A 72,089-nucleotide genomic window follows, 5' to 3' on the forward strand; every position below is an offset into this window, starting at 1 on the left:
GGAAACCAGTAGTTCTGCCCTGTAAAAGGCTGCCTCCTTTCTGAGGTGCAGGATCCGGTAGCCGGAACACCGAGGGAGTCATAGTCTCCAAGCCTGGCTCCAGAGACCGGCAGGACAGCTAATTGCACATTACTGATCCTCACCTATACCCAGGAGGCACCGTGGCAACTTGTGGGGGCTGGGGCGTGCTAGAGTCCCTGTAAAAAGCCTCAGGCCATCAATCATATGGGTTTGTCCTATCCTTTCCATCAGGGGGACAGAGAGAGAAAGACATAATATCCACTACAGTTGTGAGGACCTTACAGCAGGGAGGTACTACAACACCCAGGCGCTAGAGGAAGGCTACTGATTTCCACCTGGATAAGGGGACACTGGATTTGCCTTCAGACCGGCCGGACTCTGCCTGCCCTGTGATCTGTGCTCTGGACTGTGGATGCTGAACCTTCAGTAAAAAGGTAAAGAGACTGCATCCTTGTGTCCTCGTTCTTCACTGCGCCTCTCACCATCTACACTTTGGGGAGCCCTGGGGACACACTTCACCTGTGGGAAGGTATACCATCTAGCTGCCATCACATCACCCCAGCAAAGCACCGTTGGTCACCCTCACCGAATACCACAGGTGGCGTCACAAACATTTCCACTTTAAAGAAATTTTCCCTTTTATCAACGGACGCCCCTAGGGCCACGGACCGGGTCAGCCACCGTGACATCCCCCTTGAGAACCGAAGGGCCCGGCGCAGAGTACCCCACTGCCCTAAGGGGGGCGCTCCAGGTGCTCAGAGGAGATTAGGGCTGGGAGAACGGTCAGAACAGGATGACTGTACAAACCAAGCACAGCCGCTCCGTGCTCCAAGGCGGGGCCGGTCATTTATAGACACCCTCCCCCCTGCTTGGTGACATGTGCAGCAAATCTGCAATAATACTGTGCTCAGCAGAAGAGTCCCCGGAATCAGTCTGCACCGCGGTATCCTGCTGCAGTATGGACTATGACCGGCCGACGTGTCCGGACCGCCCGGCACCGGAGCGCCGACCTCCAGAGTCCAGACCGGAGCACCAGCACTACCGGCGCCCTCCAATCACAGCGCAGAACTCTTCCCCGCACCCTGTGATTGGCTGGAACAAATGTCGCGCCCTCTTCACGCTTTCTCACGGTGAGGCGGTTGTTGCTGTTTAAATGCTGTGTGAAGGGGTGTGGCCTATGCGGTGGGCGTGGCTTTGACAGAGAGGGTGGTGGGGGCACGAGTACGGTAGCGGAGAGGACGGGACCGTGTGGTGAGGAGGGGACCGTGTGGTGAGGACCGTGAGGTGCGGAGGGGACCGTGTGGTGAGGAGGTGACCGGGCGGAGGGGACCGTGTGGTGAGGAGGTGACCGGGCGGAGGGGACCGTGTGGTGAGGACCGTGAGGTGCGGAGGGGACCGTGTGGTGAGGAGGTGACCGGGCGGAGGTGAGTGCTGACCGCAGGGACAAACTTCTCACAAAGTTCCAGCTTGTTCTGTCAGACTGTTGTGTAGTGTTGGGGGCGGGCGGTGTGGCCCCTCCATGCCAGGGACGAGGCGGAGCCGTACTCCTCAGTGTCCGGTGTGACGGCTGAGACTGGCCGTGGTGCGAGTCCTCCACAAGCCCCCGTAGTGTAGGGCTGTGTTCTCACGGGGCGGCACGCAGGAGCCTCTGCTGTGTGTGTACATGTTCCAGCACCTGCGGTGTGACTGTGGAGGGTACGGAGGGTCGTCCTGGCTGTGGAGGGTACGGAGGGTCGTCCTGGCTGTGGAGAGTACTGAGGGTCGTCCTGGCTGTGGAGGGTACGGAGGGTCGTCCTGGCTGTGGAGAGTACTGAGGGTCGTCCTGGCTGTGGAGGGTACGGAGGGTCGTCCTGGCTGTGGAGAGTACTGAGGGTCGTCCTGGCTGTGGAGAGTACTGAGGGTCATCCTGGCTGTGGCGAGCACGGAGGGTCGTCCTGGCTGGGGAGAGCACGGAGGGTCGTCCTGGCTGTGGAGGGTACGGAGGGTCGTCCTGGCTGGGGAGAGCACGGAGGGTCGTCCTGGCTGTGGAGGGTACGGAGGGTCGTCCTGGCTGTGGCGAGCACGGAGGGTCGTCCTGGCTGGGGAGAGCACGGAGGGTCGTCCTGGCTGTGGCGAGCACGGAGGGTCGTCCTGGCTGTGGCGAGCACGGAGGGTCGTCCTGGCTGTGGAGAGCACGGAGGGTCGTCCTGGCTGTGGAGGGTACGGAGGGTCGTCCTGGCTGTGGCGAGCACGGAGGGTCATCCTGGCTGGGGAGAGCACGGAGGGTCGTCCTGGCTGTGGCGAGCACGGAGGGTCATCCTGGCTGTGGAGAGTACTGAGGGTCGTCCTGGCTGTGGCGAGCACGGAGGGTCGTCCTGGCTGGGGAGAGCACGGAGGGTCGTCCTGGCTGTGGAGGGTACGGAGGGTCGTCCTGGCTGTGGAGGGTACGGAGGGTCGTCCTGGCTGTGGCGAGCACGGAGGGTCGTCCTGGCTGTGGAGGGTACGGAGGGTCGTCCTGGCTGTGGAGGGTACGGAGGGTCGTCCTGGCTGTGGAGAGTACTGAGGGTCGTCCTGGCTGTGGCGAGCACGGAGGGTCGTCCTGGCTGTGGCGAGCACGGAGGGTCGTCCTGGCTGGGGAGAGCACGGAGGGTCGTCCTGGCTGTGGAGAGTACTGAGGGTCGTCCTGGCTGTGGCGAGCACGGAGGGTCGTCCTGGCTGTGGCGAGCACGGAGGGTCGTCCTGGCTGGGGAGAGCACGGAGGGTCGTCCTGGCTGTGGCGAGCACGGAGGGTCGTCCTGGCTGTGGAGGGTACGGAGGGTCGTCCTGGCTGTGGAGAGCACGGAGGGTCGTCCTGGCTGTGGAGGGTACGGAGGGTCGTCCTGGCTGTGGCGAGCACGGAGGGTCGTCCTGGCTGGGGAGAGCACGGAGGGTCGTCCTGGCTGTGGAGAGTACTGAGGGTCGTCCTGGCTGTGGCGAGCACGGAGGGTCGTCCTGGCTGTGGCGAGCACGGAGGGTCGTCCTGGCTGGGGAGAGCACGGAGGGTCGTCCTGGCTGTGGCGAGCACGGAGGGTCGTCCTGGCTGTGGAGGGTACGGAGGGTCGTCCTGGCTGTGGCGAGCACGGAGGGTCGTCCTGGCTGTGGCGAGCACGGAGGGTCGTCCTGGCTGTGGAGGGTACGGAGGGTCGTCCTGGCTGTGGCGAGCACGGAGGGTCGTCCTGGCTGTGCGGAGGACATTGGGGGTCTACAATCTGCAGCTAAACCTGCTGTGACTAGTTTTTTCTTCTATAGATGTTATTGCAGGGATGTACATTGTGCTCAGGGCTATACGATACATAAGGCCATGTGCACTTGTTGCGGATTTGACGCTGCGGATTCGCAGCTGTTTTCCATGCATTGTACAGTACCATGTAAACCTATGGAAAACTAAATCCGCAGTGCACATGCTGCGGAAAACTCCAATCAGAAATGCTGCGTTTTATTTTCCGCATCATGTCAATTCTTTGTGCGGATTCTGCAGTGTTTTACACCTGCTCCATAATTGGACTACGCAGGTGTAAACGCAGGCGAAATCCACATAAAAACCGCACAAAATCCACAGCGAATCCACGCAGAAAAATCCGCAATGGAATCCACAATGTGTGCACATACCCTATCACTCCCCTGTTCTGGTGATCAGCGGGGCCGTCTGCACCAATTACACCTGGCGGAGGTGGCCTGTGACTGACAGAACCTTGAGGCTATGTGCACACATTGCGGATTTACTGTGCAGCGTTTTTTTTCCCCACAGAAACGCTGCAGATCTGCAAGCGATTTACAGTACAATGTAAATCAATGGCAAAAAAAATGCTGTGCTGAAAAATCTGCATGGAAAACGCAGCGGATTCAACAAAAGGACTTGTTTTTGCAGATCTGCTGCGTTTCTGCACCCATTCCATAATAGAAATCTGCAGGGGCAAAAAAAAGGAAGAAATCTGCACAAAAATCTTCAATGTGTGCATATACCATTGCAGACAAAGTCTGAGAACTGTCCAGCAGCTGTGACGTCCGTCCCGCACCCACAGTGACACATTGTCCACACGTCACACACAGCAATCACACAGCGGCTTGGTTTTTCAGTCTGCCTTTGCTTTTAGTAGCCCTGTCACCACCTCTTGATACTATGTGCACTTAGTAATTGTCATACAGAAGTGTCAAGAACAGGTGAATGTTCAGTGGCAGGTAAGGCTACTTTCACACTAGCGTCGGTACTTTCACACTAGCGTCGGTACAGGGCCGTCGCGCTGCGTCGGCCCGACATACCGACGCATACTGTGCAAGCGCTGCACAACGGGGGCAGCGGATGCATTTTTCTAGCGCATCTGCTGCCCCATTGTGAGTTGTGGGGAGGTGGGGGTGGAATTCCGGCAACGCATGTGCGGTCGGAAATGGCGGACACAACGCAGCAAAAAACGTTACATGTAACGTTTTTTGCTGCCGACAGTCCGCCACAACACGGCGCAACCGTCGCACGCTTGTGGCAAAGCGATGCGTCGCTAATGTTAGTCAATGGAGAAAAAACGCATCCTGCAAGCAATTTTGCAGGATACGTTTTTTCTCCTAAACGATGCATTGTGACGTGCAGTGCACGACGCTAGTGTGAAAGTAGCCTAAGTGTGTGCACCCTGCTCAAAAGTAGTGTTATTGGGAACAGTTAAAGGGAACCTGTCAGCAGATTTTGCCGTTATAAGATGTGGCCACTGCCTTTCAGGGCTGATATACAGAATTCAATAACAGGGCAGATAAGTTACGCAGGAACCTGGGAATCTGTGAAGCAAGCAGGAGGGCGGCATCACAAGAAGATGGGAGGACCCGGACCTGTGACATCCGTCGGACCAGACCGCCCCCCAGGGTGACTACAGGTCCTTCTCAAAAAATTAGCATATAGTGTTAAATTTCATTATTTACCATAATGTAATGATTACAATTAAACTTTCATATATTATAGATTCATTATCCACCAACTGAAATTTGTCAGGTCTTTTATTGTTTTAATACTGATGATTTTGGCATACAACTCCTGATAACCCAAAAAACCTGTCTCAATAAATTAGCATATTTCACCCATCCAATCAAATAAAAGTGTTTTTTAATAACAAACAAAAAAACCAACAAATAATAATGTTCAGTTATGCACTCAATACTTGGTCGGGAATCCTTTGGCAGAAATGACTGCTTCAATGCGGCGTGGCATGGAGGCAATCAGCCTGTGACACTGCTGAGATGTTATGGAGGCCCAGGATGCTTCAATAGCGGCCTTAAGCTCATCCAGAGTGTTGGGTCTTGCGTCTCTCAACTTTCTCTTCACAATATCCCACAGATTCTCTATGGGGTTCAGGTCAGGAGAGTTGGCAGGCCAATTGAGCACAGTAATACCATGGTCAGTAAACCATTTACCAGTGGTTTTGGCACTGTGAGCAGGTGCCAGGTCGTGCTGAAAAATGAAATCTTCATCTCCATAAAGCATTTCAGCCGATGGAAGCATGAAGTGCTCCAAAATCTCCTGATAGCTAGCTGCATTGACCCTGCCCTTGATGAAACACAGTGGACCAACACCAGCAGCTGACATGGCACCCCACACCATCACTGACTGTGGGTACTTGACACTGGACTTCAGGCATTTTGGCATTTCCTTCTCCCCAGTCTTCCTCCAGACTCTGGCACCTTGATTTCCGAATGACATGCAAAATTTGCTTTCATCAGAAAAAAGTACTTGGGACCACTTAGCAACAGTCCAGTGCTGCTTCTCTGTAGCCCAGGTCAGGCGCCTCTGCCGCTGTTTATGGTTCAAAAGTGGCTTTACCTGGGGAATGCGGCACCTGTAGCCCATTTCCTGCACACGCCTGTGCACGGTGGCTCTGGATGTTTCCACACCAGACTCAGTCCACTGCTTCCTCAGGTTCCCCAAGGTCTGGAATCGGTCCTTCTCCACAATCTTCCTCAGGGTCCGGTCTCCTCTTCTCGTTGTACAGCGTTTTCTGCCACATTGTTTCCTTCCAACAGACTTACCATTGAGGTGCCTTGATACAGCACTCTGGGAACAGCCTATTTGTTGAGAAATTTCTTTCTGGGTCTTACCCTCTTGCTTGAGGGTGTCAATGATGGCCTTCTTGACATCTGTCAGGTCGCTAGTCTTACCCATGATGGGGGTTTTGAGTAATGAACCAGGCAGGGAGTTTATAAAAGCCTCAGGTATCTTTTGCATGTGTTTAGAGTTAATTAGTTGATTCAGAAGATTAGGGTAATAGGTCGTTTAGAGAACCTTTTCTTGATATGCTAATTTATTGAGACAGGTTTTTTGGGTTATCAGGAGTTGTATGCCAAAATCATCAGTATTAAAACAATAAAAGACCTGACAAATTTCAGTTGGTGGATAATGAATCTATAATCTATGAAAGTTTAATTGTAATCATTACATTATGGTAAATAATGAAATTTAACACTATATGCTAATTTTTTGAGAAGGACCTGTATAATACAACTTATTTTTCTTATCTTGCAGGCCGGATCGGGGGATTATATATAGCATTATAGAAAACTGTAAATAAGCCATGAAAGGCGGTGGCCGCATCTTATAGCTGCCAAAACTACTGACAGGTTCCCTTTAAAGGGAACCTGTCACCCCCGGGACGTTTTTCAGCTGTTACTATGGGCATACAGGTAATTGAAGTGTTCATCCAGTCTTCCCTCTCTGCCTCAGTTTCTGTCTCGATGTGGACTTTTTATTTCATTATGCTAAAGATTTCTCCCATGCATCGGGGCGTGTGAAGCCAGGAAGAAATCCTGCCTCCGCTCTTCATTATACCATCACTCTGACCTGTGGTGTGCAGTTGTGGCACTTGAATCCTGCGCATGCGCTCTGCACTTCGACAGTCTGTACCTCTTCCTTCTTTCTATGGTCCAGGTCTTGTGCGTCGGCACACAAGAATTCTGAATACACTGACCATAGCGGAAAGGAAGAGGTACAGATTGTTGCCCGAGTGTCAAGCACCATAACTGCATATCACAGGTCAGAGTGACGGGCATGGGAGGGGGTGTTTCGTCCAGGCACCGCACTCCTCGGAGCATGGAAGACATCATTAGCATAATAAAATAAAGTTATTTCTCCACATCTAGGTCGTAGTTATGAGGCACACAGGCAAGACTAGATTTACATTTCTACTACCTGTATGCCCATAATAGCTGAAAAGTGTCCCAGGGTGACATTCCCTTTAAACAAGTTGAATGGCATGATCTCTAAAAGGCATAAAGTTAAAGATGACACATTTCCTTTGTATTTTAGGCAAACAAATTATATATAAATGTATATATTTTCATCTTTTACATTTTAAAAATTACAAAAAGGAAAATAGAGTGATGGAAAAGTTTGGGCATCCTGCTTGGTTAGTACCTAGTAGCACATTTGCAAGAATTAAAGCTTGTAAATGCAAACAAGAGTCTTTCAATTATTGTTTGAGGGAGTTTCATCATTATTCCTTGGAAATTCTTCTAGTTCTGTGAGATTCCTGGGTGCATGCATTGCTATTGAGGTCTAGCCACAGATTTTCAATGATCAGATTAGGGGACTGAGAGGGCCATTGTAAAACCTTCAGCTTACTGCTTTTGAGGCAGTCTATTGTGGATCCTCCTTTTCAGCTTCAGCTTTTTTGCAGATGGTGTTATGTTTGCATCAAGAATGTGTTGAAATTTCATTGCATCCATTTTTCCTTCTACCTGTGAAATGTTCCCCATGCTATTGGCTACCACAGAAAGCCAAAGCATGATTGATCCACCCCTATGCGTAATGGTTGTCGAGATGTTATTTTCCTGAAATTGTCCCCTTTTTTCTCCATTGTGGGAAAATAGTTCTATTTTAACCTCCTTGATGCACAGGATTTGTTTCCAAAATGCATCGGGCTTGTTTTAATATTCTGTTGCATACTTCTGATGCTGAATTTTTTGATGAGGATGTAGGAGAGGTTTTCTTCTGATGATTCTTCAATGAAGACCATATTTGTGCAGGTGTCCGAAGAGTAGAACAATGTACCGCAACTCTAGAGTCTGATAAATCTTTCTGAAGGTCTTCTGCAGTCAAGCTGGGGTTATGATTTGCCTCTTTAGCAATCCTACAAGCAGCTCTCACTGAAATTTTGCCTGGTCTCCCAGACCTTATCTTGACCTCCACTGTTCCTGTTTACTGCCTTTTCTTAATTACATTTCAAACTGAGGAAAGGGCAACTTGAAAATGCTTTCCTATCTTCTTATAGCCTTCCCCTGCTTTGTGGGCCTCCACCGTTTTCATTTTCAGAGTCCTAGGCAGCTGCTCAGAAGAACCCATGGCTGCTGGGTTTTTTTAGCACAAGGTTAGAGGAGGCTGGGTTTTTATAAGGCTGGGTAATTTACATCACCTGGCCTTTGCTAATGATCATGGTAAACAAACCATAACCCTAACAGGTTAATTAAGGTCTGAAAACTTGGTAAAGGCACCTTCACACATAACGATTTCGTTAACGATATCGTTGCAACGTCACGCTTTTTGTGACGTAGCAACAATCCCCCTAACGATATCTTTGTGTGACAGCGACCAACGATCAGGCCCCTGCTGGGAGATCATTGGTCGTGGGGAATGATCAGGACCTTTTTTTAGTCGCTGATCACCCCGCTGTCATCGTTAGATCGGCGTGTGTGACGCCGATCTAGGGATGTGTTTACCTGTAACCAGGGTAAACATCGGGTTACTAAGTGCAGGGCCACGCTTAGTAACCCGATATTTACCCTGGTTACCATTGTAAAAGTAAAAAAAAAAAACACTACATACTCACATTCCGATGTCTGTCACGTCCCCCGCCGTCAGCTTCCCGCACTGACTGTCAGCGCCGGCCGGCCGTAAAGCAGAGCACAGCGGTGACGTCACCGCTCTGCTTTACGGCCAGCGCTTACACAGTGCAGGGAAGCTGACGGCGGAGGACGTGACAGACATCGGAATGTGAGTATGTAGTGTTTTTCTTCTTTTACTTTTACAATGGTAACCAGGGTAAATATCGGGTTACTAAGCGCGGCCCTGCACTTAGTAACCCGATGTTTACCCTTGTTACCCGGGGACTTCGGCATCGTTGAAGACAGTTTCAACGATGCCGAAGTTTTTCCCCGGATCGTTGGTCGCTGGAGAGAGTTGTCTGTGTGACAGCTCCCCAGCGACCACACAACAACTTACCAACGATCACGGCCAGGTCGTATCGCTGGTCGTGATTGTTGGTAAATCGTTTAGTGTAACGGTACCTTAAAAGTTATCTAAGCATGCAAACTCCAAGGGTGCCCAAACTTTTGCATCAACCCATTTTCCTTTTTGTAATTTTTAAAATGTAAAAGATGAAAATATATACGTGTGTGTGTGTATATATTTTTTTTTAGCAAAAGAAATGTCATCTTTATTCAAAGGCCTTTTAGAGATCATTTCATTTTCACCTTTCTTAAGTGTTCAAAATAACTACATTTGACCGGGGGGAGGGGGTGCACATTTACATGCCACAATATATGGTGATAGAATGAAATCTTACAGGGGTTTTCACAGAATTGTAAATTATCCTGTATACCGTACATAGGATAGAGGATCGATACATTACTGAGGGTCCAACTTTGGGGACCTCGAATGATGCCAAGAATGGTGCTCTGCAGAGCTACAGTCATGGCCAAAAGTATTGACACCCCTGCAATTCTGTCAGATAATACTCATTTTCTTCCTGAAAATGATTGCAAACACAAATTATTTGGTATTATTATCTTCATTTAATTTGTCTTAAATGAAAAAACACAAAAGAGAATGAAGCAAAAAGCAAAACCTTGATCATTTCACACAAAACTCCAAAAATGGGCCAGACAAAAGTATTGGCACCCTCAGCCTAATACTTGGTTGCACAACCTTTAGCCAAAATAACTGCGACCAACCGCTTCCAGTAACCATCAATGAGTTTCTTACAATGCTCTGCTGGAATTTTACACCATTCTTCTTTGGCAAACTGCTCCAGGTCCCTGATATTTGAATGGTGCCTTCTCCAAACTGCCATTTTTAGATCTCTCGACAGGTGTTTTATGGGATTCAGGTCTGGACTCATTGCTGCCACCTTAGAAGTATCCAGTGCTTTCTCTCAAACCATTTTCTAGTGCTTTTTGATGTGTTTTGGGTCATTGTCCTGCTGGAAGACCCATGACCTCTGAGGGAGACCCAGCTTTCTCACACTGGGCCCTACATTATGCTGAAAAATTTGTTGGTAGTCTTCAGACGTCATAATACCATGCACACGGTCAAGCAGTCCAGTGCCAGAGGCAGCAAAGCAACCCCAAAACATAAGGGAACCTCCGCCATGTTTGACTGTAGGGACTGTGTTCTTTTTTTTGAATGCCTCTTTTTTTTTTCTCCTGTAAGCTCTATATTGATGCCTTTGCCCAAAAAGCTCTACTTTTGTCTCATCTGACCAGAGAACACTCTTCCAAAACGTTTTAGGCTTTTTCAGGTAAGTTTTGGCAAACTCCAGCCTGGCTTTTTATGTCTTGGGGTAAGAAGTGGGGTCTTCCTGGGTCTCCTACCATACAGCCCCTTTTCATTCACACGCCGACGGATAGTACGGGGTGACACTGTTGTACCCTCGGACTGCAGAGCAGCTTGAACTTGTTTGGATGTTAGTCGAGGTTCTTTATCCAACATCCGCACAATCTTGCGTTGAAATCTCTTGTCAATTTTTCTTTTCCGTCCACATCTAGGGAGGTTAGCCACAGTGCCATGGGCTTTAAACTTCTTGATGACACTGCGCACGGTAGACACAGGAACATTCAGGTCTTTGGAGATGGACTTGTAGCCTTGAGATTGCTCATGCTTCCTCACAACTTGGTTTCTCAAGTCCTCAGTCAGTTCTTTGGTCTTCTTTCTTTTCTCCATGCTCAATGTGGTACACACAAGGACACAGGACAGAGGTTGAGTCAACTTTAATCCATGTCAACTGGCTGCAAGTGTGATTTAGTTATTGCCAACACCTGTTAGGTGCCACAGGTAAGTTACAGGTGCTGATAATTACACTAATTAGAGAAGCATCACATGATTTTTCGAACAGTGCCAATACTTTTGTCCACCCCTTTTTTATGTTTGGTGTGGAATTATATCCAATTTGGCTTTAGGACAATTCTTTTTGTGTTTTTTTCATTTAGGACAAATTAAATGAAGATAATAATACCAAATAATTAGTGTTTGCAATCATTTTCAGGAAGAAAGTGAGTATTATCTGACAGAATTGCAGGGGTGTCAATACTTTTGGCCATGACTGTAAATCCTGAAAGGAGCGGAGGTGCGCACGCTCTGCTCCCCTGCTATTCATTGCCTCTAGGACTGCTGGGCACAGCAGAGTCCAGCGTTCGGCTGTCTCCAACTATGGTTGGGAGATCACTAAACCACCAGACTCTATACTACAGGTATGATTATGTAGGCGATAAGCCCCTACATACCTGTACAAATGGATTAGTTAGTGTTTTTGGGGGGGTGACAGACTCCCCTTTAAGATTTTAACATACTTGTATGAACTTACGAACCTGTAGCTGCCAAGTGTTGGGTCCTGACCGGGGAGCTGTGTTGTGACATTACCAATTAACCTTCATGGACTGGTTTAGAAGCAGAATCAGTGCAAAAAAAAATAAAGTTTATCTCCAACGTGCACCACATCCGCTCGTGCTTCAGATGTGGTCCCTGGTGATGGCGATCTCCGCTCTGCTCCTGAATGCTGCTGTCATGGACTCGTGATTGCGTGCAATGGTCGTCACTCACAGGGGCAGGAGCGAGTTGGTGGCATCTTCAGCTGGCCGGTTTCACATACTGATGGCTGATCGGTGCTCTGTCCTGGTTTTGGGGCTTGTTTTCTGGCTGTCCATTAGCGGTGTTGTGTGGAGCCTCCATTGGAGTATGTGACTGGCTCCCATAGTCCTCCCTGCAGTAATCCCCCTATGTACATTACATGCTGTATCATGCACTTCTATCCTGGCTGCTGGAAGCCTCCTGGGTGTTTAGCTTTGGTGTAATCTGTTTTTACAGGGAGTCTTTGAAGTCTACCTGTATTTTGTATGAGCTTTGTGGCTTGACGCAGGCGTCTGACAGTGACGTTCCATGCTTATAATATTGAAGACTTCTCCTTAGGACAGGGCATTACCATCACATCAGTCGCCAGGTGTAAATGATGAATAGCTGATTGGCACTGATCTGTTCCATGTGTAGTGGCTGTTACTCAATTCTGACGCTCAGTTGCTATTGAAGTGAATAAACTGAACCAATCATAAGAAAATGAACATAAGTTATATGCAAATTAGGCTGGAAGTGCCCTGGGGGGGTGTCAATGCAGGTGAATGGCTTCTTCCAAGTGCACAGGCACACCCCCTGTGCACTTCCAGCCTGATTTACATTCAGCTTCTGTTTTAGATTTTTCATGACTGGCATATCAAATCTTTGCAAAAAAGGTATTATTGGGGACAGGAGCCCAAACTGCCTAATCACTACAGGTGCCCATTAATTTATGCTTTGTAAGGCCTCTTTCACACTTAAGTTGTTTGGCGTCAGTCTAAAACCGCCATTTTCCTCTAATAACGGATCCGTCATTTTTTTTTGACGGATCCGTTATTTTCCCATAGACTTGCATTAGCGACGGATTGTGACGGATGGTCGTCCATTCCATCCGCCATGCGACGGATCCGTCAAAATTTGGCGGACGTCATCTAGACATGGACGGACATTATAACGTTTTTTTGTCAACGCCGAAATGGCAGATCGTGACGGATCCGTCGCGTCTGCCATTCCATAGAATGGCCGCCTATCGGCGACGGATCCACCGCAACCGTCATTTCGGCGGAACCGTCGCCCCAATCCGCTTTTTCAATTGCGCATGCTCAAAAAAGTAGATACTTTTCCCTGACAACCCCCAAGTAATGGATCCGTCAAAAAAACGGATCCGTTAGAACCGTTTTCTCAACAATTGTGACGGATCCGTCACTATGTCGGAAGTGACTGACGCCAAACAACTGAAGTGTGAAAGAAGCCTAAGGAGTCACAGCTAGCTTTCCTTGTCATTTCTAAGAATATTATTCCTTTGTGTTTGTAGGTCATCCATTAACCTTTAATTTTAGGCTTTTCTGAATGAACATGAGATCATCTATTATGTAAGAATAGGCTGTAACCTATAAAAGTGTATTCAGCTCTGCAGCGTCCTCATTGTGTCCTTACCCAGGAGCTTTGGGAGTGATTACTGTGGGGGCTTGTGTGGGAGGGGAGGTCTGGTCAGTCAGCTAGATGGCCAAACATGTTAGATTGTCATCACTCCATTCACACAGGGGACTTTGGCACCCTTGTGTCATAAGATCGTGGGAGCAGGTGAAGCATGGCCACCTCCGCTCCATTCATGATGGGACTGCTGGAGCTATACTGACTACACTCAGCCGTCTCCGGCACTCACATGACCTGCTCCCCATTCAGGAGGACCTCTTCAGTGCCCTATTCTTTGGATGGGTGGGGGTCCTAGCTGACAGACCCCCAGTGATTTGGAACTTATCCTCAGTTTGATACATCTTTTAACTGCTATTCCCCTCTGCCAGGATAGTATGCCAGCGCTGCTGTACATTTGTCATCATTTATGTCGTTAATTATGGTAAATTTGTGTGGCGGTATTCCCCAAGCGCCACCCAATTCAAGAAGTGGATGTCCGGAACTGGTGTCAAAAATTAAGTTGTAAAATGTTTGCGACTTTTTAATCAGTTTCGCGGCAGATTTCTAGTGAGCACTGCTAGATGAGTTGGGCGATATATTTGGTTTTGTTCCAAATGATTGGGAGCCACTAGTCCTGCTCTTGCTCACTTGGGTGTATGTATGTTTGATTTTTATCTCATTTTATCTTTTATATTTGCACAGTGAAATAGAAATTAAAGGGAATCTGTCACCAGTTTTTTGTTGCACAATCCGAGAGCAGCATAATGTAGAGAAAGAAACCCAGATTCTAGTTGTGTCACTTACTGGACTGCTTGCTGTGGTTATGATAATCTCCTGCTGATAAAAGTGATTATTTCTAGAAGACTAGTAAACCTGCTGGCAGGTACTCCATCCACCACTGATTGGCAGCTTTTTGTGCACACTCTGCATAGGCAGAAAGCTGCCAATCGGTGATGTGGGCGGGGTTATACACATCATTCAGAGAACTGTGAGCTCTGCAGCAGATAAAACTGATTTTACCAAAACTGCAGCAAGCAGCCCAGTAGTGACACATCCCTGGAATTGGGGTCTGTACTCAAACATCATGCTACTCTCAGATGGGGTAGCAAAAGGCTGCTGACAGATTGCCTTGAGAATCCCTTTTCACTCCTTACCTGCTAATGGGATCATTTGGCTGTTCTGCCATTTAATAAAAATATGCGTGTTTATAAAGAAATGAACTTTGCTGTGCCCGGCCCACGACACCGGGCACATGCCATTACAGGCATCAAGATGGTGAGAAAATCTAACCATCAGCCCCAGTAGAGCGGGGCACATCCGGCTAACGTGAGCTTGATGTATAGTGGTGGTGCAGTAAAGCTGCCTGCAGGTCGGACCCTCATCCGTCCGGGACTGTGGTTTCTGGCATTAGTAGCCCTCACCCATCCCTTGTAGACTGTGACCCTCGCAGGCAGGGTCCTCTCTCCTCCTGTGCTACTCGGTCACTTGTTTTGTTCAACATTACTGGACTTGTTTTTGTAATGTATTTTCCCTTTTCACATGTAAAGCGCCATGGTATAAATAATAATAATTGTCCTGTTGTTACCGGAGTGGTGGCATAGTTCACACTTCTCACACATCCTGGGATTCCTTGCTGCTCTAAGTCCCCGGTCACGGCGGATTACCATACACTACATTGCTGCTGGCCTGTTTATAGCATGTCTCATCGGAAACGTAATCTCATCATATTGCTATGTGGCCCATCCCATAATGTGACTGCAGGAGCTTGACATGCGGGCGTGAGGCCCGTGCGACTGGTTTGAGGAGGATGACTTGTGAATATACAGTTTAGTTGTTTACAGTTTTTGTTGGTAAACCACTTATAATGCCATGACATTGTCACAATGAAAATGCTGATTAATCTACTGGGAGCAAGTCCGAGCCGGATGAGCTGAGGAAAAGACACATTGGATATGTAACGGACACAAAGCCCTGCTGTTTGTGTTTAGAAGTCCAGGGGGCGGCCCTAATTGGTGATTGACAGCTATTTCTGTATCATTTCAATCACTGATTAGGACCACCCCCAGGATTAATAAACACAGAGCAGGGATTTCCACGTCCAGGGTGGTCCTAGTTAATGACTGACAACAATTTCAGTATAATTTAAAATGAATCACTAGGGGCCGCCCCCTGGACGTGGAGACCCCTGCTCTGTTTATAAGTCCAGGGGGCGGCCCTAGTCAGTGATTGAGATATTACAGAAATAGCTGCCAATCACTATCTAGGGCCCCCCCCCCGGACGTGGAAATGCTTTGTATAAGAGCGTGGTTCCCATGTGTGGGGACGGGAGGATTGTAACCTGCATAATTTGACAATTGTACTTGTATCTAATATTAATTTATTTTTGATTTAGGACTAGTCTACAATCTGAGGAGAAGAGACCGGACGGGAAGTTGTGTATCGCAGGTATGAAGCTGCAGCACCTCTCATATCAGTCTCTGTCCCTAAGGACTCGGTCCAATATCCCCATCCCTGAATCACTGTCACCAATTAAATTGGAAGTCATCTAATTTATCATTGTGAGTTTGTGAAGTTGTAGAGAAATAGGAAAGGGCACTAGTGAAAATCCACACAAGGACCAGTCTAACTGTACGCAAATATTGGCCAAGGACCTAATCCAGCTTCCAGACAGTCCCTAAATGAAATGAGTATAATGATCAGATCAGTGCACAATTACTACTGACTGGATAATGTGCGAGGCATGAGGAAGACCGATTTAGGTCGAAACGCGTAGCCTTATCTATTACAAAGACCTGTTTGGTCCTCCACATGTAAGGATTATCTATTTTAACCATTTGGATTATTAAAGATTTCAAGTTTTTATCGGAGCTGGAGTATCTATTTTCTGTTGGATTTGCTGTTGCTGGACGTTTGGATCAAGACGGACTCTCGTGCTCCATTACTGCTGGTCTGGTTGGTGAGCTGGCTAAGGCTTTCTAAGCCGCTTTTCGTATATATGTGCTATGACCCCAGAAGGAGCAGGGTTTGCATTCAATAAATTGCAGATGTAGAGCTGTCCGTTTTTTCACATATATGTTCTACCAGTTTATTTCCACTCATAGACAATAATGGGGATATTTTCTGTGTGGGTGTTCACATGGCCCTGATTTTGTGGAAGCACAACTGTTTTTGATTTAAGTTATGGCTCTAACATGCCCCTTCAAACAAATGAGTCCATGGGGAAAAAAGAATTGAGCAGCATGCAGATGTCATCCGAGGCTGTCCGTTTTATCCAGTGGATAGGATAAACGTTAAGACATATTTTTATTTACTGTATATATATATACAGTGGGGCAAAAAAGTATTTAGTCAGTCAGCAATAGTGCAAGTTCCACCACTTAAAAAGATGAGAGGCGTCTGTAATTTACATCATAGGTAGACCTCAACTATGGGAGACAAACTGAGAAAAAAAAATCCAGAAAATCACATTGTCTGTTTTTTTATCATTTTATTTGCATATTATGGTGGAAAATAAGTATTTGGTCAGAAACAAACAATCAAGATTTCTGGCTCTCACAGACCTGTAACTTCTTCTTTAAGAGTCTCCTCTTTCCTCCACTCATTACCTGTAGTAATGGCACCTGTTTAAACTTGTTATCAGTATAAAAAGACACCTGTGCACACCCTCAAACAGTCTGACTCCAAACCCCACTATGGTGAAGACCAAAGAGCTGTCAAAGGACACCAGAAACAAAATTGTAGCCCTGCACCAGGCTGGGAAGACTGAATCTGCAATAGCCAACCAGCTTGGAGTGAAGAAATCAACAGTGGGAGCAATAATTAGAAAATGGAAGACATACAAGACCACTGATAATTTCCCTCGATCTGGGGCTCCACGCAAAATCCCACCCCATGGGGTCAGAATGATCACAAGAACGGTGAGCAAAAATCCCAGAACCACGCGGGGGGACCTAGTGAATGAACTGCAGAGAGCTGGGACCAATGTAACAAGGCCTACCATAAGTAGCACACTACGCCACCATGGACTCAGATCCTGCAGTGCCAGACGTTTCCCACTGCTTAAGCCAGTACATGTCCGGGCCCGTCTGAAGTTTGCTAGAGAGCATTTGGATGATCCAGAGGAGTTTTGGGAGAATGTCCTATGGTCTGATGAAACCAAACTGGAACTGTTTGGTAGAAACACAACTTGTCGTGTTTGGAGGAAAAAGAATACTGAGTTGCATCCATCAAACACCATACCTACTGTAAAGCATGGTGGTGGAAACATCTTACTTTGGGGCTGTTTCTCTGCAAAGGGGCCAGGACGACTGATCCGGGTACATGAAAGAATGAATGGGGCCATGTATCGTGAGATTTTGAGTGCAAACCTCCTTCCATCAGCAAGGGCATTGAAGATGAAACGTGGCTGGGTCTTTCAACATGACAATGATCCAAAGCACACCGCCAGGGCAACAAAGGAGTGGCTTCGTAAGAAGCATTTCAAGGTCCTGGAGTGGCCTAGCCAGTCTCCAGATCTCAACCCTATAGAAAACCTTTGGAGGGAGTTGAAAGTCCGTGTTGCCAAGCGAAAAGCCAAAAACATCACTGCTCTAGAGGAGATCTGCATGGAGGAATGGGCCAACATACCAACAACAGTGTGTGGCAACCTTGTGAAGACTTACAGAAAACGTTTGACCTCTGTCATTGCCAACAAAGGATATATTACAAAGTATTGAGATGAAATTTTGTTTCTGACCAAATACTTATTTTCCACCATAATATGCAAATAAAATGATAAAAAAACAGACAATATGATTTTCTGGATTTTTTTTTTCTCAGTTTGTCTCCCATAGTTGAGGTCTACCTATGATGTAAATTACAGACGCCTCTCATCTTTTTAAGTGGTGGAACTTGCACTATTGCTGACTGACTAAATACTTTTTTACCCCACCGTACACACACACACACACACACACACACACACACACACACACACACACACACACACACGATGGTGGCCCGATTCTAACGCATCAGGTATTCTAGAATATGTATTTTTCTATGTATATAGCAGCCACATAGTGTATATAGCAGAGGCCACATAGTATATAGGAGCCATGTAGTATATAGCAGACAAATACTACGTGGCCTGTGCTATATACTATGTGGCTGCTATATACATACATATTGTAGAATACCCGATGCGTTAATACAGGCCACGCAATATATAACAGTGGCAACACAGTATATAACACAGCCATGTACCATATAACACAGCCCACGCAGTATGTAGCAGCCACGCAGTATATAACACAGGTGACGTAGTATATAACACAGGCCACACAGTATATAACACTGGCCACGTAATATATAGCACAGCCCACGCAGTATATAGCAGCCACGTAGTACATAACACTGCCCACGCAGTATACAACAGTGAGAAAAAACAAAAGCACCACAGGCAGTTTAAATATCCAAAATATCAAAAAATACTTTATTATCATAGAGATAGACCAACAGGTACATGGAAACAATGGGAACACACGTAAGAACGCGGTACGACAAGTGCCCAACGAAAGCCGTGGACGGTATCCGTATAATGTATAAATTAATAATGGTAAAAACAAGATATATCATGACGTGACCATATATACAGCCATGTTTGGCTACCCTGGTGGCAGTTTAATGAAATATATAAAGCAGTATAGAACACACGCTAAAGTAGAGACATACCAGAGTATAGCGTCCGTCACCACGCCGTCCACCGCTGTCCCCTATAAAAGGCTGACATCTGAATGAGGACTTCTACTAAGGCCGAGGTCACACTTGCGTGTGCAATGCGAGAAGCTCGCACGAGTCTCTCACATCAATACCGGGCACTGCAGCCGGCACTCGGGACCGGAGCGTACAGCTGCATGTATTTCTATGCACCATGTATTTCTATGCAGCTGAACGCTCCGGTCCCGAGTGCTGGCGGCAGTGCCGGGTATTGAGGCGAGAGACTCGTGTGACCCCGGACTAAGTGTTGTCCTACAGACCTGCATAGCAATCTGTGGAGTTCCTCCGGCAGTCACATGCTATGTTCAGGTCAGACTGCATATCCAATATAATGGGTCCCCTATAGGTGACCACGCTGCTGGGATTACTGTGCTTTCTCCTCACTGACACTGGCTGGTGTGTGCTGCTGCTTGCACTTGTGTTTTCTAAGTGAAATTGAGCATGTGCACCTCTGCTCCACTGGTCTCCTGCAGTTTCATAGACAATGGATTGGCATGGCGTTATTTTTTTTTATTTTTTGTTTTGTTCTTCCATCTGAGATATTGTTAGTGCAGTTTTTGTTTTGATTTTGGTAAATTGCAGCAAATCAATGCTTTCTTGTAATGATTGCAGGAAAAAAAAACCAATGTAGCGTATTGTATGAACACAGCCAAAGCAAAACAACAAATGCACAAGTGTCGTATTTTATGGTGGAACAACTTAGTCACCTAAAAGGTAAAAATGTAAAGGGATTCTTTTTGCAGGTCTACCTTAAAGAGGATTTGCCCCCACTAGCACTTTTTTTTCTCTTTAATCTTGGGTGGGCAGAGTTTGAATATGGCAGTATGCAATGATGCAATGTATCACCGAGCACAGATACGTGTTTTATCAGATTCCAGTGTAAAGAATGTGCACATGTTCTGGATTTTGCACGTTTTTCGGCGGCTTTCCGCGGCAAAAACGCTTAAACGCATACATTAAGCATCCCATGATTTTTAATGGTTTCCGCAATTTTTGTTCACATGTTGCGTTTTTTTCCGGAAAAAAAAAATGCATGCGGAAAAATACGCAGCATGTTTATTAATTTTGCGGATTTTAAGCGGATTTCCCACTATATTATTGCTTTGGCAACCTCCGGCAAAAAACGCGCAAAATATGCGCAAAATACGCAATAAAACCGCGTGCAGAATTCCTGCGGAAAACCTCAGAAATGTCTGCATACTTTCCGGACGTGTGCACATAGCCTCAATGTTGGGTGGGGAAGTGCAGAGCACCTTCTAATTCACAGATGTTGCAATGTCTGGGTGCTTCTCCCCACAGAACTATTTCTGCTGATTGCTTTATGTCTTCTGAAGAGCATTAGTAGATCAGTGCCAAAAATAAGGCCCCATACACACTGCAATGTATGAACTCCATGTACCTAGTGCCTCATTACACATGAAGTGGTATATTACAGACATGTAGGTACTTTTGCCTGGTAGCAATTCCTATGTGATCTGACATCTGGTGAAACTGATTACAGAATTACAGTATGAGCCAATATCTAATGCAGAAGATGGAAGTCAAGTACCGTCATATACTTGTAGACAACCTATTTCCTTAGGAATGCCTAAGTGATGGTGGGGTGGTCTGCGGCGCAGGCTACAGTGAAGGGCAGGAGAAAATGCTCCATCTGCTCTGCAGTCATCTGTGGAGCGCAGCACTGAGCGGTCACTGCTGTTCTTCCAATCATGCCCACTTGGCACAATCATGGGCTAAGCAGGATGTCCACCAGGCGAATAGTGGGCACAATTAGAAGAATGGCAGCGTCTGCTCAGTGCTGTGCCCCGCTGGCAGGAACAGGGCGCAGTGAGACTATACGTTATTTTCTCCGTTCTGCTGCTACTACCTTTGAACTACAACTTCTAGATCATTGATAAAGTAATATCAAACTCCCGGCTGCCCTAACAGCAATGCTAGGGGCATAGGTTCCTTCCAGATAATGAGTTCCTATACCAGATACAGTCCATAATGTGGAGCTGCTTCTGTGGGAAAAAAAGAGACCCTTATCTGGGACACGTTTCATAAGTTCTACTTGACCAAGAACAAGGAGTCCTGTCCTCCAAACCTTCTCTGATGTTTGCCCCATAGAGCTCGATCCGGTGACGCAGCTTGGGCCACTATTCCGTACAGAGGATTGTATGTGTCCGTGAATCATGTTCATGGCGACAGGTAGAAAAACCTGAATGTTGGTTTTCTACAAATCGTGAGCGTCCGTGTAACATTGTGCAGCAGACAGATGGCAATCACTGACTCATAAAGCAGCTGTCCCAGCTCCTGATGAAGTCACACATTGAGTCAGTGTTTTGACGGCTTTACGATCAGACATTATATAATGCTCTCCCCCAACAAGCAGCAGATCTTTACAAGGGCAAGCCACAGACAGCCCAGCATCTTCCTTGTGGCCACTTTGTAGGATTATGTGGCCGCATCCAGCCATGTGTGTAATAAAGTAAGATTCAGGTCCCAGAGAACACAGTGACTGTAATGGAGCCAAGCCGCTTGTTCTTCAGCACATAGAGGGGTCCTGGGACCGGCGTACATCCTGTAATGACATCCTCCCCTAATGGGGCATTTGGACAGGGTCCCTGTTTAACCCTTTACCCTTTTCAATGTTCATGTACTAAACTATATCATTGGAATTAATGGGGCTGTCCTATTACAGGACAGCCACTTCTCAAACTAGGTACGGTAGTCCTCTTGCAAATTAAAACCAACATCCTCATGTCTCCCATGTGCACTGGGTGTCCCGGGATGTTGTTATACCGTGGGGTCCTGCGGCCAGTCCGCGGCCGTTATTGGGCTGCTGCGCTCTCACTTCATGAGATCAAGCCTTGGACAAATGGAAGAAGCCAGAGCGCAGCAGCCTAATAACGGACTAGCTACAGGGCTCACGTGTCAGACATTGCTTGGAACAGGAGGCGAGAATCTGTTATTTTTATTTTACAAGGGGAACCTCTTCTAAAAAGGTGTGCCCCTGGTAGTGGACAGACCCTTTCATACAATAATGGTTTTGTAATGCTATCTTTAATATACGAATAAATGGGTTTATTTTGTGACCGCTTTCTTTGTGTGTGCTACTATGCTTATCTCCTACCAATCATTTTCATGTGGACAATCTCCAGTTGATCATCTTTCTCCCCTGCACAATCAGAATGTCCTGTTTGTGGCTGCCGCTCACTTTGGGTGCCGGTACTCGGCTTGCATGATGCTGGTCTGTCGCCTGAGCACGTTCTGACATCATTGCTAGTGATATAATCCACAGCTAAGGTGATTCCAAAGAGCTTTGCTGCAATCTGATACCCCTTTAAAACTTGGCCGGCATGCTACCTGCACCACAAGCGCTTGCCTTCCGCCTCCCAAGCCTTGCTTGCCTCAGTTACCATAGCTGCAGAGCGACTCCTGCCTCTAAGTCATTGACTGCTCCGCAGCATGGATTACTTTGCTTTTTCCACCCTCTAAGTGCTGCTTTGGTCTGATGGAAATACAAAAGTGAGACCTGAAGCAAAGCATCTTGTCTTCTCCTACAGAGTGGGGGCCGAACGCATCCGGACATGCGCCAGGAAGGAGGATCTTACCTGGACACTAGTTCTCCCGTAATCAAAAGAAGACTGGGGCCACTAACGCCGACTGTCCTCTATTCTTTGGATATAATCCTCCCATCATAGAGAAGGTTATTTTTGGTGACCAGACATTTAGAGGACTTTTCTTTGTTACTTTTGAATGTAACTGAGAATGCGTCTGGATGGAGGGGGCTGATGTGTTAGTAAGCCTACGCGAGGACCCTAGCTTTCATGTGCGCTACAGGTAAGACCATTGCCGTTCTTCTAGTCGTCGTGCCCTACATGCTGCCTTATGTACGGAGGACAGGGAGAATAACGAGGCCACATAGATGATCCCCACATCTGCTGCCACACATATCGGGGGCCACTCACCTGTGCTAGTATGTTCCCCTTGGGACAGCTGTAAGAAAGATGTTTATGGACCGGGAATGTCCAAAGTTCTTATGTTTTTGTTTTTTTTCTTTACCAAGAATGGTCAATTATAGAAATATTCTGGATTACTGGGGCAAAAGGTATTCGCTATTCCTCACATCTGGTCATTGTATGAAATATTTTGCATGGGTATAACTATGCCATTTCTCAAAGGAAAAGAAAACTGAAATCGGTCAGTATCTAATTGGCGGAGAGTGTTTTGTCTCCGCTCACACTACCATTCAGAGGCTCCATTTGCGTTTCTGATATTTTTAATGAAGTCCACCTAACTCTGACCCAGTAAAAGTGGATCCAGCATGGCCACCAATGCCACAGTTTATGCATGGAAGCCATGGTATGAGGGTGACCCAAGTCTCCTAGTAAATGATGCCTCGCAGGGCCCCTGTGCCAGCATACTCCGACCTGCAAGGCTTCCCTCGCCACAATCTAGAAATATCTCTTCTAGAGTATTTCATCTTGTATAGGTTAATAATCCTGTATAGGTGGACGCCTTTGTAATGTAGGTGCAATAAATCTGAACTTGTAAATGGAATAATTATGGAAAGATGGTGACGAATGATGTGGTCACATTCATGGTAGTTGCTCCCCCTCCTGTAGTGATCTGTGTATCATATCCTTATAGTGGGGGATCACCATTAGGAAATGTCCCCTATATAGCGGCTATGCATGAAGTGAATTACTGAGGCCCAGGTCAGTATATGTGGCTGACGGCGGCTTTCCTGCGTGGTATACATGACGCTTGGACTGGCTGTGAAACGTTGGCGGATTTGATGAGGATCTAGTCTCAAATTTTCTCAGATCAAGCCCTTTTTTTTAACTTTCTACAGGTCTTTATCTTACGATTTACCATGAATGTCATCACCTGGTCCTGTCTTTCCACTTTTGACAAATAAAGGGGCCATCTTGTACTATCTCACCTTCCTATATGCCTTTCTAAGAGATATTTGTGTGCTACTAAGGCCACATGGTCTGTGTTCACAGACCTGGCTCGGAGTGGAAGACCCGTCCTGACTGCTGGGTCTCCATCCTTGTATTAAGGCTTCAGTTGGCTCAGGTGGGAGATCCTGCGATCGGGCCAGGTCTTCTGATGTGTGACTGCTCTGTGTTTCACGGCCTTATTCTAGGGACCTGAGGAAAGTAAGTAGCTGGTCTTTGTAGATGATGGGTAATGCTCTTTGCGCTTTCCAATCGTTAATATTAATGTGGTCTTGGAAAATGGATAAAGCTGCTGCTCCATTAATGGCAGTACGATAGCGCTATTACTTGTAATTACCTCTCACTATGTGAGTGGGGCACGGCGATGACCAGTTCACCAGTGCATGAGACCTGTCTGAGCCAATTATGATTTGCAAAAAGCGTGTGACGTCTCCTAAACCCCCTGATTACCCCACATTGCAGAGTGCAGATACGGGGGTCCGCATCCTCGCCTCTCCAGCTGCCCGCAGAGCGACACGCTCATGGTAAATGAGGGAAATGAATATTATTGATGCTAATTGGCCGTGTCATTTAACATGTGGTGGTCAGAGCAGCCGGCCTAGGAGGGATTAGCTGAGATTACCCATCTAGTGTTTTTAATCTTAACCCAGTTCCCAATGGCACAGTGTATATTGAACACCATTCCAGTGCCTGCCTCGTACAGGGGCACGTACATCTGCCGGATGGCGTTATACCCCTGCTGAAGACGGGCAGCTGAAAGGGGCATGGATAATGTACTAGGATTCCTGGGCACCCTCGGCATTTACGCTACCAAAGAGACCTCAGCTCGCCCTGCTGACCATGTCAGTCATGACTTTCTGTTTAGGTTGCAGAAAATCTCCAAGGTATTATTTTCTGCCGTCCCTCCGATATATAGAAAGTTCCTCCTGTGGTTGCAGTCAGATCTTGAAGAGGCGCCTGGTAGTCCTGTAATGTACGGTGATGTCTCCACTTCTGGTCACAGTGGTCGGAGATCGGGATGTCTCCTATACAAGGAGGTGTCAGTTTCTTATTTTCCTGTAGTCCTTTGCATGGTGAAGGTTGCCGCGTTCTTCCAAGCACCGGTTTGCTAGCAGCCCATGATCTTGGTTGAGCACACGTTGTGTGCGTGGCCTCGCCCGATCCCGTGTTCTACTTTTCAGAAGGTTGATTACTGCTATTTATTAATTCATACACTGAGACCTTTGTAAGGGAAGATCCCGCTGTTTCACAGCTGAGACCTCATAAATCATTCAGATCCTTACACAAATCCAGTAGTCTACCGGCTTTAACCCATTTGTTGCTACTGTTACTGAGCCTTATGGTATACACGGTTCTGTGCTTGTTTAATATGCCTTCCTTCCCATGGTCTGATAAACACTACTATTCTGTTCTAAGAATGGAGGCGTCCTGTCTGGAGCTGGCCCTAGAAGGAGAACGGTTGTGTAAAGCTGGAGACTGCCGAGCTGGCGTGTCCTTCTTCGAGGCAGCAGTGCAGGTGGGCACCGAAGATCTGAAAACTCTCAGTGCCATATACAGTCAGCTGGGCAATGCCTACTTTTACCTGCATGAATACAACAAGGCATTGGAATACCACCACCACGACCTAACCCTAGCAAGGTAAGATGATGGCTAGCACTATGGGGCGGTTTACTTTGGGTTGGGCCAGTGCTACTAAAAGGTTAGCACTTCTTGTAGGCTTCTTTTTGTTTTTGTTTTAATCCGATTTTCCTACACTGAATATATGGTTGGGAACAGATATGATGAAGCTTAAAGGAGACCTGTCACTTGCTTAAAAAAAAATAAAAAATTGAATTAAATACCTTGTAAAAATCCCTGAGGTCCGTTCTGCTGCTCTTTTCTGTTTCAGGCTGTGTAGCTCAATTACAGAGAGTCACATTTGTTGCTTTTGGAACACTATGTGAAATCTCTGCCTTGCAGACCAACTGGGCTTCTGCTGAGGTTTACAGCCACGGGCGGCGCTCCGCTCTGTGCGCAGCTGTGAGAGGCATGTGATTAATAAATACAGCCATGATCTGCCAGGAAAGATGCGATGTCATAATCCAGGGCGCCTCAATGGGATGTAACTATGCTGAGATTTCACATATTGTGCTCCAGAGGGAAGAAGTGTGAATATCCGTGCATTGGAGTGATACATGCAGAATGGAAGCGACTTTCAGAATCAAGGGGAGCTCAGGGATTTGTACAAGGTATTTACCTCGCCTTTTTTTGGTTTTCCCGCAAGTTACAGGGCCTTTGTTTTAATTTTCTGCCTTTTAATCAATTCCCCAACAGAGCAGGCAATGGCCTATTTATTCCAATCGTTATGTTGCTTTTTCTTTTGTAATACAGTACTATTGGTGACCGTCTTGGAGAAGCGAAAGCTAGTGGCAATCTTGGGAATACGCTGAAAGTCTTGGGCAATTTTGACGAAGCAAGTTTATGTTGTGAGCGGCATTTAGAGATCTCTCGGGAGTTGTATGATAAGGTAAAATGTGAGAATACGCCCAGATGTGCTGGCTTTACTCTTGGCTTATCGCTGATGTTTGCTACCTGAATGTTCAATGCTGTTTTCAGATCTGATTACACCTCGCCTGCAGGATCACACATGTTCCAGACTAGCAATACTGTCTGAAATATGAGAATTATTTCCTGTACTTCAATTATAATCTCTTATTACATTACTGGGAATTGCATGCTTACTATTAGAGTTTATATATGTTCCCGTAGGACCTGGAAAAAAGTAACCTAGCCTGCTCACCCCTCTGTACACCATTACTTTATGAAAATGCGTTCTGCCCTTCTCTCCACACAGGTTGGTGAGGCCAGGGCGCTATATAACCTTGGCAATGTGTACCACTCCAAGGGTAAGAGCCTGGCATGTACCGGGACTAGGGACCCCGGAGAGTTTCCAGAAGAGGTGAAGGTCGCTTTACAGAAGGCCGTGGATTATTATGAGTAAGTCTGATCTATATTTTCCATTCTCCCTCATAGTGATAGATCGATATCTACTGGAGAACATTTACACCTGCATCCAGTGACTAAAGTGCACAGGTTGAGTGATATTTCAAGTAATCTGATATCGTCTCTGTTGAGCATTAATCAGTCGCATTGACTATTTAGTATTTTAAAATGTCGGCAGTCATTAGGGAATTTCCAATCTGAAACTCAATCTCTCAGCGGGTATTTCTATGTAATCGGAGTGTGGTATAATGTAGGGCAAGAGAACCTGATTCCAGTTATATCACTTGCTTGACTGCTTGATGTAGTATTAAGTGCAATCAGTTTTATCATCAGGAGATTATCACCACAGGACAACTGTCTTGTGCAGTGTAGTCCTAACACCTCCCAGCACTGATTGACAGATTCTGACTGTGTACAGAGGAAGCTGCCAATCAGGAGTGTGGGTGGAGTCATACACAGCTCCACATTCTGAGCACTGCTACATCTACAGCAGAGAAAAGAAGGATTCCAGAAAAGTGCACCAAGCAGCCCAGTAAGTGGCACGTTGCTGGAATCAGGGTCTCAGGCCCTACATTATTCAGCTCTCAAATTATATAGCTAAAATCTAGTGACATATGACATATTTACACTGTGTCTTGATTAGTTGTACAACTTTCTACTATATAGAAAAAACTTGCATAAACGGGAAAAGTAAAGCACAAAAATCTTTATTATACAAAAACATATGTAAAATCAAATCCTAACAATCTATGGGATACTCTGATGATGACAACTGTGAGGGAGCCACAGGTCAGAGGCTACAAACATGCATATAATATTACCAATACCCTTAATTAATCATGACACATGTGCATAGCGAGTCCAATATGGAAAATGATACACTAAGCTAGTGAAAAGCATCCAGCAATAGCACAGGGGAAGACATTGAGGGAATTATACCCACTCATACAGCATATTTACCTCAGACCTGCGGCGCCACCACCCCTACGCGCGTTTTGGCGTACGTGCCTTCTTCCGGGGGAGTGGTGGTGGCGCCGCAGGTCTGAGGTAAATATGTGGTATGAGTGGGTATAATTCCCTTAATGTGCTATTGCTGGATGCTTTTCACCAGCTTAGTGTATCATTTTCCATATTGGACTCGCTATGCACATGTGTCATGATTAATTAAGGGTATTGGTAATATTATATGCATGTTTGTAGCCTCTGACCTGTGGCTCCCTCACAGTTGTCCTCATCAGAGTATCCCATAGATTGTTAGGATTTGATTTTACATATGTTTTTGTATAATAAAGATTATTGTGCTTTACTTTTCCCGTTTATGCAAGTTTTTTCAATGTAGGGGTTAGTTTAGTTTTGTATGGGATTTATTATAAAATATTTTCCTGTATGGGCACAGGTGCTTGATGGGCACATTGTGTATTGTTTATCAGTATCGGTATACACAACTTTCTACTATACTTTAGCCCTTCATTCAGTATTGTTTTTGGTCTTTTGTTTTGTGTTTTTCGTTTGCTACTTCTTTTAATTTGCGCCTTTTTATAGTCTATCTTACGTGTTTTTAAATTGTCCTACCCAACTAGCGAACAAAAATGATAGTCATAAAATTTACTTCAGTTTCCTCTTGGAGTCATTTTATACCTGTCTGAAATTTTTTCCTGCAAATTTTGCGACCTTTTAGCAGAACGTAATTTTCTGCACTTAAGTCACAAAGTTTAGTCAAGGATTGATTTTGTGCTAAATTCTTGAAACACGTGCACCATCTTGAAAGTATTTGGCGCCCCCCAAAAAATCAAGTAACACGACAAAAAAAGTGACTTTGAAAAACAAAACAGAACGCTCAGATTATGAATCGGGCCCTTTGTCTTTTTAATTCCTTATCCTTTTCAAGATCTCTTAAATATCATCCTTTGCAATATTGTTTTCAATAGGTCATGATCAAAAATAAGAAGGTTACAGAACTTTTCTAAATATCAGTATGTAAAGTTTCCTTTGCACAATGTCAGAAAACCTTGGATGTCCTCGTCGGCTTCACAAGGCTTATGCTGCTGAAAAGTAATTTCTGCAGACAGGATTATGTGAAATAACAGCGCTCATTTGTTTTCTGTGTGAACAGGGCAAACTTATTAATTGTAACAGAGCTGGGGGACAGACCCGCTCAAGGACGGGCGTATGGAAACCTGGGAAACACTCACTATTTACTTGGAAATTTCCGAAAAGCTGTCATGTCCCATGAGCAGGTACGGTCTTACAAACGTTTCATCCTTTCTACTTTACTCAGTCTTTTGTCATTGTATATTAGCTTTGTGACTGAGCTCTCTGCCCTTCATGTGGTGGATTTTAGCAGCAGGGTCCTACCTACACATAAAATCAGACTTGGAAGAGAGATTTTCACATCTACCCAGGAATTCAGACTTCCATCTTAGGTATTCACATTAGACACGTTGAGACCCATGAGTTTTGAGACCACCTTGTCATTGGTTGGTGGGCAGGCATGAAGTGACTAAATTATGTGCTAAGTGTCTTTTTTTTCCCCCTAGTTTCTAGAAGTCGTGTTGCTATTAATATTTCATATATTTCACATTGACACGCTTTAGCACTACAGAGTGCAACTTTGTTTGTGTATGAAGGTAGCTGCTCCTAGTTGGCACCTGTTCACATTAGCTTGGACGTGCCAGTCAGTCTTTGTCATTCACACAGGGGACTTTAGGACCCCTGCTCTTCGGATTATTGGGATTCCAGTGTGTGGACCTCCAAAAATCAGAGACTAGTTTCTGCTGAGGATACATGATGAATGTTATTTGAGACCATCCCTTTGAGAGTTGATGCAGTAAAGCCCAAAGCCTGGTCAAAGGTGTAAAATACAACCAAACACAACGTTCACGAAAAACCGCTGCATTTTCCAGTCTTGGTAAACTGAGATTTCTGAAATCTCCTACACACTGCTGACTTTAGCCTTGCAGATTTGAATTGGTTTCATTTCTGCATCATGTCCATTCCTGCAGTGGTTTTGCAGTGTTTCACCCATTTTAACAAACGTAAAAAAAAACACACAAATTAAAAAAACCATGGCAAAAGAGCTCGTTTTCCCTGCCCAGAGGTGAGTATTTAGTGCAGAAACGTCTGTAGCAAATACTTGGCATGTGCATATACCTGAATACATGTGGCGAGATGCTACATGCAGTATTTATAATGTACAGGCTGCAGATCTACATATGTGAATACGACCAGTGTGCATTCTCCAGTTTCTTAGGAGTTGGTTCCCTGGTTAATTTTCTTTCTAAGGAATCCTGGCCCTAGCTTTGTGGCCTGAATGGCTGGCAGCATGAGTGTTACCCTGGCTGTGCTATTTGCAGCCAGACATGTCTTATGGAGAGGGGCGACTAGTCCGGCGCGGCCCCTTGCTCTAGATTATTAACAGGTCTCTTAAGTATATAGAAATGATAATTACTGTCTATCAACTGGAGAGGGGCAAGTAGAAGTTAGCGTGGGCCACACAGACTCTTTAGGTCTCTTCCGATGGTCCCTGACGGCTTTTCATACAGTTTTCTCTGAAACACAGGAGCATTTCACAGTATGCCGTATCTGGCTGCCATTGTGCACCAGGCTCTGATTCGGGCAGCATAAATCTGATGACGGTTCCCTTTAATGTCTGGAATAACTCCAGGACTGATCGGTTTATTCCCCTGCAGGCTTTCCAGTACCCGGAGTAATGATATCGTCACTCTTCCTTTTCTTACAGCGGCTGTTAATTGCCCGGGAGTTCGGTGACAGATCTGCAGAAAGGAGAGCATACAGTAATCTTGGAAATGCCTTTATCTTCCTGGGTGAATTTGAGATGGCAGCCGAGTATTATAAGTAAGAATTTAGGAGTTTTGATTAAAAGACGTGTGCAAAGACCTCGTTATTTTTTTTACTACTATTAATTGCTTATTTTTCATTTACACCAGTTTATTGTGTCATAGACTGATTATAACTTATCAATGCAAACACTTTTATGTCCAAAAAAGAGAAAAGTATTCTAGCAGTGATACCTTTCCCATGATTTGACACTGCATATTTTTGCTGCATCAAACACAACATCTTACAGCTCCAGCAAAGTGGATGTGATTTACAGACATCTCCTGCCTTTTGTGCTTTAAGGCAGTGTGAACTGACCCACAGTGTGTGGTTCAAATCCGCAGCATGTCCACTTCTCTTGTGGGTGCACCGAGCCTTCTGTACAGAATTTCCCTATAGACGATTTCCATTAGCTGCCGAAATTCTGCTAAAAAACACACACGCATTGTTGTGGCAGAAACGCTTCAAAAACGCATTTAACCCCTTTACCCCCAAGGGTGGTTTGCACGTTAATGACCGGGCCAATTTTTACAATTCTGACCACTGTCCCTTTATGAGGTTATAACTCTGGAACGCTTCAATGGATCCTGGTGATTCTGACATTGTTTTCTCGTGACATATTGTACTTCGTGACAATGGTAAAAATTCTTTGATAGTACCTGCGTTTATTTGTGAAAAAAATGGAAATTTGGCGAAAATTATGAAAATTTCGCAATTTTCCAACTTTTAATTTTTATGCAATTAAATCACAGAGATATGTCACACAAAATACTTAATAAGTAACATTTCCCACATGTCTACTTTACATCAGCACAATTTTGGAACCAAAATTTTTTTTTGTTAGGGAGTTATAAGGGTTAAAAGTTGACCAGCAATTTCTCATTTCTACAACACCATTTTTTTTTTTTAGGGACCACATCTCATTTGAAGTCATTTTGAGGGGTCTATATGATAGAAAATACCCAAGTGTGACACCATTCTAAAAACTACACCCCTCAAGGTGCTCAAAACCATATTCAAGAAGTTTATTAACCCTTCTGGTGCTTCACAGGAATTTTTTGAATGTTTAAATAAAAATGAACATTTAACTTTTTTTCACAAAAAATTTAATTCAGCTCCAATTTGTTTTATTTTACCAAGGGTAACAGGAGAAAATGGACCCCAAACATTGTTGTACAATTTGTCCTGAGTATGCCAATACCCCACATGTGGGGGTAAACCACTGTTTGGGCGCATGGCAGAGCTCGGAAGCGAAGGAGTGCCATTTGACATTTCAATGCAAAATTGACTGGAATTGAGATGGGACGCCATGTTTCGTTTGGAGAGCCCCTGATGTGGCTAAACAGTAGAAACCCCCCACAAGTGACACCATTTTGGAAAGTAGACCCCCTTAGGAACTTATCTAGATGTGTGGTGAGCGCTTTGACCCACCAAGGGCTTCACAGAAGTTTATAATGGAGAGCCGTAAAAATAAAACAAAAATTTTTTCCCACAAAAATTATTTTTTAGCCCCCAGTTTTGTATTTTCCCGAGGGTAACAGGAGAAATTCGACCCCACAATTTGTTGTCCAATTTGTCCTGAGTGCGCTGATACCCCATATGTGGGGGGGAACCACTGTTTGGGCGCATGGGAGGGCTCGGAAGGGAAGGAGCTCCATTTGGAATGAGGACTTAGATGGAATGGTCTGCAGGTGTCACATTGCATTTGCAGAGCCCCTAATGTACCTAAACAGTAGAAACCTCCCACAAGTGACACCATTTTGGAAACTAGACCCCCTAAGGAACTCATCTAGATGTGTTGTGATAGCTTTGAACCCCCAAGTGTTTCACTACAGTTTGTAACGCAGAGCCGTGAAAATTAAAAAAAAAAATCTTTCCCCCCAAAATTATTTTTTAGCCCCCAGTTTTGTATTTTCCCGAGGGTAAGAGGAGAAATTCGACCCCAAAAGTTGTTGTCCAATTTGTCCTGAGTACGCTGATACCCCGTATGTTGGGGGAAACCACCGTTTGAGCGCATGGCAGAGCTCGGAAGGGAAGGAGCGCCATTTGGAATGCAGACTTAGATGGAATGGTCTGCAGACGTCACATTGCGTTTGCAGAACCCCTAATGTACCTAAACAGTAGAAACCCCCCACAAGTGACCCCATATTGGAAACTAGACCCCCCAGGGAACTAATCTAGATATGTTGTGAGAACTTTGAACCCCCAAGTGTTTCACTACAGTTTATAACGCAGAGCCGTGAAAATAAAAAATCTTTTTTTTCCCCACAAAAAATATGTTTTAGCCCCGAGTTTTGTATTTTCCAAGGGTAACAGGAGAAATTGGACCCCAAAAGTTGTTGTCCTATTTGTCCTGAGTACGCTGATACCCCATATGTTGGGGTAAACCCCTGTTTGGGCACACGGGAGAGCTCGGAAGGGAAGAAGCACTGTTTTACTTTTTCAACGCAGAATTGGCTGGAATTGAGATCGGACGCCATGTCGCGTTTGGAGAGCCCCTGATGTGGGGTTTCCACTGTTTAGGCACAATTATAACTGAAACCCTAATCCAAACACATCCCTAACCCTAATCCCAACAGTAACCCTAACCACACCTCTAACCCAGACACACCCCTAACCCTAATCCCAACCCTATTCCCAACCGTAAATGTAATCTAAACCCTAACTGTAACTTTAGCCCCAACCCAAACTGTAGCCCTAACCCTAATCCTAACCCTAGCCCTAACCCTAGCCCTAACTCTAACCCTAGCCCTAATGGGAAAATGGAAGTAAATACATTTTTTTAATTTTTCCCTAACTAAGGGGGTGATGAAGGGGGGTTTGATTTACTTTTATAGCGGGTTTTTTAGCGGATTTTTATGATTGGCAGCCGTCACACACTGAAAGACGCTGTTTATTGCAAAAAATATTTTTTGCGTTACCACATTTTGAGAGCTATAATTTTTCTATATTTTGGTCCACCGAGTCATGTGAGGTCTTGTTTTTTGCGGGACGAGTTGTCGTTTTTATTGGCAACATTTTCGGGCACGTGACATTTTTTGATCGCTTTTTATTCTGATTTTTGTGAGGCAGAATGACCAAAAGCCAGCTATTCATGAATTTCTTTTGGGGGAGGCGTTTATACCGTTCCGCGTTTGGTAAAATTGATAAAGCAGTTTTATTCTTCGGGTCAGTACGATTACAGCGACACCTCATTTATATCATTTTTTTATGTTTTGGCGCTTTTATACGATAAAAACTATTTTATAGAAAAAATAATTATTTTGGCATCGCTTTATTCTCAGGACTATAACTTTTTTATTTTTTTGCTGATGATGCTGTATGGCAGCTCGTTTTTTGCGGGACAAGATGACGTTTTCAGCGGTACCATGGTTATTTATATCTGTCTTTTTGATCGCGTGTTATTCCACTTTTTGTTCGGCAGTATGATAATAAAGCGTTGTTTTTTGCCTCGTTTTTTTTTTTTTTCTTACGGTGTTTACTGAAGGGGTTAACTAGTGGGCCAGTTTTATAGGTCGGGCCGTTACGGACGCGGCGATACTAAATATGTGTACTTTTATTGTTTTTTTTTTTTTTATTTAGATAAAGAAATGTATTTATGGGAATAATATTTTTTTTTTTTTTTCATTATTTTGGAATATTTTTTTTTATTTTTTTTTACACATTTGAAATTTTTTTTTTAACTTTTTTACTTTGTCCCAGGGGGGGACATCACAGATCAGTGATCTGACAGTTTGCACAGCACTCTGTCAGATCACTGATCTGACATGCAGCGCTGCAGGCTTCACAGTGCCTGCTCTGAGCAGGCTCTGTGAAGCCACCTCCCTCCCTGCAGGACCCGGATCCGCGGCCATCTTGGATCTGGGGCTGGAGGGAGCAGGGAGGTAAGACCCTCGCAGCAACGCGATCACATCGCGTTGCTGCGGGGGGCTCAGGGAAGCCCGCAGGGAGCCCCCTCCCTGCGCGGTGCTTCCCTGCACCGCCGGCACATCGTGATCATCTTTGATCGCGGTATGCCAGGGGTTAATGTGCCGGGGGCGGTCCGTGACCGCTCCTGGCACATAGTGCCGGATGTCAGCTGCGATAGGCAGCTGACACCCGGCCGCGATCAGCCGCGCTTCCCCCCGTGAGCGCCGCCGATCGCGCTGGACGTACTATCCCGTCCATGGTCATAGGGGCCCACCCCACATGGACGGGATAGTACGTCCGATGTCAGAAAGGGGTTAATCCTCACCCATGCATATCAGTAAAAGTTAATCAAAGCCAAATACCAAATTCTGCAGCATCAAAAACCCAACAATAGCTTATCATAACCAGAAAAAAATGTATATGTAAGCTTTCAGAGTGTGGCGGCTCCTTCTCTGCGTGGCGGCTCCTTCTCTTCGCGCGGCTCCTCTCCGTGGCGCCTTCTCTGCGCAGCTGCTCCTTCTTTGGCCTCTGAAAGCTTGAAAATATGATTTTTGTGGTTTGCTAATAAAAGTATCACTCATAGAATACTTTTATCTTTTTAGGGAATAAAAAAATTTTAATTTGATTTTTCTGGCTAACATGATATCACACTATAACTTTTTATTGTACATAGATTTAACAGTCTATAATTATTGACCGTGTGTAGATGTTTTCTTCTCTGCTACATGGATTAATAATGAATACGTGAATGACGGTGCTCCAGACAAACCCCCATTTATATGTATGCATACAGCACCTCTGCAAGTTCCTTCGTGTGTGACTACAGGTCGGGGTCTGACTCTTCTGAGGGGGAGAGTTCCCTGTATCTGCATCTGGTCCGAGCTGTTGTTAGTAGCCAGCCCCCTTGCTTGTCACAGTGGATACATTGATGGAGAAGATGGCAAAATGATGGCTTGAATGAGCAGTCAGCCAGCCCCCTTCACAAATAAAAAGCCTGAATAATGTCCTGGATCGGTTTAACCTCTGACTGTACACTATGAAATGACAAGAAAACCCAGCCTTTAAGAAACCACTTTCTGCACCGTCCTGAGTAATGTGTGTTGTTTTCTGCAGGCGGACCCTACAGCTGGCGCGGCAACTGAAGGACCGGGCAGTGGAGGCGCAGAGCTGCTATAGCCTGGGTAACACCTACACGCTACTTCAGGACTATGAAAAGGCCATTGATTACCATCTGAAGCATCTCGTCATCGCCAAGGAGCTTAATGACAGGTCTCAGCTTGAATACATATTTCTTTGTAACTTGTGTAGCGCAGTGTGTCACAGTGGGTTATTGGGGCCGCTGTGTGTGGGCGGCTCCGCTCTGCACAACAAGCTCTTTCACTAAGGTCTATTAGTCATCGGGTCAAATACAACACAGTGGTAGCACATGTGTGTCTGACAAAGTGTTTTATTAGGATCTGGAACAAATAAATGACACTTTATAATGATGTATTCTTTGAAATGCTGTTTCATGTATAGGAATGAGTGGCATGGACTGATCGGCCTGATTACACAGGCAGACCGCTCTGTAATAGAAGGTTCAGTGACCCAGGCTGCCATTGCTCTCTGCACCACAGGCCCTGTTTACACCAGAGCATGCGCCCCTAAATACTGTTTTTAGCCAAGCTTAAAATAATTTCCCCCAATGAATAAGCATTTTGCTGGTTCATTTGGTGACCAGTAGCATCATGTTCTTTTTATCAAATTATTTTTTTAAGCAGATACAGATAAAACAAAATTGACATCAGTTACCTTATTATACAATTAGGACATGTGAGCCGCAGCCTCTTTACATGAAAGTAAATCTTTTTAGCGTTTCTAGGAACTCTCCTTCACGATAATCTTTTAGTGTAAATGTACCTTAACCATTATAATGATCAAAGTCAAGATAAAATTACATTGGGGACCACTGAATTATCAAAAAGTTTCTAGTCCTCAAGTTATGAAAATCTGACTCATGTGCAACTCTGTTATGGACATAAGATGTAAAAATAAAAGCAACTAATGCCCGCATCATTGCTCCACCGTCCAGTCCTCTTGTCTCCACCTCTGCACGCCACATCCCCGGCCTCTTCACGGTTGGCCAGGCCTTGGAGGTTACTGTGCTTTAAATTCATGACGTTAAGATTTGCACCGTGATCTTATGATGCACCGTGATCTCCGAGACCTGGATGTAGCCAGAAGCCTTGGTCAGTAGTGAAGAAGGTGTAGATGCGTCATGCGACGGCGGAAAGACGAGGAGTGAGCGCTGGAGAAGGTGAGTGATGAGTAGATTGTATACCATTTGCCGGCCCTGTACCTTTTCCGACTGGCATAGAAACTCAACTTCCAAACCAAACTACAGAACCTATCTATTTTATAACCCAGGGACTGTATATTTAGATTCCAGCTATCTGAAGAAATGTGGGTGAAAAGTAAATATTACAATGACCCACATCTGCTCTACAACATGGTCAGGGAATGAGAAGAGGGCTGTAGGGTTTCCTAAGGCCGCTCTCTTATTAGTGGTAAAAGTAATGGCATCAATGAAAAAATGCAAAAATTCCCCCCAAAATGTGGCCATATCCAAAGTGATAAAACGTAGGTAGTTCAAGACAAAGGGGCGATCTACACTCACCCACTTAAGCCCCAGGGGTGTTGGACCCACATATTTCACAGGAAATATACAAGGTATGCTAGACTCGACTCTCCTCCGTGTAGGCTCATCTGGAGCACATACGATGCAAGTTCATAAAGCCGAGAATATATGAGAACCTTAGGTCGCTGCACATGCTGCGTGGTGGGGCTGACGATTACTGCCACTGGGCGAGACATCCTCCCATTATTGGACATTGGCACTTTATCAATAAGGCCATCACTATCTTCATGACATAAGTGGTTATTATGAGATGTCACTTTGTGATACTGATTTCACACTATATAGTGCTATAAGTGTTATTTATTCAGCACATCTGTTACTTTGCAACAAGATGATTTTGGTACACCATGTGCAGCATTGTCAGCTTAATACAGCCCGTCACCGTACTGAATATTGCATAACCGGTGTAAATGTATTGTTGCCAGTCTTTTGGGTTATACCATACAATTCTCCATAGGGAGTGTACCTTTGTGCAATATTTTTTTCGCCACCAGCTAAATACGATCTTTGTGCTGAATTTAAGTCTGTTTGGATCATTGCCCAGAATAAGTGTTTGGCGATTTAGCATCCCCTGTATAACATAATTACAGGTTTTCTTTACTCTCTCTGATAAGTAATTCTGATAGTTTCTCATAGGGACCTTCAGGGAGAGCTGTCGGTGAGCAGGGCGCCATTTTCTTATCAAGAGGGTGCCCAGCTCAGCTGATAGGTAGGGACGAGGTTAGTGGACAGTATAGGGTGACACCCCGTTTGTCTTGAACTACCTACCTTTTTTATCACTTTGGATATGGTTGCATTTTTGTGTGGATTTTATTTTTGGAAATTTTTAATTACGGTATTACCAATAAATGGTGGTTTTTTTTTTTTTGTTTTTTTAAATCTGTGAACATATTAGTAATTTCCCTTGACTAATCAGTGATTAGTGGTAACAGTATACAGGCTTGGATATTGGCGATCAGATGAGGCAATGACTGTCGGTGGTGTTGTTGTTGCACATAAGATGCTATATTCTGATGTGTGTCTCTGCATTGCAGGGTGGGAGAGGGTCGGGCATGCTGGAGTTTGGGGAATGCTTACACTGCCTTAGGAAACCACGACCAAGCTGTGCACTTTGCAGAGAGGCATCTGGATATCTCGCGAGAGGTAAGAAAGGCTTGTGTGTCAGAACATGGCGGCGATGCCTCTGTATTGTCTGTGACGGTGTCCAGCTTATGTGTTACTTGTGGTATCTAGAACTAGACGAACTCTCATGGTGACACATGGATACACACATGCTCAAAACCGCTCCAGCATCCGGAATTACTATACCTTCCGGCATTTCTACATGTTCACCATTCCACCATTTTAAGAAAGGACTTTATTTTATTTATTTTTAATTCCTTTTTATTTTAATCCAATTTTTTTCTGATTGTAAGTTCCATCAGTTGTTCTCCAATTCTCCTGGGCTCCGATCATTGTTGACAGACAGCAAAGCTTAGTGTGTGGTCTTATTCTACGTAGTAAAATGGAATCTGATCCTATCAATCAACGGGAAATTATAATATTAGATTTAGTTGCCAAAACGCGTCCCAGAAACCGAAGCCTTAATGTCAGTGTGAACAGTGCTTTATCAACAAGCTTCATTACATGGAGTAGAAAGCACGACCTTCAGAGGCCCACCACCATTGTAACCCAGCTGCACGCATTAGATTATCACTCCGACTGCTGGTTATACCTTTTGTATTTTTATTATGACAGCTTCCCTTTAATGTTGTGATCATGTATGTATACAAAAGCCATATAGAATAACACTTGACTTGTGACCTATAAAACATTTTTCAATGTCTCCACAGTTAGGAGATCGTAATGGGGAACTGACGGCACAACTGAACCTGTCGGACCTACAGATGGTGCTGGGGCTGAGTTATAGCACCAATACTTCAGTGCTGTCTGAGGTGCCAGATTCAGAGAGCAGTTCACTTGGTAAGTAAATCAAACTATGTGTTATCTATTCCTGCCCGTTGTTCATTTACAACTTATACATAATAGTAAAGAAATTTTCACCCCAGGCAGAAAAGGGCCCCTGTGCAAGAACAATGTATTATCATTATTATTATTTATTGTTATAGCGCCATTTATTCCATGGCGCTTTACATGTGAGGAGGGGTATACATAATAAAAACAAGTACAATAATCTTAAACAATACAAGTCACAACTGGTACAGGAGGAATGAGGACCCTGCCCGCGAAGGCTCACAATCTACAAGGTGTATGGACCCTTCTCAGCCCAAGAGCTCCTAAAAATGAAATATTGCTCCTGTTTTGGAGGTATACATGGCCCCCTTGCCTCTTGTGCCACTGTGTGACCGCACAGGTAGCACCAATAATATGTCCACTCTGGCCTCCAAGATAACACGATGTAGAGGCAAAATCTGCTAAAATCTAATGTCCTGGAGCTGCAAATCTCCTCATGTCACTCATTGTGGGAAACAAGGATCCAAGTGGATTGTACACTTCCAATTCCTGATTCTCCAAACCTTTGTGGAGATGAGCAGCATCCGATGTGCCTTTCCCACCTCCAAGTGAGGGAACATTGACTCTGGCCCCGGCGTGTGCCTCTATATATTGCCTAGCGTCGTATTGTTTCCTTCTTCACCACAAGTAAAGAGAATGGCAGAGCTTCTCGCCCAGATCTGCAGGGAACTGGCGTCAGACCTTCAAATGTAGAAAGATCTGTTCGTCTAATATCTTATGTTCCTGACATTGTTTAGCAGGTGCTCGACCACGTTTGAGCAGACGTCACAGCATGGAGAACCTCGAGCTCGTGAAACTAACGCCAGATAAGGTGACCGCCCTGAATGTCTCCCTTATGTGTCTTCTCAAATGGACTTTATATTATTACAGGCCAGCAAAAGAAATGCTATCAGAAGTCATTTTGCCATCAGATTGCATAGGGCCGGGTTGTCCTCTACATAGACAAGCCTTTCTGAATCTTTGTTTCCCCCAGTAAAATAACGCCTATACTCGCCCACAGTGGCAGCGTCATTCCAGCGGCGTCCGTACTGGCTCTCCCAGGGCTTGCATGTAATTGTTGTTGCATGAGCCAATCAGCACTGGCTTTACTCTCCGCTCCTTTGGGCAAATCATGACATCCGGAGGAAATGAGAGATGTGGCTGCTCTCACCTACTCCGGATGTAAGTTACGTGTGTAAGAGGGGAGAGTGAAGCCAGCGCTGATTGGCTGTAGGGATTGCGTGACATAATGTCATGCAAGCCCCGGGAGAGCCAATGCTGACACCGCTGCCAGAGGTGACATAAAAATGGGCTGTCTGAGTAGTGGAGAACCTTTTTACCTGCACTCCTCCTTATTCCTGCCTGTGATACAGATATTACTTACACCAGTTCAGCATATTTACCTGTTTATAACTTGTGCAGGCCTAAGATATTCAGACTGCTAGTCATTACTGACGTATGCATATCCTTCTCCAGTAACATCTAGACTCAGTGGTAACTAAATGGTCACACGTGTGATGTAGGACTATTACTAGGCTCCTAAACCTTGTGAACAAGGGATCTGTAGGAGATCAGAGGAGTGTTCTGGCTTTGAGCCCTTCACCTAAACTTCTCCACCTCTATCTTCTCAATTCCTGTGGCCACTATTACATGAGGACATAACCAGGGTTTATATTTGTCTGTAAATTGTTGCCTTCAGGTACAGAACTGGAACAGTGAGATCCTGGTAAAGCAGAAACCTCTTCTATCCAAACCGTCTGCCAAGCTCATGTTTGTCAATAGGCTCAAGGGCAAGAAGTTTAAGAACAGCGCATCCAAAGTCCTGCAAGATGCCAGCAACTCTTCAGATGCCAACAGGAAGATGTCCAATTCACAGCGGGTACGTTTTTTTTCTTTTTTCTTTTAAGTAGTAAAGGAAACCTGTCACCAGAGAAAATGCTATAAACCTGCATATTCAGGGTACATCTGCAGGTTAATAGCGTTAATAACCTGCCCAGCGCCTTCACTTACCCAAACATTGCAGGGAGAAAATGAACTTTATTCCCCCGGCAGCATTCAGGTTTCAGCCATGAGGACTGTCAGCCCTGGTTCAGTCACCGCTCTAAGTATAGAGAACCGAGCCGCCGGCCCGGACTGTTACTGGCACTATATTAGGGCCGGCTGTTCATTTGATGTGTGACGTCCCCTAATGGAGGGGGAGCAGCTCCAGCGTCATAGTTACAGCTACTGTGAGGATGGGAAACTGCACTGTTAATGTTATCCCAATCGTTTGCGAAGGTATGAGCATTATGATAATGTATTTCCCCAGTGTACCCCTTTAATGCCATGCTTATACATCATAGACCTGTCAGGGAGCGCTCTCTACAAATGCCTGGTGGCCTCTCTCCACCCGATGCCCTTGAGTGACAGTCTCTGCCTATACACACATACATTTACAAATTGTCTGCACTGCTAGAACGTCTCTTGCTGCGGTGTTGAAGGTTCTTTATTATCCACTACTCGTTTCAATGCTGTACTGCATCTCTATCCATTGTAAAGCAGTGACACGGTGGGCCTGCTTATAGTCAGTGCGGGGGGCGAGGATACAGCCGCTGCTCTGTCTACAGAGAGGAAGATGAAACCGCCACCACCCCTGTGACTCAAAAGACCAAGCCTGTCAGGGCCCTCCGTGCGGCAACTGCACAATGTGGGACCTGCAGGTTAACCCCGTATTTGCAACTTACTAGTGTTTCTTTGCATAACGGGTTCCCTTAAGACTGGCATAGTGCACACTAGGTAATGAAGTGCTTGCCTGGAGTACAGACTCCTGACCCGTTAAGGCCTCTTTCACACTTGCGTCGTTTGGCCTCCGTCACAATGCGTCGTTTTGGGAAAAAAACGCATCCTGCAAATGTGCCCGCAGGATGCGTTTTTTTTCCCATAGACTTGTACTGCCGACGGATTGTGACATATGGCCATACATCGCGTCCGTCGTGCACTGGATGCGTGGTGTTTTGGCTGACCGTCGTCACGAAAAAACGTTCAAGGGAACGTTTTTTCGTATGTCGGGTCCGCCATTTCCTACCGTGCATGCGCGGCCGGAACTCTGCCCCCTCCTCCCCGGGACTTACAATGGGCAGCAAATGCGTTGACAAACTGCATCCGCTGCCCACGTTGTGCCCAATTTTCACAACGTGCGTCGGTACGTCACGCTTAGCGACGGACCCGTACCACGCAGGTGTGAAAGTAGCCTAAGTGGTGTGTGCCACTAGATGAATCAGGGGCATCTGGCACCCACTGTTCGCGTCCAATAGGAATGTACGCCATCCTGCCTAAATTGGTGGGCCTGTCTGAGACTGGCGTGTAAACACCAACTGTTGCAATATTTTTGCGCAAAAAATATCGTGACCTCAGATTTCTGGTGTAAGCACCTGAATGAATCGGCCCCTATAGGTGTAAGTGTTACCCAGCAATAAACACTGGCGCAGAAGGTCCCCTGTCACTAGGGTGCTGTGGTCGTCTTCATAGACACCAGTATAACAAGAGGCTGTTTTATCAAGCCAGCCCCTGACCTCACATATTCTGCGGGGGAAGTCTTATACTGTGGGTGGTGTCACGCAGTTTGCCCATTTTTCCACAAGGGAGGGGCGCTGCTCTTTCTTGCGGCTCTCTGCTCTGGCTAATAGCCATTTGATGGCACCTTGATTTAAAGTCTGTATGGAAAGTTGATATGTGAAAACTCCACGTTTATCACCTAAAATTGAAATTACTAGTAAATATGTTACCAAGTCCTGATTTGCAAATCTCCTTTGTGATGCAGAAATCTGTTACTTAAAGGGAGTTTGCACAAATGACTGATGAAACAAATATGATAATGAGGTGCTTGGTGCACACAGTCGTTAAGTGCACCTTCCCATCTACTTGCTTTGCATCTCTTCCACGATTGAGAGCTCTGACTTTATTGGAGTTAGAGGATGGCGGAGATGCATGGGAAAACGAGTAGGTGGGAAGGTGCAGTGACCTGCTTAGCCACACCCAGGGTGTACTGAGCACGTCATTAGCATCTAAATAAAGGACGTCTGACAAACACTGCAATAGTTTTGGGAAACTAAAGGAACTATTGGTACGGCTACTACCCCGCTGTCTGGCATTGGTCATATACCTGATGTCATGTAGACAACACGGCCGGAAGCCAATCTGTGAGCTCAGCGGTTCGGCCATGTAGCTGGAACACAGAGCTGCTGGGCTCACGGACTTCCGCTGGGCTCACGGACTTCCGCTGGGCTCACGGACTTCCGCTGGGCTCACGGACTGCCGCTGGGCTCACGGACTTCCGCTGGGCTCACGGACTGCCGCTGGGCTCACGGACTGCCGCTGGGCTCACGGACTGCCGCTGGGCTCACGGACTGCCGCTGGGCTCACGGACTGCCGCTGGGCTCACGGACTGCCGCTGGGCTCACGGACTGCCGCTGGGCTCACGGACTGCCGCTCTGCTAATTTGTTCTTTAACGCAGTTGTTACTGATAACCTTTGTTCTTTATTGTTGGTACACCGCCTAGGTCATGTAGCGCTATGTGGGGCTCATTCGAACAGTCCGCAATTTGCCCACTGGGCAGTGACAGTGGTTCAAGAATTATACCCCAAAGGAGGTTCATTGTGATACAACCTCACTAGTTGGATTTTGTAATGGTGACGTTTCGTGATGCCCATCTCCCTAATACAATTTATTTTAAGAAAAAACCTATCACCAATTAGAGCATGTTAAACTGGACAATTGGCTGCAGAGAGGAATAAAATGTACATTTTACTTTTCACGTGTGTTGCGGACATATTAGTAAACATTAGTAGCTTGTAAAGTTAAGATTGTAAGAGTGCATAAGATTCTTCTTTGAGGAGTCTACTTTTTTTTTCACCTTGTATGATGATGACGACAAATCACAAGCAGGAGGTATCATGCAGGGTAAAAAATAAAACTGCTACCGGAGATGGTTGTAACAGGCTTTTTCATGTTGTGACACACAGCTCTGCTCTCCTTACCAAACTCACTGCCAGCATTGGCTGTGATGGGGGAAGGGAGTACATCAGCCATGAGAAACAACTCTGCAGCCCTCAACTGACCACACAGTTCTACTTTACACCCCCTAAGTGCACACTGACAGTGCCATGAGATGAGAGCTGCAAGAGGTGTTTACTAGTGATGAGCAAGTATACTCGTTGCTCGGGTTTTCCCCAGCACGCTTGGGTGATCTCCGAGTATTTGTTAGTGTTTGGAGATTTAGTTTTCTTTGCCGCAGCTGAATGATTTACAGCTGTTAGCCAGCCTGATTACATGTGGGAATTCCCTAGCAACCAGGCAACCCCCGCATGTACTCAACCTGGCTAGTAGCTGTAAATAATTCAGCTGCCGGGATGAAAACTAAATCTCCGAACACTAACAAATACTCGGAGATCACTCGAGCAACGAGTATATTCGCTCATCTCTAGTGTCTACCATGACACACAGCTCTGCTCAACTCCCCTCCTACACTTGTAAGCACTGATGACGGCAGTGAGATCAGTGATGAGAGCAGGGCTCTGTCATTACATGTCTCACATAGAGAGAACCTGTCCTAAGCTTTTTGAAGGTCATTTTATTTCCTCCCATGACCTCTTTGTCTTATGATTGGGCAATATCATGCAGGGAAAAAGGTACCCCTCCCCCCCCCCCAAAAAAAACAGGATTTTTGGTTGCTTACCGTAAAATCTGTTTCTCGGAGCCTTCATTGGGGGACACAGGAACCATGGGTGTATGCTGCTGCCACTAGGAGGCTGACACTATGCAAATAAAAAGTTAGCTCCTCCTCTGCAGTGTACACCCCACCGACAGGAAGTAGGATCTTCAGTTAGTGAGAAAGCAGTAGGAGAAGCAACGTGTAAAAGAGAAGGATAATATAATAATAAACTTTATATAGCGCCAACAAAATCCATGGCGCTTCACAGATTAACAGCTTCAAACACTCAGAGTGTTCAAAGAACTCAAACGTAGACAGTAAACAGAGCTGTTCAACTTGGGAGGGTGCTGTGTCCCCCAATGAAGGCTCCGAGAAACAGATTTTACGGTAAGCAACCAAAAATCCTGTTTTCTCTATCGCCTTTCATTGGGGGACACAGGAACCATGGGACGTCCCAAAGCAGTCCCTGGGGTGGGAAAAAACAGACTTCCATCAGGCCAGAGGACTCACCACTGCCGCCTGCAGGATCCTTCTGCCCAGGCTGGAGTCCGCCGTAGTTCGGCGAAACGTGTGGATGGAAGACCAGGTTGCCGCTTTGCAAAGCCGTCGGCGAAAGCCCTGTGACGTACCGCACTGGAAGCGCCGACTGCCCGGGTAGAGTGAGCCTTCATCTCAGGAGGGGGCCCTCTGTGCTTGACCCGGTAAGCTTCCAAAATTGCCATTCTGATCGAGTGAGCAATCGTCGCCTTGGAAGCCGGCAGGCCTCTACGCACGCCATCAGGGATGGCGAAAAGAGAATCCATCTTTCGGAAAGCGGCCGTGCTAGCCAGGGAGATCCTCACTGCCCTGACGAGGTCCAGCCTGTTCAACGATCGCTCCAGAGGATGAGTCGGAGCTGGACAAAAGGAAGGTAGAACGAAGTCCTCGTTGAGGTGGAAAGATGAAAACCACCTCGAGAAAGGAAGGAAGGCGGAGGCCTGGGACCACCTTATCCTGGTGGAAAAATCAAGAAAGGAGGACGGCAGGAAATGGCCGTCAACTCAAAAACGCGGCGGATCGAAGAGATGGACCTGAGAAAAGCCACCTTCCGAGATAGAACTGACAGGGAAAACTCCCTGAGAGGCTCAAAGGGGGGAACCCCTAAGAACAACCAACACAACCTTTAAATCCCATGAATCCACAGAGGCCCTGAACGGAGGGACAGCGTGGACTACTCCTTGAAGGAAAGTCTTAACCTGTGGCTGAGGAGATAAAGTCTTCTTAAAGGGAAGAAGAGCGCAGGAACCTGGCCCTTTTGAGAACTGAGAGCGAAGCCCGAATCCAGTCCTGCCTGAAGGAAAACCAAATGGAAGGCAGGGAAAAGGGACATAGGTGAAAAGCGGTTGGACTCGCATCAGCGAAAGTAAGCCTTCCAGGTACAATAGTAGATCCTGGAAGAAGACGAAGGCTTCCTAGCCTGGATTATAGTGTGACTCATCCGGGCCGAAAGGCCGGACACTCTTAAAAACAGTGGAGTACACATCCACGCCGTTAAACTGAGCGACCGATAATTCGGGTGGCAGATCGGACCCTGAGACAGCAGATCGGGTCTGTTTGGAAGGCACCAGGGGTGTCCGCGGGAAGATAGACGATGTCTGCAAACCAAGACCTCCAGGGTCAATCCGGGACGATCAGAATGACCGGCACCCATCCCGCCTTGATCTTTTTCGACAGCTTGGAAAGCAATGGAAGGGGTGGGAACCGATAGGGGAGCAGGAACTGCGACCAAGGAATGGCCAAAATGTCAACACCACTGTGAGGGGATCACGGGACCCTGGGCCGACCCGAGGGACCTCCTGTTCAATCGGGACGCCATGAGGTCCACCTCTGGAGTCCCCCATCGAAGAGCAATCCGACGGGAAACCTCCTGAAGTACCATTCCCCTGCCGCGAGGCCCTCGAAGCCGAGGAAGTCGGCGGCCTAAATGTCCACGCCGGGGACATGCACTGCGGAGCTCACCAGGACCGTTGCCTCTGTCCAAAGGAGGATCCTGGAATCTCGGCCGAGGCCAGAGAACGCCGAGTCCACCCCTGGTGGTAGACGTATGCCACTGCTGTGTCATTGTCTGTCTGGGTTCGAATTGGCAGGCTGCTGAGAATCCTTACCCAGTGAAGGCAAGACGGAAAGATGATCCGGAACTCGAGAACACTGATCGGCAAAGAGGACTCCTGCGCCGACCAACAACCCTGAAAGAACAGGAGACAAAGCCCCGCGCCTCCGCCGAGCGGGCTGGCGCCCGTCGTCACCACCTGCCAGGGAACTGGAAGGAAGGATATGCTGAGAAGGATCTACTCTGGGATAAGAGAAGTGACCTCGGCCACCAGTCGAGGAACCATTTGACCCGGGAGAAAACCGGATCGGACGATGCAGGGAGAAGACAGACCTGTCCCCTGTGATAGAATAGCCTGCTGAAGAAGTCTTGAATGAAACGGGCGAAGGGAAAATTGCTTCCGATGTTGCAACCAACCTCCTTAGGGCCTTTAAGGCCCATCGGAAAGGAGGGGAGCCGAGAACCCTGGAGCAAGTGAACTTCCTGACAAAGGAGGGATATCTTGTCTTCGGGAAGGAAGACTCTGGTCCGACAAGTGTCGAAGAACATGCCCGGAGATACGAGGCGCTGAACAAGACGGAACTTCTTCCTGTTGACGAGCCACCCGCAACAGTTAGAATGTCGGGAAAGATGGATAGACTTTCGGGAGCCTGAAACCGAAATTCCTGAGCCTCCATGGAAGCGATTACTGAACGAGGGGATATCGTCCTGAAGTGTCTCCGACGAAACTTCTTGTTCAGCAAATTGAGATCTGGACTGGGACGACCCTTGTCGTTCTCTGTCAGTACAAAAAGATTCGAAGAGAAGCCTGTGAACCGTTCCTGTTCTGGGACGGGAACGATTACTCCGGATTTAAGGAGGGAAACAATGGCAGTAAAGAAAAACCGGGACTAGAGCGGGGTCTCTCGTAGGTTGGGATTTGAAGAAAACGATCCCAGGACCGTGAAAAGAAGATTTTGTGTCTAGAGGGAACAGGTGCCCTGGCCCATGCGACCTCTGCTGAGGAGACCCAGACGTCCCTGAGGAACAGGAGACGGTTGCCCAGTCTGAGAAACGGGCTGGGGTCTAGTCGTGGGTCATGCCTAAGTGGAACTTCCAGTCCTGGACCTGGAGAATCCACCTTAGGAGTAGCGGGCACGCCAGGGAAGAGTGAGCCGAAGAAAACCTTCTTCTCTTGTGGCCTCTGCAGTTGCGAAGAAGAATCTGATGCTGCAAACTACGAGAAAGGTCGAAAAGACCAAAGTAGCCGCCTAAGGGGAAGTAGGTGAGGTCTGGAGAAGGGGACTGGTGCCACCAGTGGCGTCCTTAATAATTTGGTCCAGCTTGGAACCGAAAGGACGTGAACCTTGAAAAGGCAGGCTAGTGAGGGACTTCTTCGATGACTCTTGAGTCAAACAGTGCGACAGCTGGCAACGACATTACTGGGCGCCCGTGCGGCAGAAGACGCGACGTCCCGGGAACAAATTATTCCCCGGCATGAGTAATCTGGGTGGCAAGTTCCGCCAGCCGGCCTGACGGAGCTCCAGCTTGAATGCCCCAACAGAGTTGTTTAGCCCCTCAGATACAGACTTCGAAACCCATGAGGAAGCCAAAGCCGGGCATTGGGATGATGCGGCAGTTTCGAAGGCCGACTTCACGAAGGATTCCATGATCCTATCGATGGAATCTTTCAGAGCCGCCCACCGGACAGCGTAAGGACTGTGTTGGCGGCAAGTCTAGCGGTCGACGGATCCACAGGGGGAGAGGTCGTTCTCTAACGCCTCTCATTCCGGTTGGCAATGAGATCCGGAGGAAAGAGATATGAGACTCCAAGACGCTTGTCTCTTTGAGAACGTCTGGTCGAATTCGCTCTCTCTGGCCAGAAGCTCCTCGAATTCAGGATGAGGAGCAAATACCTTGGGAGGTAGTTTAGACCGTCTAAACGAAACCGCCTGATCTGCGGGTTTCGTAGAGGAATCTTCGATGCCACAGGTCTGATTGGTCGCTCCAATGAGGCTTTGAACCATATCCCTCATGTTAGCGATTTGGTTCGAATCCGGCCCCAAATTATCCTCCGAAGGCGCATCAGAGAAGCCTCGCCTGACTCAGCGGATGAGGATCGGGAGGACGCCGACCGCAGAGGAGGACCGAGTGGCGAGATGGAGCGAGAAGAGGACTCAGACCGGCGTTCCTGTCTGGACCTTTTGCAGCTAGCCTTGGAAGGCTTGGACGGAGCTTCCTGCGACCCGGTGGCTACTGCGGGGGTCTGCAGGGGTAACCGATCCAGCACGGAAACCAGGGTTTGAGACACCCCTGTTAAATTGGCCACCGATTGAGACAGAGAGGAGGCCCAGCCTGGGATGGGTATCACTCTGGGGCGGATCGGCTGGGGGATCCTGGGCGGTGGGAACAATCGGGTTGCTGCAGGACAGACATAGCGGAGTGTCAGTCTGCGGTGCAGAGCTACTTACGGCAGACGAAATCCGGAGGAAGCTGTCCGGCTAGATGGTATGGACCTCCGGCGAGAAATAGACCCTTAGGCAGGAGGGTGGTAAGGCCTGCTGCCGTAATCTTGATCGATCTGCGTTGCTTAAAATTAACTTTCATTGCTGGGGTTCGAACTCACAGCTCTCTGTTTGCAAGCCTGCACACCTTACCACTGTACTATCTCACTCTCTTGTTCCGGAGGAGGGGACTCGTGGTTCAGGAGTCCCAAGATGGCGCCGGTGGGAGGAGAAAAGGCGGTTCTCAGTGAAATTGTCGGGCGGGAGAAAAGCCCGCCCGACGAACAAGGAAGGGGGGCGGAGTCCGGCACCGGAAGTAGGCCCAGGCAGAAGCCGGGGCCTAAATTAGCGATCGGTGACCGGCATGGAAGGGCCGCAGCGGAGAACCGTGCGCCGCAGAAGGCGATGGTGAGCGGCCGCCTACAGCGGCGGGAGTAGCGCAGCCGCAGGTCCCAAGCGGTGTGGCGGTCTGGCAAGCCGCCGCGCTGAGGGAGGATGAGCAGCACTGTAAGCGGCCAGAGGGACGCAGCTGCAGTGGGCCCGGAGCGATGCGGCGGCCGGCAAAGCCGCCGCGCTGAATAGAAATGAACGGCCGCATACAGCGGCCGGAGCAGGGAAGCCAGAGAGGGCCGAAGCGATGTGGCGGCTGGGAAGCCGCCGCGCTGAAAAGAACGGCCGCATACAGCGGCCAGAGCGATGCGACGCAAAGCCACCACGCAGAAAAGAAATGAACAGCCGCAAACAGCGGCCGGAGCAGGGGAGCCACTGAGGGCCGAAGCCACCGCGCTGAAGCTGGGGCTAGGAAGCCTGCAGGACCCGAGGCGGAAATGTCCCCCCCCCCCGAGCAAGGCCACGCAGATAGCGTGCCTGGACAAGAAGCGGCGCGGTGGTCCGTAAAGGCAGCCGCGCCGGAACAGGGAGGCCGCATCCACGGAAGTGGCGCGGCTGAAAAGAGATGCGATTCGCATCAGAAAACCCCCCTAAATAGGATTTTTTTTTTTTTTTTTTTTATTTCTGGGATCCAGGGAAGCCACAGGGTGGGGCGGGAAAATACTCACCTAAAGATCCCCCGCCGGTACTAACCTGGAAGGAATGAGACGTCCACGGAGCTGATGGACGTCCTCGTCTCCTCCGACCGACAGGCTCTGGTGGGCGAGTGGGTGGGGGACGGAGCCAGGACCGGACTTCTGAGCACGCTTGTGTGCTAGGATCTTGGTCCTGGAGAGGAATCTATGAGGATACGGGGTGGCAGTACACGCCGTACTCATAGTCCGCATAGTGGGACTACAGGTGTGACTGTTGACCCTGTATCCCTCCGGAAAAACCTGAAAGGAAACGACGCACATTGAGGTAGATAAGGGTCTAATGAAAGACCCGTGTCCACCTCCTACTGACACTAAGCTAAACTGAAGATCCTACTTCCTGTCGGTGGGGTGTACACTGCAGAGGAGGAGCTAACTTTTTATTTGCATAGTGTCAGCCTCCTAGTGGCAGCAGCATACACCCATGGTTCCTGTGTCCCCCAATGAAAGGCGATAGAGAAAGACTTTCTACTAACGCCCCCTTGGTTATAGTGGAAGTTAGAATCTAACCTTTAAAAGCTGACATCTCCGCAGCAGACATTAGACATAACATTTCTTCATCTCTGCAGCCCTTATTCCATGGTGGGGCCAAAGTCCTCTGCACTTGTTTCCGTTGTTCTGTAAACCATTGGTGTCTAACATGAATTCCAGCTTACAGGCCAGTTTGCTGGGTTCAGTGTATGTTGCACCGTTCCATGGACTGGTTTAGGTTGTACTAACTGATATCCTTTATTTCCAGAAGTCTGCCGCTCCAGACAGTATTGGAGATGAAGGATTCTTTGATCTTTTGAGTCGATTTCAAAGCAACCGAATGGATGATCAGAGGTGCAGTTTGCAGGGCAGAAGCCTCCTGAGTGTGCCCACAGCTACATCAACGCCTCCCAAATCCATGAGAAAATGTACGTTCCTCGTAAACTATCTGAAATATTGCACTTGTATATCACAGGTCTCATTTATTCCAGCATTCCGAGATTCTGTCTGCAGTCTCCCATCACTTGAATTGGTGATTATAGTGTTGTTACATATAGATGGCCTTCAATATTTATGTTCCTGATATAACAAAAATAAGCATAATGGTAGGAAAAGATTGGATATTTTGATTTAATGAGTGGTGGTAAAATAACACATCCAAATTGGTAGAAACCTGATGTTGTAAGAAGAGACTTGACATAATGGAGGCTAACTGACCACCAAAGACTCCGTTCACACTGGTCACTGGTGTAATTTCTTCTATTTGTACAGAATATATCTATTAAGCTTCGCCCCTTTTCCTTTAACCAAGGGATCAGGTTTCTTTAAAGGGAACCTGTCACAACCCCCCCTCCCTTCCCCCCTCAGGTACTAAACTGTAACTAAAAGAGCCACCTTGTGCAGCACTAATGCAAGTGCTCTTTTAATATAAGGCGGCTCTTTTAGTTATGTCAGGCTGGCTGCGCCTGTGCGGCCGCGCTGCCCTAGATCCCGCCCCGCAGTGTCTTCTTATTTATTCACACTGCGGGGCTGGGATTCGTGGGCATGCGCAGTGCCTCTCACTCCTCTCCCTCCGCCCTCTTCAGACTGTGTGGCGTCAGCTGATCGCCGTGGCATGCGCTTAGGGATTAGCTGACGCCGCACAGTCTGAAGAAGGCAGAGGGAGAGGAGTGAGAGGTGAAGATATGCGCAGCGCATGCCCATGAATCCCAGCCTCGTAGTGTGAATAAATCAGAAGACACTGCGGGGTGGGATCTCGGGCAGCGCGACCGCACAGGCGCAGTCAGCCTGACATCAAATGATGTCAGAAGATGGGCAGCGCTAACTGCGCATGCCCAAGGGATAACATAACAGCGCAGGCTCCGGGACAGATTCAAACAACGCTCAGGAGGTGGCGCCCAGCGCCAAGGGGTATGAATGACGGCTGTGCTGCGTCTAATGAGGGGGGAAAGGCCTGCCTCCGGGACGGTTTCACGGTATGAGGGGACACATTTTATAAGTGTTTATTTTGGCGGGTGCAAGGAGCATAACTGTCCAAATGCAGCATTAGTGCTGCATAAGGTGGCTCTTTTAGTTACAAACGCCTGGAGAGGGGTGACAGGTTCTTTTTCAGACTGGAAAAGAAAAAAAGTGTGAACAAAGTGTTGTATCTTTATTGTTCTGACCCCAAATCAGATTACGGGGATCATCAGTGAAGCCAAATTGTGGAAATATTAACCCTACTATAACAGGCTAAATCATTTGCCTCCAGCGAGAGCCCATTATAAGCCGGCTGCTATCAGCAGAAGTGTTCTACTCTGTTTCAGTCTTGAAGCCAATGCCAAAAGTGGAGCATAAAGGGAATGGGCAGACTCCACTTCTTAACTGTCTGGTCAGTGATTTGTGATTCCTTTTCTCTGCAGCCTTATCTGCGTCTGCTGTATCCCCTCACACGGATGAGTTTCTGGACCTCCTAGCCAGCTCCCAGAGTCGGAGGCTGGATGACCAGAGGGCCAGCTTCAGCAATCTACCTGGTCTGAGAATTGGCCAACAGCACAGTAACTCCGTCCTGGGCCACCTGATGACCACTGAGAACAGAGAGCCAGATGACGATTTCTTTGACATGCTGGTCAAATGCCAGGTAAATAGATCATATAGAACGTCCTGCAAGTTTTTTTTATTTTAATAAATGTCCTTAGGCTTGATGTTGAGCCATGGAGACTTGATAGATGAACGATCTGTAGGAAGATCGATCTTGTGCAACCCTAGAGTAGTCTCCGCAGTTTCCTTGATAGTATGAAGCCATCAGGTTGCTGGTCTTCCTCTTGCATCTCCATTGTAACCATAGAGGTCCTTGAGACCTCTATGGTTACTGATGACCGGTGGCTGTGAGCGCCACCCTGTGGTCGGCGCTCACAGCACACCTGCATTTCTGCTACATAGCAGCGATCAGCAGATCGCTGCTATGTAGCAGAGCCGATCGCGTTGTGCCTGCTTCTAGCCTCCCATGGAGGCTATTGAAGCATGGCAAAAGTAAAAAAAAAAAAAGTTGAAAAAAATGTTAAAAAAATAAAAAAAATATAAAAGTTTAAATCACCCCCCTTTCACCCCAATCAAAATAAATCAATAAAAAAAAAATATAAAATCTACGCATATTTGGTATCGCCGCGCTCAGAATCGCCCGATCTATCAACTAAAAAAAAGCATTAACCTGATCGCTAAACAGCGTAGCGGGAAAAAAATTAAAAACGGCAGAATTACGTTTTTTTGGTCGCCGCGACATTGCATTAAAATGCAATAACGGGCGATCAAAAGAACGTATCTGCACCGAAATGCTATTATTAAAAACGTCATCTTGGCACGCAAAAAATAAGCCCTCAACCGACCCCAGATCACGAAAAATGGAGACGCTACGGGTATCGGAAAATGGCGCAAAGTTTGGAATTTTTTTTCACCACTTAGATAAAAAATAACCTAGTGATGTTTGGTGTCTATGAACTCGTACTGACCTGGAGAATCATAATGGCAGGTCAGTTTTAGCATTTAGTGAACCTAGCAAAAAAGCCAAACAAAAAAGTGTGGGATTGCACTTTTTTTTGCAATTTCACCGCACTTGGAATTTTTTTCCCGTTTTCTAGTACACGACATGCTAAAACCAATGATGTCGTTCAAAAGTACAACTCGTCCCGCAAAAAATAAGCCCTCACATGGCCAAATTGATGGAAAAATAAAAAAGTTATGGCTCTGGGAAGGAGGGGAGTGAAAAACGAACACGGAAAAACGAAAAATCCCAAGGTCATGAAGGGGTTAAAGTTGATTGTTCAAAATGGTCTAAACTTTATTTTACTTGGTTTGGCAGATTCAAAATTCTTAAAATGAATGTTCTCCCTCACATATTCTATCTTTTTCAAACTCTCCCCATTAAAGTGCCTAGCTCCTTTATCAAATCTATAGTGTCCATACAAATAGGTTTCCTATGGGCCAGTAAAGCAGCTAGACTCCAGCGATCCCTCCTATGTAGACCAAAAAGTCTAGGTGGATTGGGCCTTCCGGATATGAAAATGTATCATCTCTCTAGGTGGATTGGGCCTTCCGGATATGAAAATGTATCATCTGTCTGCTCATATGTGTAGCGTTCTAGATTGGTGCAGGCACACTTCGGTGACGCCATGGGTACAAATAGAAGAAGGCTTTTCAGAGGTCACTATAGCGGCTCTCCCCTGGTTACCTTCCATTTCACAAACATCGGTAAAATCTTGCCCTACAATTAGTGCTACATTCTATTGCTGCTCCAGAGATACGCAAACTTCTCCTTCTCATTCCATCTCCTTTATTGCCTGTTATCGGCTCTACAGACTTCTCCCCTGGTCTGTCAGACCCTGTTTTCGGACTTTGGATCTCTCAGGGAAAGTTTAGGGCCTTCCAGATTGGCGTAGATAATGATTGACCTCCATTAGAGATACTTCAAGCTATTATTGACCCCTTGACACTGGGCACATGTCGTTCTCTCCAACTCAGTCACTTTGTTTACTCCTTTCCAAACTACGCTCAATACACATGATCCCTTTCCGCTTTTAAAACTCTTTGTATGGGAGAGGGGGTGATACATCATGCACTTTCTTCTGTACACCCAATTCTAACTAACCCAATGGACCAGCTTCCCCCCAGATTTTTAACACAATGGGAAGAGGCATTGAGGACTGAGGCTATGTTCACACGTTCCTGATTTCCCTCCTTTTTTTTCAGGACTAAAAACCGCAGCTCTTGGCAGAAAACGCAGGTCCTTTTTTTGATGCTTTTTTGGTGCGTTTTTTGATGCAGTTTTCTATGCAGAGTCTGTGTGTTTTCTAGGAAGTTTTTTAGGGTTAAAATGGCTGAAAATACCCTACCCCTACCCCTATTCTAACCTTAGTGGAAAACAAAAAAAAAAAATTCTTAATTTTTTTTATTGTCCCTACCTATGGGGGTGACAAAGGGGGGGGGGTCATTTACTATCTTTTTTATTTTGATCACTGAGATAGGTTATATCTCAGTGATCAAAATGCACTTTGGAACGAATCTGCCGGCCGGCAGATTCGGCGGGCGCACTGCGCATGCGCCCGCCATTTTGCAAGATGGCGGCGCCCAGGGAGAAGACGGCCGGACGGACACCGGGAGGCCGGGTAAGTATAAGGGGGGAAAATGAGGGCGGGGGGTGGGATTGGGGCACGGGGGGCAGCCACACTGCAGCGGTTCTGCACCACAAACCGCAGTAAAACCCGCAGATATATTTTTCATCTGCGGGTTTTACTGCGGGTTTGACCTCACAATGGAGGTCAATGGGTGCAGAACCGCTGCAGTTCCGCAAAAAGAAGTGACATGGTGGTACTTTTTTACCGTGGCTATTCAGCGCGGCTTTTTCCGCGATGTGGGCACAGCAGTTCCTGTTTTCCATAGGGTACATTGTAATGTACCCTGCATGGAAAACAGCTGCGGACCCGCAGCGGGAAAATCGCGGCGATTCCGCATGAAAAAAAGGATGGTGTGAACATGGCCTTAGGCATCACTCTCTCCATGGAACAAAGGGAAAGGGTGTTGTCCTTGGTGCATAACTCTTCGATAAATTCTCGGCTTTAGGAAGCTAATTTCACGCTTCTTTCACAGTGGTACAGGGTTCTGGTTAAGTTGAACAAAATGTTCCCCTCTATTGACACTAAAGGTTGGAGATGTGGATCAGGTGAGGGAAATTTCCTTCATATCTTTTGGTCCTGTCTGGTTTCCCAACGTTGTGGACCAAAGTGAAAACGATTATCCGGTCTGAAATGGATCCTGAACTATTCCTTCTACAGCTCTGTGAGACTTCCGTTTACTCCTACAAATGGTCTCTGCTAAAATGTTTGGTGATTGCTGCCACAGCTTATACTCCACTGTGATGGGAGAAAGCTAATCCACCTTGCCCGTCCCTCTGTATTTCTAAGGTCAATTATTTCATGTACATGGAGGGCTTGATGACTTCTCTTTACAGTAGATAAAAAACATGGTCCTATTGGATGGAACGCAAGCACTCCAGTGAATATGGTAGACTTGTGCAACTTGACCCTCAGACTTGAATGTCATTGGGGTATTTGTTCGAATGGATGCCTGGATTGGGGTGACTCTCTCCGCCCTCCCATCCCACCCATCCCCTTTTTTTTTCTTTTCTTTACACATTTCTCCCCCTGTCTACTCTTCTTTGTCTTTTTCTTCATGTCTGAAGTTCTGCTCTTCTCTTTGCTCTCCTTTTCCTTCCTATGTTAATATGAAAATTGGACAAAACAAGGTCACAATGTAGATTCTTAATCACATTAGATGTTTTGGAAATATGTCTAATCTATGGCTTTATATATTTGTGGTGTTTAGGTTGTTTCGTTCCTAAATAAAATACCAGCAGTTTTCTAAATTGTCCATTTGTGCTTTAGTACCATGATACATGGTTAATTTGTACTACACAAAAGAAAAAAAATGTGGCCCGCACACTTTTAGTATTAAATGAATGCCCGGGTGCGCAAATGTGCTATGTGGCCAATATAGAAACATATACAGTACATACACGATGCACCAGCAAGTAATAGATGAACTCCAATATTGCTGCAAATGTTAAAAATGTAAAGTTATTTTGTTAGGGTTTTTAGAGCGTAAAAGCCATTCAATCACGTCAAGGTGACGTTTAATATGGATGGACCCTAAACACTAAAGGTCTTGCCTCTCCATGTGCAAAACCAGCCTCATGAAAATGTGGAGTGAAAAAGGAAACCAGACGTGGCTCGCAATTAAGACCTTATGTGGGAAAGATAGGTGGACAAGAGTGCTGAGCTCTGGAGGGGTCACAACCCATGATATGTACTATGCAAAAGAAAAAATAAGACCCACACATAGAGAGGTAAGACATTTAGTGTTTAGGGTCCATTCATTTTGAAAGGTCACCTTGACGTGGTTGGATGTTTTTTGGGCTTTTTGATTAAAAAATAACTAACTTATGTTTTTAACGTTTGTGACAATATTTGCGATCATGTACGCATTAGTCGATGAGTGCTGACAGATCGCGTATGCACATGGTTAATTTGTCATCCTTTTTCTAATGTTTTTCTTCACTGCTTTTCTTTTTTCAAGGGATCACGATTAGATGACCAACGTTGCGCTCCTCCTCCCCCACCCAAAAAAGGTCCTACGGTCCCAGATGAAGACTTCTTCAGTCTTATTCTGCGTGCACAGGCCAAGCGAATGGATGAACAGAGGGTGACATTATCCTCACACCTAAAGAGACCGAACTCAAACTAGATTTAAACAAAAAATGAACAATCAGGGTTTTCATAGTACTGTAATGTGTATACTCTTCTGTAAAATAGAACCATTGCAAGGTACCTTTTCTACTTCATGTGTTCGGGCATTTCCAGTATTACAGTTCCCTCCAGTCATTATATGGCACAACACTGACCCAAAACGTGAAACACTGCCATTGTATGACGATGCTTCGGACAAATGCTACAGATTGGCCAGCATCTCTAATGTCTGGGCTACCAGGGCCTCAGATCCTGTAGGTGTACATACAATAGTGTCTCCTATGGTGGAGACAACCTCGCCTGCTCATACTGTACAGCTTTTCTGTGTGAACGGTTGTATTTCTATGTCTGTGTATATTTGTGTGTATTTTATTAATTGTTCTAAACTATGCCTTTACAAAATAGGGGAAGGGGTTGGTTCAGTGGGGTGAAAGCTTCGCACAGTCAGTTTTGTGTAGACCTTTGCACTTCTTGGAAAATCTGGACGATAAACTAAAGCACTAAAGACTAATATGTAAATATTCTTATCTGGCGTTTAGAAGTAGTTTTAATCTCTTTGTTTGGTTTTATGTTTTGTTTTATACCTGCTTTGCTCAGTGGGTGCCACCTTGAGGCAAAACCATGGTACTGACTTTTGAGATTTTGAAAACAGGAGGCCTGAAAATTCATAGTGGTTAACCCCCGGAGCTTTTTTCGGTTCTGTGTTTTCGTTTTTCACTCCCCTCCTTCCCAGAGCCATAACTTTTTTATTTTTCCGTCAGTATGGCCATGTGAGGGCTTAATTTTTGCTGGACAAGTTGTACTTTTGAACGACACCATTGGTTTTACCATGTCGTGCACTAGAAAACGGGAAAAAAATTCCAAGTGCCGTGAAATTGCAAAAAAAAGTGCAATCCCACACTTGTTTTTTGTTTGGCTTTTTTGCTAGGTTCACTAAATGCTAAAACTGACCAGCCATTTTGATTCTCCAGGTCATTACGAGTTCATAGACACCAAACATGTCTAGGTTCTTTGTTGTCTGGTGAAAAAAATGCCAAACTTTGCTTTACAAAAATTGCGCAATTTTCCGTTACCCGTAGCATCTTTATTTTTCGTGATCTTTGGTTGGTTGCTGACATTTTTAATGATATCACTTTTGTGCAGATATGTTCTTTCGATCGCTCGTTATTGCATTTTAATGCAATGTCGTGGCGACCAAAAACATAATTCTGGCGTTTTTACTTTTTTTTTCTCGCTACGCCGTTTTAGCGATCAGGTTAATCCTTTTTGTTTTGTTTTTTTTTATTATTATTGGTCGGGCGATTTTGATACAAAATATGTGTAAGGTTGATTTTTTTTTTTTTTAATTTATTTTGAATGGGGCGAAAGGGGGGTGATTTTAAACTTTTATGTTTTTGTTTTTTTTCTTCATATTTTTAAAACATTTTTTTTTTAAATTTTGGCGTGCTTCAATAGCCTCCATGGGAGACTATAAGCTGCCACAACTCTATCGCTTCAGCTACATAGAGTCGATGCTCAGATGGCGCTCATAGCAATCTGGCATCAACAACCATAGAGGTCTTACGGAGACCTCAGGTTGTCATGCCGACGCACCGATGACCCCCGATTATGTGACGGGGGTCACCAGTGCGCGCATTTCTGGCTGGAAGCGCTTGTTAAATGTTGCTGTCAGTTTGACAGCGGCATTTAACTAGTTAATAGGCGCGGGCAGATCGTGATTTCACCCGCGCCTATTGCAGGCACATGTCAGCTGTTCAAAACAGCTGACATATCCCAGCTTTGATGTGGACTTGCCGCCGGAACCTGCATCAAAGCAGGGAATCTGCCATCGGATGTACTATTCCGTCTGATGGCAGAAAGGGGTTAATATCCAACTAATTGGGGTTATCCATAGACACTAACCATGTCAATCAAGTCTGTGTAATTCAGAGAGAATCTGTCAGTCCGATATCCCCCAAACTGTATGTGCATGTAGCTCTTCCAAAGACCAGACCAGCAATGCCTTAGGGTACCGTCACACTATAACATTTCGATCGCTACGACGGTACGATTCGTGACGTTCCAGCGATATCGTTACGATATCGCTGTGTCTGACACGCAGCAGCGATCAGGGATCCTGCTGAGAATCGTACGTCGTAGCAGATCGTTTAGAACTTTCTTTCATCGCTGGATCTCCCGCTGTCATCGCTAGATCGGTGTGTGTGACACCGATCTAGCGATGCGATCCAGCGATGCGTTCGCTTGTAACCAGGGTAAACATCGGGTAACTAAGCGCAGGACCGCGCTTAGTTACCCGATGTTTACCCTGGTTACAAGCGTTAAACTAAAAAAAAACAAACAGCACATACTTACATTCTGGTGTCCGTCAGGTCCCTTGCCATCTGCTTCCCGCACTGTGACTGCCGGCCGTAAAGTGAAAGCAGAGCATAGCGGCTGTGCTTTCACTTTCACTTTACGGCCGGCAGTCACTGAGTGCGGGAAGCAGACTGCAAGGGACCTGACGGACACCAGAATGTAAGTATGTGCTGTTTGTTTTTTTTTAGTTTAACGCTTGTAACCAGGGTAAACATCGGGTAACTAAGCGCGGTCCTGCGCTTAGTTACCCGATGTTTACCCTGGTTACCCAGGGACCTCGGCATCGTTGGTCGCTGGAGAGCTGTCTGTGTGACAGCTCTCCAGCGACCACACTACGATTTACCTACGATCACGGCCAGGTCATATCGCTGGTCGTGATCGTAGGTAAATCGTATAGTGTGACGGTACCATTACATGACCAGTCCGTCAGCATTAGAATGGCTATGCAAATGAGGCTGAAGACAGATTCCCTGTAAGACAGGTAGCCGTCCTACAAGTGTGTGACATCACACTGCGGGCAACGCAATTGTCTTCTATGTTGAAAAAAAATTGGTGAAAGATCCGTGAATCTGTTTCTGTTCTTGATCCCCTGAAATGTCGTCATGCTACTTGCAGTCCTCCCCCACTGCCTGCTGTGTGGACACTCTGCTGTCATCACTTCTACCAACAGGTCCACTTTGTTCAGTAAAATCTCTTTTATAGAATATTCGCCTTTTAAGAGCTGCTTTGCTACGGGAAATGCCGGTACTGTCAGTGTTCTGCATGGTCCGGGTTTTAATTTCTGGTTGTGTAATAGTTTTCATGCAATTTTGAGATAGGGGCAAAAAATGGTAAAACCTTGATTTTTCTTACACCACTAATTTGCTTTTTTTTGTACCTTTTTTCTAATGATGTGGACCAGGAATAAAATCCTAGTTTATAGAACACTAATCCTGTGCAGACTTTTTTATTGTCTAATTTATTATCACATAATGTTATAAAAAAAAATCATAGTAATTCATGATAGAAAAAGTAGTAAGGTGTTTGTTATTGACACTATGTGGCAATATATGAGAGCGAGCATTCATTAACGGGAAGCTGTCATCAGAAAATGCCCTATTGGTTAACCTTTTCTCCCCAAGGTGGTTTGCACGTTAATGACCAGGCCAATCTTTATAATTCTGATCATTGTCACTTTGAGGTCATACCTCTGAAACATTTCAACATATCCCAGTGATTCTTTTTCATGACAAATTGTACTTCATGATGATGGTAAAACTGACTTACGTTTTTGTAAAAAAAAACAGGATTTTTGGTTGCTTACCGTAAAATCTTTTTCTCTGAGCCTTCATTGGGGGACACAGGAAACCATGGACACAGGAAACCATGGGTGTATGCTGCTGCCACTAGGAGGCTGACACTATGCAAATAAAAAAGTTAGCTCCTCCTCTGCAGTGTACACCCTACCGACAGGAAGTAGGATATTCAGTTAGTGAGAAAGCAGTAGGAGAAGCAACGAGAAAGAATAACAATACAATAATAATAATCTTTATTTCTATAGCGCCAACAAGTTCCGCAGCGCTCCACAGATATACAGTTTCAAACGCTCAAAGAGTGTTCAAAGAACTCAAATGTTAACAGTATAACAATAAACAAAGCTGTTCAACTTGGGAGGGTGCTGTGTCCCCCAATGAAGGCTCAGAGAAAAAGATTTTACGGTAAGCAACCAAAAATCCTGTTTTCTCTATCGCCTCATTGGGGGACATAGGAAACCATGGGACGTCCCAAAGCAGTCCCTGGGGCGGGAACAGCAGTCAACTCCAATCTAGGTCAGAGGAACTCACCACCGTCGCCTGCAAGGTCTTCCTACCTAAGCCGGCATACGCTTAAGCTAGGCATCGAAGTTTCGCGAACATGTGGAGGACCGATCATCGGTCTGTAGAGGTGCAAGGCAGAGGCCTTATATGTGCACCGCCGGGAGACGCCCACTGCCCGGGTAGAGTGCGCCTTAAACCTGGAAGGAGGAGCACTGCTCTGACCTGGCAAATCTAAACATTGCTGACCGGATTTTGCGGGCATACGTTGATTAGGAAGCCGGAGGGCCTCTCTACGCCGAGCCCTTATACTGAAAAGGGGGCCTTAGCTGGATGGACCCGATAGCGTGAAGAGAGAACGCTACAAAGGACGAGTCCGAGCGGGACAAAGGGAAGGGAATCAAGAATGATGAACAGAACCATGGAGAACCTCGGCAAGGTAAGGGCAGAGCACTGAACCTGTGATCCACAGAATGTACAAAACTGCTGCCACAGACTCTGGAAGTGGTTGAGAGCCTGACAGGAAGGTATAAAATTAAAATGGACCCACCCCTCGCAAAAATGCAGGAGTGTCCGATGTCTGAAGAAAGGGAGGACCTGGATAAAGGCTTTCATAAAATAAAGGAAAGCACACGCGGTCCCAGGAGAACCCTGTCTCTCCGAGGACTTCCTTAATAATTGGTTCACGTCGGAGACAAACTGACGGAAACCCTCGGAAGGCCAGCTGTGAGGGACTTCCTAGAGGATAAGTCCTGTCACGCCATAAGCAAATGGTCCTTCGGAAGGGCACCATATTGCTGAATGTCCAAGCAGCACCTGCAGTGGCATCCGCGGAACGGATACCATGCACTTCCTGCAGGATTAAATTAGTCCGCAAGGACAGGGATTTTCTCCGATCGGACTCCATGAAGGGGGCCCTGATGGAGTGGCTTAGCCCATGCGTCTATAAACCTTGCTGTCTAGGTGGAGACAAAGGCAGGGCACAATGTAGCGGCGGACACTTCAATGGCCGACTTTGCCGTGGACTATTAGTTCGTCGTTGGTATCCTTGAGGGATGCTCTCTCTGGAAGAGGAGGACTGGAAAAGCTGGAAACCGGAGGGTCCAGAGACGAAGAAGAGGTCCAGCTCGCAGTAAGTTCAGGAGAGAGGGAATATAGGAAAACCGAGAAGCTTCCCTCTTTGGAACGGCTGGACTAAGGACTTTAAGAGAAAACCCAGAAAAGACCATTAAATTGAAATGACAAGAAAAAAACTTGAGTAGGGTACTGGGAGCCTGCTAGAAAGCATGACAAGATGGGCATTGATAAGCACAATCGGACATGAGCAGTCAAGGGAGAAGAGTCCATGGAAAACTGGAGTATGTCAATTCCATGGGAAGTTGGCCCTATGAAGGAGTACATAGGCCCCGGAAAAAAACTTGACTGCCAAAAGGAAGATCCATACCTATGACGACCTGAGTGACCCTATCCGTCCCGGACCCTCTGGAATGGGAGAGGATTGTAGTGTGTGGATCTACTTACCTAAGTATAAGACACCACACAAACGAGGATAACAATGAAAGGATACGAATCCTGCTGAAGGAAGGAACGTATTATCCCAAAAACCCATCATTGGATCCAGGCGTGGAGCAGCCCTGTACACTGGATGATGCTTGCACAGAGTAAGATCCAATTCCTATCCGAGGTGGGAGAACCTGTTCCTGCCACAGTCGGAAATAAAATCCCGGCACTGCTCGAGGTTGAATCCAGTGTCTGTAAGAAAGAAGAGGTAAGTACTGATGCATAAATAGGAAGCTCTGTATAGAGGTAGTTCAAAGGCCCCTAGAATAGTGCTGTGAACAATCATGAGTCAAGGTATTATATGGGCTCTGACTTAGTAAGAGACAGCCAGAACGTATAATACTGTAAATCATATATGATAGGAGTAACGCACTGGATCGTGCAGATAAATCTAGGACAGCACTGTAAACTTACCTACTGGATAGTTAGTGGTAGGCCCGAATAACCAAACGGAGTGGAAAGGCTCCTGGGGAGCAACCCGCAATTAAGGCCCAGTGCGTGGCTGAAGGAAAACTGCAACCAGTCGGTACCTGACACCGGCGAGTCCGACCTACCTGAAAGTGGACTGGCCACTTATGCTGCCACTGAGGTCCATCCGCCTTGTGGTACGTGCTAGATGTTCTGTTTAGCTGTTAATAGACCACAGACGTTATTGACCGTGAAATACACGGTAAAAGTTGCGGCTCTGACTCACCTGAATGCGGTTGTAACTGCTGCGGCAGTCAACCAGAAGTGATAAATACCGGGCACCTCTCTCTGAGTGGTGATTAAAGGGTAGCCTAGGCAGATGCTGCAAAAGAACCTTAAGAGAGTGATAGAGGGCGTTTCCGACATACCTGACTCTGGAGCAAAAGAGCAGGACCAGTGCAGCAATCGATCTCGGGCACATCTAAACCACTGGAACGATGGCAGGTATTGACTTAGGCTAGGTTCACACTAGCGTTGCGCCGCCCTGCGTCGGCGACGCAACGCGCGACGCACGTAAAAACGCGCGCAAACGCGCGCAAAAACGCGCGCGTTTTGCGACGCGTGCGTCGTTTTTGACGAAAATCGGACGCACAGAAAATGCTACAATGTAGCGTTTTCTTGCGTCCGACGCTAGCGTCGGAAACGACGCACGTGGCGAAAAACGCCACCAAAACAACGCACGCGTCCCCTATGTTAAACATAGGGGCGCGTCGCAACAGCGGAACGCCCAGGCTTTCTAGGAAAGTTCCCACGATCTATGAACATCCAGCAGAGGGCGCCTCACCGCAAATGAAGCTAAATATAGCTCCCAGGCTTTCTAGGAAAGTTCCCACGATCTATGAACATCCAGCAGAGGGCGCCTCACCGCAAATGAAGCTAAATATAGCTCATTGATCTATATTTAGACTCATTCCCCGGGGTTTTGCAGCGAGGAGTAGCATTGCATTAGCAAAGCTCCTTGCTGCAAAATGTTTTAACCCCTTCAGAAGGATTTACATCGTTGGACGTTACAGATCTGCGGAGGGTAAGTATATTGTTGGTTTATTATGTTTTTTCTTTCACAGAACGAGGGTCTTCAGTGACTGGATTGGGCGTAGAATAAAATACTCCAACAACCATTGTTTTTATTTCATTAAAATAATTTTAAATAATGTGTTTGTGTTTTATTTAACCCTTTACTACAATTGGATTAATAATGGATAGGTGTCATAATTGACGCCTCTCCATTATTAATTAGGCTTAATGTCACCTTACAATAGCAAGGTGGCATTAACCCTTCATTACCCCATATCCCACCGCTACACGGGAATGGGAAGAGAGTGGCCAAGTGCCAGAATAGGCGCATCTTACAGATGTGCCTTTTCTGGGGTGGCTGGGGGCAGATATTTTTAGCCGGGGGGGGGGCAATAACCATGGACCCTCTCCGAGCTATTAATATCTGCCCTCAGTCACTGGCTTTACTACTCTGGCGGAGAAAATTGCGCGGGAGCCCACGCCAATTTTTTCCGCCATTTAACCCTTTATTTTAAGAGCTAGAACGGCCAAATTTTGCAGATACACACTACTGACATTAGTAGTGTGGAATCTGCAAAAAAAATGGAGAGAAGACATGGTTTACTGTACGTAAACCATGTCTCAAATCATGTCGGGTTTTAGGAAGGAGAAAGAAAAAGCCGGTAATTGAATTACCGGCTTTCAAGCTGTATAGCGCTGGAATATTAATATATATACATATATGTGTCTCACTGACATAGAATAGGTATATATATATATATATATGTGTACACATTTATTCTACCTATTCTACTGTAAGCTGTCAGTGTGATTTTACTGTACACCGCACTGAATTGCCGGCTTTTCTCTCTAACAGCGCTGCGTATTTCTCGCAAGTCACACTGCTTGTCCGTGTGTAATCCGTATTTTTCACGCTTCCATAGACTTTCATTGGCGTATTTCTTGCACAGTACGGTGACAAACGCAGCATGCTGCGATTTTGTACGGCCGTAGAAAGCCGTATAATACTGATCAGTAAAATACGGCAGATAGGAGCAGAGGCATAGAGAATAATTGTGCCGTATTTTTTGCGAGTTTTACGGACGTAGTTTCTGCGCTCTTACGTCCGTAAAACTCGCAAGTGTGAAGCCGGCCTAACAAATACTTGGAGTTCACCCGAGCGTGCTGGGGAACACCCGAGCAACGAGTATACTCGCTCATCACTAGTGATGACTATTCAGGGAGGAAGTAGGGAGAGCATGTTATCGTTGCGCACGCCAGAGGTCACAGGGACTCGCCTGGGCATAAGATCACTGAGTGCAGCGCCCATAGAAGGGAGGAAAAGGTACGTACTGTGCAGGTGTGGGATTCCAGCGTCTGAACTGAAATGCAAGGGAGAGGGGTAGTATTATGAGAACGGGGCAGGGGTTTCTGCTAGGCACCGCACGCCCCGGAGCCTGGAATGAATCATTAGCGTAAAGACAGAAGATAACATTTCTCCACAACAAGACCATTAATATGAGGCAGACAAGTAGGACTAGTGTAACATTTCTATTACCTTTATGCCCATATTAATAGGTTATATACATCCCTTTTAGCAGTATACGGTAAGAGCCACCGGCAGCAAAGCTGCAGGAAGAATGATGGCAAAGCCACTTCAGGAAGATAACCACTGACGGGGCAACTTTTAGGCTACTTTCACACTAGCGTCGGAATCTCCCCGTCGCAATGCGTCGGGCAGAGATTCCCGACGCTAGCGTTTAACGCACTGTACAACGGAGGCAGCGGATGCATTTCTCCGGCGAATCTGCTGCCCCATTGTGAGGTGCGGGGAGGTGGGGGCGGAGTTCCGGCCGCGCATGCGCGGTCAGAAAAAGCGGTCCGTCAGGAGCAAAAAACGTTACATGTAGCGTTTTTTGCTCCCGACGGTCCGCCAAAGCACGACGCATCCGTCGCACGACGGATGCGACGTGTGGCAATCCGTCACAATGCGTCAATACAAGTCTATGGGGAAAAAACGCATCCTGCAAGCACTTTTGCAGGATGCGTTTTTTCTGCAAAACGACGCATTGCGGCGGATTGCAGTTAACGCTAGTGTGAAAGTAGCCTTAGACAAAGTGAGGCCCCAAATGCTCATATATTGCACAATCACACACAAACATTTTGGTAGTATTTATATGTGCTGAGCTCAAGCTGCTAAACAAGCGTAATTGACAATATTGAAGTCATTCGACGCTTGTTTCCTGACCACTTTACGCCAGCTGAGGAAGAATGATGGGGACAGAACAATCACTAGTAGATCAATCTGTCCCCATACAGTATCATGTTATCAGCAGCACATCTAATGTTTTCACCGGGTAATGTGCTGCTGAGAACAATTTTTTTTTAGTTTGTGTTTTGACATGGTGTCCATCCTGCTTGAAGCATTATTCATCGCCAAATTACTCCTTTACACTTGCCGTGATTTTGCCGCCCCCAATACATTTCTCTGGGGCCGCAAAAACGGGCCACATAAATTTGTCGGAGTGCCATACGCCACATGGCCGTGAGGGCCGTATTTACGGCTGTGAAAAAATATCGAGCCTGCTTACGGACACAGCCCCCATTGAAAATCAATGGGGCCGCAAAACCAACGGAAGCTTGTTTGTGGAACGCTGTTTTTTTTTTCTTTAATACTTTTTCCCTAGTATTCGAAACCAGAAAAACGGCGATCCGCAAGATTTTTGCGGCAGACTGTGAAAGTTACGGCAATACAGCCCGCAAAAAACCCCACAAAAACTGGCTGCAAAAATCACAGCAAGTGTAAAAGAAGCCTTATGGAAAAATTGTGAGTGAGCCCACTACCGTAGATGAAAAGCAACCCCACGCATGAATGGTCTCGGGATGCTTTACGGTTGGCAGAAACAGGACTCATGATAAAACTCACTCAATCATAAACTAACTTTGCAGGAAATACTGGGGTAGGGGTTATTTTCTCTAATAATGAAAGCCAAAATTGTACACGTTATATTAACCCTTTCACTACCTTGGGATGATCTGTTTGTATGGTTTTTTTTTTTGCTTCCCTTCTTCCCGGAGTCACCATAACTTTTTTTTATTTCTCAGTCAATATGGCCATGTGAGGGCTTGTTTTTTGCGGAAAGAGTTGTAGTTTTGAATGACACCATTGCTTTTACCATATAGTGTATTGGAAAACAAAAAAAAATTCCAAGTGCGGTGAAATTTTTACCATGTTCACTAAATGCTAAAACTGACCTGCCTTTATGATTTCCCAGGTCATTACAAGTTCGCAATACCAAACATGTATAGGCTCTTTTTTTTTATTTAGCTGGTGAAAACCCTCCCAAAAATTGAGCCATTTTCCAAGACCCGTAGTATCTCCATTATTCGAGATCTGGGCTGAGTGCTTATTTTTTGCATGCAGAGCTGATGTTTTTGTCAATACCATTTTAGTCTAGATACGAAATTTTGATAGCCCATTATTGCATTTTATTACACTGTTGCGGTGACCAAAAAAAACCCATAATTCTGGCTTTCATTTTTTTTTTTTTACTCGTTACTCAGTTAACTGATCAGATTAATTCTTTTATATTTTGATTGCGCGTTTCTGAACTCTGCAATGCCAAATGAGTTGGGATTTTTTTGTTTCATTTTGAACAGGCAAAAGGGGGGTGATTTGAACTTCTAGATTTATTTTTAAAAACTTTTTTCTTTCACTCTTTTTACTTGCTTCAATAGTCTCCTTAGGAGACTTGAAGCTGCGATCTTCTGATTGCGTGTGCTACACATTCAGCTCTGCTATGTGTAGTATAAATGATCAGCTGCAATGAGAACCGGCCATGGGGTGGCCATCATAGCTGATCTGTAATGACAACCATGGGGGTCTCCTGCAGAACCCCAGTTGTCATACCAACCCGTCGGCGTCCTGCGATCATGTGACGGGGCACCGATGTGTGGGGTTTGTGATGCGCTTCCAGGCGATGATGTTAAATGCTGCTGTCAAGAGACTGACAGAAGCATTTCACATGTTAACAGCCGTGGGTGGATTGTGATCCCACCAGTGGCTGTTAAGGGCACATGACAGCTGATTGTCATAGCGCAATGCAGAAACAGCCGCTTCAAAGGCTGACTTTGCCAGCGATTCTATAATTCTATCATTGGAATCCTTGAGGGATGCTGAATTAGAAATCGGAAGGACCGTGTTGGAGGACAGTCTGAAGACTGGCGGGTCCACCACCAGGGAAGCAGTCCAGTTAGCGTTGAGCTCAGGGGAGAAGGGATATAGGATGCCGAGATGCTTTCCTCTCTGAAAGCGTCTGGTAGGATTCTCCCTTTCCTTGGCAAGTACCTCCACAAATTCACCGTGTGGGGCAAAGACCTTGGAAGGTGGTTTTGACAGTCTAAATGAAACCGCCTAATCTGCGGGTTCCGTAGAGGTATCTGTGATACCTAAGGTCTGGTTGACTGCAACAATAAGGCTCTGTACCATATCTCTCATGCTAGAGGCCTGTTCTGAATCCAAGTCCGAATCATCCTCTGAAAACAGGACGCCTCGCCTGACTCGGGAGAGGAGGATCTGGAAGAGTGATCTCGTCGTGCCAGACCGGAGGGCGAGATGGAGCAGGAAGAGGACTTAGAATGGTGCTCCTGTCTGGATCTCTTGTGGCCGGTGTTGGAAAGGCCGGACGGAGAATCCTGTGACCCACTGGCAACTGTGGGACCTGGAAGGGGCAATCTGTCAAGCACGGACACCAGGGTCTGCGACACCCTGGAGAGGTCCGCCACAGACTGTGACAGAGAGGAAGCCCACCCAGGGATAGGGGTCTCGGTCTCACCCAGGTTAGGAAGGGACTCCTGGGCGGTGGGTACAGTGGAGTTGCTGCAGCCCAGACAGAGGGGAGAGGACTGACAATGCGCTGAGCATAGAGTCACCAGGTCTTATATAGGCCGGGTGACGCTATGCGGCTGGCCAATCACAGTAATGCCAGTAACTAACATGCCTACGGCATTACTGTGATTGGCAGGCAATATCCGCATGTTTAGTGGCTGATAATCAGCCATGAAACGTGCAGGGCGGGGGAAATCAAGCATGGCACTTAAAGGGAACCTGTCACCCCCCTCAGGCGTTTGTAACTAAAAGAGCCACCTTGTGCAGCACTAACAAGCTGCATTCTGACAAGGTGGCTCTTTTAGTTATGCTCCCTGCACACGCTGAAATAACACTTATAAAATGTGCCCCCTCATACCGTGAAATCGTCCCAGGGGCGGGTCTTTCCCCCCTAATCAGACGCAGCACAGCCGTCACTCCGGGCCTGTGCGCGCCGGGCATCGCCTCCTCTTGCTTCAGTAGCGTCCCTGGCGCCTGCGCTGTAAGTTCGAAGGGTAGCACAACTGCGCATGCCAAGAAAAAATTACAGCGCAGGCGCCGGGGATGTCAATGAAGCAAGAGGAGGCGGCGCCCACAGGCCCGGAGTGACAGCTGTGCTGCGTCTAATTAGAGGGGTTAGACCCGCCCCCGGGACGACGATTTCACGGTATGAGGGGGAACATTTTAGGTGGCACTTTTAGTTACAAACGCCTGAGGAGGGTGACAGGTTCCCTTTAAGTAACCGGATACTTGATGAAGTATCGAGCGTCTCAGGTACCAGGATGCTCGATCAAGTACCGAGCACATTCGCATCATATCACTACTTAGGGTCAAGTGAGATCAAGCCATAAATGTAGAAGACACTGCAATGGATTGTTGAAACATATCTTCATCTCTTTGGTCTAGTGAAAGGTGCCAAATGAGGTAGGGTCTACTAATGTGGGGGGATACTGTAAGAAGTCCAAAGGTGGTGTTATATTTGTCTCCATGATATTGTAATATTGAAGATTTTACATCTTTGATGGCTGCCAGTTGAAACCAGTAACTTCCATCTGTACCCGCAGTCTGTACTGATTCTGTAACCCCTCTGATATGAAAATATTTTTTTTAAGTATCTTCTCTATATGAAGGCAAGTATTCGCTTCTGTGCCCTTCATCCTGAGTGGCTATAGCGCTTGCTAGTCAACTTCATGATGTTGTACGAGGCCTAGCACTTGCCCTTACTGGCCAGAGGTGCCCAAGATACACATTTTTGTTTTCCTTCTTGGCTTTAGAAATGAATCCTGCAGCAGTAAACTGGAATTTTTTGAGCCCATGGACTAACGAACTGGCACACTTTACATTAAGTATACGTTTAGCTTTTTAGCTTCAGCTTCTTTGCTGTGTCAGGCTGTATGGTTTGGTAAGATATTTATTTGGTTGGGGCTCAACTCCTATTACCTGTAAGATCACAACATCAAAATCTGGTTGTACCCCAAGAAGATGAAAAGAGAAACACAGAAGTCCTATGGACACCACAATGGTCTGTCCTCTACTGAATACTTTGGTTATTGTAATACTAGAAACACATTTTAAGCACCTACTCTGACTTCCAGATGTCATACAGGTTTCTACTTGTATAGATTGCTTTATATACAATATGCCTTTAATAGAAATACTCTCAATTGTTAAAAAAAACAAAACAATCTTACTGTTTGGACTCATTCACACATCAATATTTTTTTACATATGCAAAAACTGGTTCTAGTTTCATCAGTGTTTCAGATCTTTGTGTCAGCAGAGTTTGGTTGGTAAAACATCAGAGTTTGATCAGTTTTTCTCAGAAGGAAGAAAAAAAAACTGATGGCGATTTCTCCAGCTTCTCGTATGAAACCGTTTGTAAAAAAAACAAACAAGCGCACAGATGGCATCAGAGTTCTTGTCGATTATTTTCATGGAGCCATAGACTTATTGAAGTTTGTGCCAACACACAGATCAATATAGGACCACTCCGTTGGGAGAAAAAAAAACAAAATCAGACATGTGAACTACCCATCGATTATAATCGATAATTATCATAGGTACAAGTGCTATCCATTCTAAAAATATTCGTATGTGGAAAAACTGCCACGTA

The 72,089-nt window shown here is 46.3% G+C and overlaps 2 protein-coding genes across 10 annotated transcripts in view; one reads left to right on the forward strand and one right to left on the reverse strand.

Moving 5' to 3' along the window:
• The first annotated feature begins 1,313 nt into the window (after positions 1–1,313).
• GPSM2 (G protein signaling modulator 2) lies at positions 1,314–60,200 on the forward strand. Of its 5 annotated transcripts, none has more exons than XM_069737318.1 (17): positions 1,314–1,332; positions 1,366–1,445; positions 15,639–15,691; positions 22,552–22,828; positions 25,369–25,590; positions 26,323–26,458; positions 26,786–26,928; positions 29,048–29,171; positions 30,674–30,789; positions 35,794–35,949; positions 38,392–38,500; positions 39,190–39,319; positions 40,108–40,181; positions 41,049–41,228; positions 51,433–51,592; positions 53,066–53,283; positions 57,771–60,200. In XM_069737318.1, the coding sequence occupies exons 4-17, from the start codon at positions 22,767–22,769 to the stop codon at positions 57,936–57,938; spliced, it is 1,998 nt and encodes a 665-aa protein (XP_069593419.1). In that variant the 5' UTR covers positions 1,314–1,332; positions 1,366–1,445; positions 15,639–15,691; positions 22,552–22,766; the 3' UTR covers positions 57,939–60,200. The 5 variants fall into 5 exon arrangements, with proteins under 5 accessions (XP_069593419.1, XP_069593421.1, XP_069593420.1 ...); XM_069737320.1 differs by adding an exon at positions 16,095–16,202 and having other exon boundaries at positions 1,317–1,445; XM_069737319.1 differs by adding an exon at positions 19,616–19,717 and having other exon boundaries at positions 1,317–1,445.
• Positions 60,201–71,599: 11,399 nt separating this feature from the next.
• Positions 71,600–72,089, reverse strand: part of CLCC1 (chloride channel CLIC like 1) — a 95,280-nt gene continuing 94,790 nt past the window's right edge. For all 5 annotated transcript variants that reach the window (XR_011315067.1, XR_011315069.1, XM_069737324.1 and 2 more), the window contains one exon: positions 71,600–72,089. This exon is cut by the window's right edge and continues 608 nt beyond it. The gene's annotated coding sequence lies outside the window, so the exon portion shown is untranslated.

This window comes from Ranitomeya imitator, chromosome 8 (assembly GCF_032444005.1).
Source record: "Ranitomeya imitator isolate aRanImi1 chromosome 8, aRanImi1.pri, whole genome shotgun sequence".
Lineage (NCBI taxonomy): Eukaryota > Metazoa > Chordata > Amphibia > Anura > Dendrobatidae > Ranitomeya > Ranitomeya imitator.

Excerpts from the sequence above, each read along its gene's own strand:
- GPSM2 (XM_069737318.1), top strand. The coding sequence starts at position 22,767 with ATGGAGGGGGCTGATGTGTTAGTAAGCCTACGCGAGGACCCTAGCTTT. Across the intron at positions 22,829-25,368 it reads AGCTTTCATGTGCGCTACAG|AATGGAGGCGTCCTGTCTGG; the intron begins GTAAGACCATTG and ends TTCTGTTCTAAG. Across the intron at positions 25,591-26,322 it reads CACGACCTAACCCTAGCAAG|TACTATTGGTGACCGTCTTG; the intron begins GTAAGATGATGG and ends TTTGTAATACAG.